Below are 72,089 nucleotides of genomic sequence, written 5' to 3'. Positions count from 1 at the left end.
CTTAACCAGTGTAATAGGAAATCTGTCCCACAAATGCCACAAGGCAGAATGCTAAAGTGGAGGTATTTAGTGCCTGGGAAGTCAGAACCATCTAGACCTCAATTCTGTCTTAAAACTTTACCCCACCTTAAATATCCAATGGGTTTAAAAGAACAGAGAAATACTTGGGGTACCTGATACACTATGACAAACAGGCAGCCAACAGCCCTAACACTGCCCCTAGCACGTCAAAGGCTTAACGCCAGACACCTCCCTCCAGATCCTCATTCTCTCTCCTTTATATATCATTCAGTCGTTTCCTACTGATCTCTCACTCTTAGTATTTCCTCTTCCTCACAGATGCATGTGTCAGAGTAATCTTCTAAAAGCCAGCTTCTGTTCATGGCACCCACTTGTCCAACGACCTCAAGGGCTCCTCTTTAATAATAGCAATTGTAGCATCCATCAGTTTACTAGGTTTCAATGCTGTGCCTTATTTTCATTTTCACAATGATCCTATAAGGCAGGGGATAGTTCTTCCATCCATTTGATAAACAGGCATGAACAAATCCTTACCGAAATAAGCAATGAGAAAACCAAAGACCAGAGAGTTTGAGCAATCTTGCTAAAATAAGCCCTCCTTTTAGCCTTTACACGTACATCTATCCAGTTTGAAAGGTGGGGATCTCTCTAGTCTTCCAGACTATCCCACTGGAAACACACACACACACACACACACACACACACACACTATTTCTTTGGCATACAAGGCCTTCCAGAATTTAGTTCTAATAGATATCTTCAGTTGGATCATCCCCACCCATATCCTTTGCTTTGGCCAGAAAAAAATTACATGAAGTTTCCTAGAAAAGTCCAGCCCATCCTTTGTCTGGACCTTTTATCCTAGTCTTACCTCCTAAAATGCTTCTGCCCATCTAAATTCCGCCCACCAGTTGTGAAATGCTAAGGCTAAAAATCTACCTTTGCCACCGAACCTTCCTCAAAAGCACACTGCACCACTAACACACCAACTAGAAGTGACTTCTCCCTCCTCTGCCTCACAAAGGGCCTTGTGACAGTCTCTCATGGAGTGTGTTTGTGACACGTATGAGCATGATCACAAGCTTTGAAGTCAGAGTTCAACTCCTTGTTTTTCCACTTACTACTTAAACCACAGGACTTTGTCCCTACATCATTGTCCTCTACCATTATAGGAATTCAATTACATAACAAATGGAAAGTGCTCAGCACAACCTGCCAAGGAGCAAATTTTCAAATATATATCATTGTTATTCTTAAAATGATTCGTATCCATACATTATTTCTTCTGCTGATCATAAGGTTGTTTAAGAGGGGAACTACCTTACTCAGTCTTCCAGCCACGCTGTGCTTAGTGCTGCATGGTAAGGTTTGATGAATGAAAAATAGACATGATGGCACTTCCAATCTAACCTCAGAACATTTAGGCTGCAAAGGGATACCAAAATTCCATGTAATTATACAGTAAAATTGCAGCAAGTAAATAATGAGGCAGCAAGGGTTTAATGTGTTCCTGGGTTATTGTTGTGTCTACTTAACTCAGATGAGTAGGGTCCAAGGTCTATGAAGCCACCGTCACAGTTAAAGGAGAGATAAATGCTCCAAATGCACCTCCCACTCTCTGTACATGGATGAAGAAGAGCTTACCATGCTTGAGGAGAATGGCAGTAGCAGGAGAAGTGTCATAGGAGGAGGAGGAATGGCAGCTGATATTTATTGAGTATTTAAATAGGTACCTGACAGTAGCTTAAACATGTGTGTTAACTCATTGAATCCTCACAACGGTCATTTGAGATAGCCACTAGTCTCCCATTTTTAGATGAAGAAACTGAGGTAGAGAAAAGTTAAGTAACTTCTACAATCTCACAGGAAGTGGTAGAACAGGGATTTGAACCAGGGCCCTTGCATTCAATAGCTATCCTCTACATATCACAGGAGCAGTATGGACATTGTGCTGTTCCCTTCCACAGGATCAGTCCAGCCAGACCTCAGCAGAGAGAGCTGTGCCTGATCACCACTCACTGCGTTTACTGGGCTGCTTCCTCTAATAGATCCAAATGCCATAGAACCTGTGTTTTTACTCTGGGAAGGATAGAAAGAATATTGACATGAGATAGTAATATCTACTTTTAAAAGCCCATACTTACATGTTTGCAAAGTCAGTTTCAAGCCCATGAAGATGTCTGGGACAAAATGACCAACATGGGTAGAGCTACCGGTAAAACCCTGGCACTGTGAGCTTTCTGACGAGTTCGTGGGGGGAGGCAAAGCAGGTACAAGCTGACACTAAACAATAAAGAGAAGCAGCCTTGCTCCTGGATTAATTCTTTCAGGAAAACAAATACAAGCAATCTGATGAAAGTGTCTTTAAAAGTTACCATTGCTTTAGGCATCTACAACTTGGACAATGAGCCCACTTATGTTGCAAAATTAATATTAAAATTGCTGCCTAAGCTAGTTAACATAATGAGAGTGCCTTCAGACTGAAACCATAAGAAAAAGAAATAGATCCACATAAAAGAAGCCCAGAATGGCTGAGACTATTCATTAGCATTGCTTTTACATAAATCACTCAATTCTTGAAGGGCCAGAGGCTACCATATTCTGAGGCATGAGGCTAATCAATTCAGGAGGAAGGAATTTTACAAACCTTTCTTGAGTTTGCCACATCCTAGGCTGTGGCAAATCTTTGCTGTTTCACTAAATATATAATAGGTAGACATTCTGCCTAAAGGATAGTCTGTGTGCCAGAGTGGATTCAATATGGTTTGGCTCTGTGTCCCCAACTGAATCTCATCTTGTAGCTCCCATAATTCCTGTGTGTTGTAGGAGGGACCCAGTGGGAGATGACTGAATCATGGGGGCAGGTCTTTCCCATGCTGTTCTTGTGATAGTGAATGGGTCTCAGGAGATCTGATGGTTTTAAAAACAGGGGTCTCCCTGAACAAGCTCTTTTTGCCTGCTGCCATCTATGTATGATGTGATTTGCTCATCCTTGCCTTCCTCCATGATTGTGAGGTTTCCGCAGACATATGGAACTGTGAGTTCTCCGTTAAACCTCTTTCCTTTGTAAATTGCCTAGTCCCAGGTATGTCTTTATCAGCAGCATAAAAATGGACTAACACAGAGTTCATAGGATGAGTGCTTGGCTACCATTTCAAGCATGCAGAAAGAAGGCATTGTGCTGACTATTTCAGTCACTAATTTAGGTCAATTCCTTGACAAGCATTCTTTTATCCAATTGGCCCTAGAACATGCATTCCAAACAAGGGTGGTAAAGAGGGAAAAACTTCTTTGGACAATGAGAAAATTGTATTCTTTTTAAGTATAAAGCACAGATAAGCACAGGTACAGAGGCCCACGCCTGTAATCCCAACACTTTGGGAGGCCAAGGCAGGCGGATCACTTGAGGTCAGGAGTCAGGGCAGATCACTAGCTTGGCCAACATGGTGAAACCCAGTCTCTACTAAAAGTACAAAAATTAGCCAAGCATGGTGGCAGGTGCCAGTGATTGCAGCTACTCAAGAGGCTGAGGCAGGGGAAGTGCTTGAAACCAGGAGGTGGAGGTTGCAGTGAGCCGAGATCATGCCACTCCACTCCAGCCTGGGCAACAGTGCAAGACTCTCTCAAAAAAAATAATTAAAGCACAGATATACACTTAGTACATAGACAGATATATAGCATCTGTAGTACTAAAATTCCATAGTTGGTAGAATCATTAGGAAAAAAAGCATATCTATAAAAGCTCCTTAGCAGGAGCAAAAGTAAGAAAAAATGTTGAAAAGCCCTGCAATTGAACCTATGAAACAAAAAGAGATGATCATTCTGAGTAGCAGAGCTTATTGGGAAGTAATAAACATTTCATAGTCCTCAAAGACACACTTAAATAAGGAAGCTTTTTTTTTTTTTTTGTATTGTTTTCCCATTCACAATTAATAGGAAAGTTCATCTGGTCTTGTGGGGTTTTGACCCCGTTTCATTATTTGCTTTAAATGTTGTAGTTCGAAGAACAGCAAAGATAGAGTGGGAAAGGCTGAGGATTTTGAGTAAGACAAATCTGTGTTTAAATCTTGGGTTCTGGCACCAGCTCTGAATCTTTGAATGAGGTTCTTAATCTCCATAATATGTGTAATATACATAGATGGCAAATAAGCATATAAGATGCTCCATATCACATCATTTGTGTTATCAGGGAAACACAAATTAAAACAATGAAAAACCACTACACGCCTATTATATGGCCAAAATCTAGAAACATCTATCAGACTAGCCAAAGTCTGGAACACTGAATACCAAATGTTGGCGGGGATGTAGAGCAACAGGAACTCTCATTCATTGCTGGTTGGAATGCAAAATGGCACAGCCACTTTGGAAGACACTTTGTCAGTTTCTTAGAAAACTAAACATACTCTTACCATAAGACCCAGAAATCATGCTACTTGGTGTTTATCCAAAGGAACTGAAAACTGATTTTCACACAAAAATCTGCCCACAGATGTTTATAGCAGCTTTTATTCATAATTGCCCAAACTTGGAAGCAACTAAGATGTCCTTCAGTAGGTGAATGGATAAACAAACTACAGTACCTCTAGACAATGGCCTATTATTCAGCACTCAAAAGAAATAAAGTATCAAGCCATGAAAAATGATGGAAGAATCTTATATATTACTAAGTGATATTACCAAAAGGCTATACACTGTATTATTCCAACTATGTGACATTCTGGGAGAGGCAAAATTATGGATACAGAAGAGATCAGTGGTGGCCAGGTACTGGGGAGAGGAGGAGGGTTGAAGAGGCAGAACACGGAGGATTTTTAGAGCAGTGAAACTACTTTGTAAGATACTAAAAGGGGGGATACCTATTATTATACATTCATCCAAATTCATAAAATGAACATCACTGAGAGTAAATCCTGATGTAAACTGTGGGCTTTGGGTGATTATGGCTATCAATGTAGGTGCAATTGTAATAAATATGCCCCTCCAGTGGGGGATGTTGATATCAATAATTAGGGAGGCTATGCATGTAAGGGAAATCTCTCTACCTGCCTCTTAATTTAGGTTCCTTATTTGCTGTGAACCTAAAACTGCTCTAAAATAAAAGGAAGCATGTAGACATTTAAAAGTGCATAACTTATTACAAAGCATAAAAGTCCAAAAGATAATCCTCAGATTTCTTAGATCTCCATGAACTGACTTTGTTCAGGGTTTTTTTTAATGACACAATGTACTTTTGCCTACTCTCCAAAGGTGATAATTGTTTAGCTTTTAAATGTTAAAAAATTAAATATTTTTCATAATTATTTCTCACATTTTATCATGACCTCTAAGAAGTTCTGTTTCTAACAGGAAAATTGTGCTAAATAAAATAATTGACCTATGTGGCCATAGATCTAGAAATAAAAATATTTATCTAAACATTATGTGGAAAATAGAATAAAAATTTCCCTGTTGTGTTGGTTGATTGGCCAAAAGGGACATCATTAATCACTTTGTGCATGGTTTTGGAGACTTCTAGTATGTGAGACAGCCTCAAAACAAAATTAGCTGGCATATTTTTTTCATTCAGTCACAATACAAAAATATTTACACACTTGCACCTCCAAATTAATAATATGTTGTACATTTCCTGAGGAAACAAGTTGCATCCCTTACAGTTTCTGGATTCCCATCCAGTGATAATGTGATGATGATGATTATAATAATAATGATGATGATGGGGATGCTCACTTGCTCTTGAGTGTTAAAAAATAACTATTGATGGTTGGGCACGGTGGGTCACGCCTGTAATCACAGCACTTTGGGAGGCCGAGGCGGGCGGATCATGAGGTCAGGAGATAGAGACCATCCTGGCTAACATGGTAAAACCCCGTCTCTACTAAAAAAAATACAAAAAATTAGCCAGGCGTAGTGTCAGGCACCTGTAGTCCCAGCTACGCGGGAGGCTGAGGCAGGAGAACGGTGTGAACCCGGGAGGCAGAGCTTGCAGTGAGTGGAGATGCGCCACTGCACTCCGGCCTGGGTGACAGAGCGAGACTCCATCTCAAATTAAAAAAAGAAAAGAAAAAAAAAACTACTGATTAGATAGCAGCTAATAGCTGAAGTGAAAACATAAAAATCAAAAGATTGATGGTAGTTTTGCACCTTAAAATGTGTCTTTTAGCCATGCAAGTGGCTTACACCTGTAACCCCAGCAATTTGGGAGGCTGCGGCAAGAGGATAGCTTGAGCCCAGGAGTTTGAGACCAGTGTGGGCAACGTGGTGGGGGGGGGGGGTACTCATCTCTGCTTATCAAAAAGATTAATCAATAAATAAAATTTATCTCTCAGATTTAAAATTCCTCTAGGGCTTAGAGTAAGAAAGTCATCATGGTGAAATTGGAAGTAGTAGAATCGATTGTTTGAAGCATGTAGCCTTACCTAAAATTTCCCCAAATTACTGCATGTTTGTAGCCTCCTATTAGCAGGATGGTGCTGAGTACCTTGGAAATTTTCCTCCTAACTGGAAATACCTCTAATCCAAACAGGATCCCACAGAGGGAAGCCTACTTCCAAACGCCACAGCCAGAACCAGAACTTCTTCCAGAGACTGGTCAGCACCCCTGTAATCCTGGTCCTGGTTCCTAGAGAAGCTGACAACCAGATAGAGCCAGAAATGCCACTGCCATGGCAGCCTGTCAGTGGCTACAGGAGATATAGAGGTCTACCTGGCTCATCTTTATGCTGGACCTGGGGATAGTGCTTCTCTGGAGTTTCTTCATGGTCTCCACCAAGTACTTCACAAACCACCTGGACCATTCCAAAATGTATTGTGCATTATGTTTAGCTTAGCAGGTATGCCCAAGACCTTGCCTACTTCCTTGGTGCCCTGTGTGGGGTAGACATTCCTTGTACCATCTCTAAACATGTCCTGGCCCTATGTGTTACACTGTTCCTTTTTTTTTTTTTTTTTTTTGGGGGGGAGATGGAGTTTCACTCTTGTTGCCCAGGCTGGAGTGCAATGGCGCGATCTCGGCTCACCACAACCTCCGCCTCCTGGGTTCAAGCAATTCTCCTGCCTCAGCCTTCTGAGTAGCTGGGATTACAGGCATGCACCACCATGCCCAATTAATTTTGTATTTTTAGTAGAGATGGAGTTTCTCCACGTTGGTCAGGCTGGTCTCGAACTCCCAACCTCAGGTGATCTGCCTGCCTCAGCCTCCCAAAGTGCTGGGATTATAGGCGTGAGCCACCGAGCCCGGCCTACACTGTTCTTTTCTTGCCTCAACTGCTTCCTTCTCAAGAAAATGCCCTAGTTCCTGTGGACTCTAAAGCCCCAGTGGCCATCCTAGTGTTGTGAGTACTCACAGCCATCCTGGTGAAAGGGCAGCTGGAAGTCTGTGCTTTGGTACCATCTCCATCATCATCTTGTTCAGGGCCATCCTGCAGGACCACTGCATGGCCTCCACGTCGTGAGTGGCTAGCACCTGGCAGAGATAGTCACATTCCTGGCCATGATCAGGTTGGTATGGTTTTTTTCTCCTGATCACCTGCTGGTTCCAGGCTGGAATTCTACTGCTACAAAGAGCAGCACAGGGTCAAAGGCCCTAGAGAACAGATAGTAGAGATGGGCCTTATCTGTCCAGGAGACTCAGGTGTTGACAGAAAGGAGCATGAGATTTCAGCTCCATCCAGCAGCCTTTCTTCAAGAGCTCATAATGATGGCTGATTCAGCCAGGGTTCTCCAAAGATACAGAATCAATTGGAGATTTTATACACATAAAAAGTATTAAGAAATTGGCTAATATGATCATGAGGTCTGGCAAATCAAAATTCGTAGGTCAGTCCAGCAGACAAGAAACTCAGGGAGGACTTTCATGTTATAGGCTTGAAGCAGAATTCCTTCTTCTCTGGGAAACCTGAGTTTTTGCCCTTAAGACCTTCAACTGATTGGATGAGACCAGCCCCCTCAATCGAAAGTAATCTTTACTTAAAACAAGTGATCATAGATGTTTATGTTAATCACATCTATAAAATATTTTCACAACACTCAGACTAGTGTTTGCCCAAACAACTGCTTGCCATAGTCGAGCTAAGTTGACACATGCAACTAAACCATCACAATGGCCATCCTCAGGAACATCACTACTCTATCAGCTTTGTCCTTGCTGCTATCATTGAAGCCCTCCAGGCTGGAACCACTGAGATTATTTCTGGCATCGTAGTAGTGCCTGAGTTATTACTTTGTAAAAATGAAGCAGATTGGCCATGGAATGAAAAGTCCATGTGGGGACTTAACAAGCCAGAGATGAAGAATAAGAATCTGTTGATACTTCTCTGTATTTGTCCAGTGAGGTACAGCTGTAAAAGAATCTTGTGGACATGAGCAGTCAGTGGCAGAAAAGTGCATGCTTTGGCATAAGGCAGGATAGGTCAAATGGGTCCTATCACAGCATTAAGGAAATATCCTTCAAGAACTTCTCTGGTTTCATTCTCACCAGGAAGGCCCTTTGACCCTGGGAGGCAGAATTCCTGGATAGTCAACAAGAATATCTGTTCCCACAAAAATATATGCAGTCATAAGAAACTAGTAAATACATTTCCCTGTACAGGTCAATTAAATATGTATTTAACTAGAATTCTGACAAATACTCCAAGACTTCACTGTCCCCAAATGCACTGATTATTAAGGTTCTAAACTTCTACAAGAAAATGCACCTAGTATGAGCCACCAATATTACCCAATTTTACTACAAAAAGTATGGGGAAGGAGATTCCCTAAACTCATCAGAACTAATTAAACTTATTCTATTTTCATGAATAATCATGTGTTGCTTAACAATGAGAATACATTCTGCGAAATACATCATTAGACAATTTTGTCAGTGTGAAAACACTGTAGAGTGTACTTACACAAACCTAGATGGTATAGCCTACCACACTACTCATCTAAGCTAGCTGGTATATCCTATTGCTCTTAGGCTACAAACCTGCACAGTATGTTACTGTACTGAATACAGTAGCCAATTATAACACAATAATATTTGTATATCTAAACATAGAAAAGGTACAGTAAAAACAGGATAAAAGATTTGAAATGTTACACTTGGATAGAGCACTCACTACAAATAGAGCTTGCAGGACTGGCAGTTGCTCTGGGTAAGTCAGTGAGCTGTAGACTTTTTAAATACAATATACTTCAGCTGTATGGCATTTATTAATTTCTTTAATAATAAATTAAACTTAGGTTACTGCAACTTTCTCACTTTATAAGCTTAAACATTTTTAGAACTTTGATACTTTTGTATTAATACTTAGGATAAACTACACATTTTATAGCTGTACAAAAAATATTTTCTTTATTTCCTTCTATAAGCTGTTTTTTATTAAAGAGCTTTTTTTTTAAAATTTTTTCTTTAAAAACAAAGACACAGACACATTAACCCAGGCCTACACAGGGCCAGGATCATCAATATTACAGTCTTCCACTTTCACATCTTGTCCCTCTGGAAGGTCATCAGGGGCAATAATACGCATGCAGCCGTCATCTCCTCTGATGACAATGCCTTCTTCTGGAGACCTCCTGAAGGACCTGCCTGAGGCTATTTTACAGTTAACTTTATATGTGTATATATATATGTACATATATATGTACATGCATGTGTGTACATATATGTAAAATAAGGTTTTATACATATATACATGTATATGTGTATATGTATGGAGTATACTCAAATAATTATAAAAAGTAAACAAACCATGATAGTCATGTATTATCATAATCACGTTTTTGTGCTGTATATAATTGTACCTGCTATATTTTCATGACTAGCAGTGCAGTAGGTTTGTTTACAGCAGCATTACCACCAACACATGAGTAATATGTCATGCCACTATATTATGAAGGCTACAATGTCGTTAGGTGATAGGAATTTTTCAGCTCCATCATAATCTTACAGGACTGCTATGTGGTCCTTTGTTTACTAAAATGTCATTATGTGGCATGTGACTGTATTTAATTTCATTTGTTTATTCATTCCGTACTCCCTTTCCTACTCATAAGTTGTCTCATCCAGACTAAGATTAACTTCCCCCAAAAAATATAAAGCTGTCTAGGCCATCCTGAGCCATTCACCCGTCTAGTCAGTCTGGAATTTATCTTTTAATCTTAGCACTTGGTTCTGTCTTAGCTGGTAATCATGCAAAGCTATATGCAAGTTGCGTCCTGCAAAAAGGCACTTGGGCCAAGTGATCCAGAGAGGAGGCTGAAATCCAGCCAGACAGTGCTCCACTTGCTTAAGTCATGTGATCAGCCATGGGATTTATCAGCTGCCAGCCAGTGCCCTTTTTCTAACTGGTCTTCCCAGAGCAGATACCTTTCTCTAATTAGTGCAAAGTTCCTGGTGAGCTGGCAATGGCTGTACCCTGCATTCCACCCCACTTTCCACCTACTTTAAAGCAGGCAGTCTCTTTAACAGGTCAGCCACATCTCCACTGACTAAGGCACCATTTCTGTGAGTGGATTTTCCCTGGAATCTAATGGACAGACACAGTACCCACATCATTACTTAATTCTGTGGTTCTAAACAGTACCACCCAAAGGGGCAATTTGAAAATTTGTGGTGGTAGCTTTTGGGTTCTCACAGTAATTAGGAGCAGTACTGTCTTCAGCGAGCAGATGCCAGTTCCTCTGCAGTGTCTAGAGTAATCCAGCACAATGGATAATCATCCCTCATCCTGCATGACTTTCAAATGTCCTGTCCATTTTCACAGAGATGAAAAATTCATTCACATGATACTTAATATATGTCTACTGTGTGCTAAGCACTGTTTCAGGTGGTCTGGGTGAATAACATTCTCTGCTCTCTGGGACCTACAAAAACATATTTTAATTTTCTGAGCCTGGAACTTAACTCAGTTTTACATTGAGCAGAAAGTTATTTTGCATTGTTTTAAAATACGATAGTATGTTTTTCTGAAATGCAACCACCATGCAAATCAAGGGAAGATTGTAATTTTTGTTCTGAGGTCCACCAAGAATTGCTCACTATATCAGAAAACCACATCATTAGTTGCATCACTCCTCATGACAGCTACACCACCAGGATAACACATCTATTCAGTATTCAGTCTTCCTATTCATGAACCTGGTATGTTTCAGCATGGTTTTATTTCTTTTTTTCCAGAGACAACCATTTTTTAATTTCCTTTTAACTCCTACATCACAGACTCACTGTTGCCATCTTCTGAGTCACAATCCTCATCTTGATACCATTATGAGTTCCTGCCCAGAATAATACTAATACTGCTGCGCTGATATTTAGGATATAGTGCTTGTAATATATCACATCACTTAATTCCTCTAGCAACCTTGTAAGGTGGTCCTTGCTATTCTCAGAGTTGTTTGTAGCTGCAGCATTGACAGAGACCCTAGGACCAGACAAACATTTGACTCCATTAAGCTCTCTCACATAGCCGTGTTCAGACATTTAAATTCAGAAAGAGATTTGTTTTATTGTAAATGGCTTTCCTTTAGAATTTCAGCTACATTTTAGTTAGAGTATTATATTATTGTTGTTGTTGTTTTAATGTGTGTGTGGTTGATTATACTATCAATGAATCTTACTTCAAGATGGCAAATGTGATGTAATGTACCTTTCTTCCAAGGGGTGGGGGGTGGTCACTGCATCTAAGTTGAAATCAACTCCTTGAACATTTAAATACCTAGCCTTGGCTGGGCATGGTAGCTCACGCCTGTAATCCCAACACTTTGGGAGGCCAAGGCGGGTGGATCACTTCAGGTCAGGAGTTTCAGACCAGCCTGGCCAACATGAAGAAACCCCGTCTCTACTAAACATACAAAAAAATTAGCTGGGCATGATGGTGCACACCTGTATTCCTGGCTATTCAGGAGGCTGAGACAGGAGAATCATTTGAACCCAGGAGGCGGAGGTTGCAGTGAGCTAAGATCGCCCCACTGCACTCCAGCCTGGGTGACAGAGTGAGACTCCGTCTCAAAAAACAAAAAGGAAAAAAGAGAAGAAATTAAGCATATATATATTTATTTTTAAATAAAAACATTAAAAAATTTTTTTAGTTTTAAATTATTTTGCTTATTTATTTTTGAGAGACAGGATCTCACTCTGTTGCCCAGGCTGGTCTCAAACTCCTTAGTTCAAAAGATCCCCCCACCTTGGCCTCCTAAAGTGCTGGGATTACAGGCATAAGCCACTGTGCTCAGCCCTGTCCTTCTCTTTCGATAGCCTATTAAATACTGTGATATAAAATTCAGTATTAATAATTTCATGCTAGATGATAAGGGTATAAGCAAAAGAAGAAAATAAAAATATTTACTATATACAAACATATTGATTAAAACAATAAGGAAGAAATACTTATAACCACTACCAGCAATAATGTTCTCAACTCTGAGAATAGCAAGGACCACCTTACAAGCTTGCTAGAGGAATTAAGTGATGTGATATATTACAAGCACTATATCCTAAATATCAGCTGCAGCAGTATTAGTATTATTCTGGGCAGGAACTCATAATGGTATTAAGATGAGGATTGTGACTCAGAAGATGGCAACAGTGAGTCTGTGATGTAGGAGTTAAAAGGAAATTAAAAAATGGTTGTCTCTGGAAAAAAAGAAATAAAACCATGCTGAAACATATCAGGTTCATGAATAGGAAGACTGAATACTGAAAAGATCCAAATTATTTCTATGGTGTAAGAGAGAGGAAGACCCTTTTAGGGAGCAAAGCTGTCTTTTGATAAGCAATGAAATAACATCTTTAGTGGTGAGTAATGAAGCCTCTTTCTTCCCCTTCCCCACTCATCCCTCTCCACTAACCCAGAGAGAACCCTGATTTAAAATTGAGGGAAGGTGAATAAAGAGACAAGAAAACATGAAGGATCTTGGGGCAGGTGGAACTATGTGCAGCAAAACAGGCAAGAAGTTGTTCTTGGAGACACAAATAGCTGAGAGTTTTAATTGCACTTGCTGGAACTCATCCAAGTAGTCCCTGAAAATTGGTTTATTTTATAATATGAAAATTATATCTCAATAAGGCTGATTTTTTAAAATGATGTGTATATTATGACTTAATTTTTATAAAACACAATATGCTTAGAAAAACCTGGAAGAAAATATCAAAATATTAGCCATGGTTATTTCTCAATAGTAGGATCATATGTTATTTATTTCAAACAGTCTTGTACTTTCCAGTTCTTATGATAAGTGGACTGATTTTTAATAATTGGAAAAAGTAAAATCTTTCTAAAAGAGAACCATTTTCCAATAAGCTCATGCTCAGTTCAGAACAGTGCTAACTACTTAAAACCTACTGATTTCATATTCCTATCCATTCACGTGAAATTATCCAGCTATTGTTTAGGTTGCTCCAGTTTTCTTCAGAACCTCTGTTCATCTTTGAATTTAAAGTGGGTGAATGTGTCAGTAGCAAAAATAGCATTTGCTGGTCTTGAGGTAGAAAGGGCAACAAATGGAAAGAGTCAAGACTCAGGTTTCCCGACTGCTCTGCTAAAGAATTCACTGTGTGGCCTTTGGTGAGGCACTTCCCCTCCAGGCTGCAGCTTCTTCAGCTGTAAAATGAGGGCTGTGAACCAGATCATCTCTAAGGGCCCATCTAGGACTGACATCCCACCATTTTATGTGCCCCTTTGGGGAGGAAGAGAAAGAAAAGCAAAGGTATGTTGCTGAGTCATCTCATCATGCACCGTGATAGAAATCACACCTCAGACTTTTCTCTATCGCTGTATTTATCATCTCACCCTCTCAGCCTTCATTCTGTTGACGATCATCTAGCAGTAAAACTTATTTTTCACTCCCAACACTACAGCTATTCCGGCTGTTACTCCAGATAGTTCAATCCTTACTGGTATCTGATTTTGCTCTGGCTCCCAATGGGGGTCTAAATATTTCCCTCTCTCAATTCCAACTTGTTCCAGCAAACCTTCTACCCCCTCTTTTGTTGAGAGCTCAGCCAAACCCTCCCATGGGCCTCCTTGCTATTAATAAATGTGCATGGAACAGCATCCATGCTGATCCTACTTCAGCTCTTATAAATCTTAATGCCCTGAAATCTTAATGTAATCACACTCATTTTAAGAACTACAGTCATTTGTCCTTGGCTCAATTTTCCCAGAAATGACTGGCACAGGAAGCTTTTTCGTAAGGGCAGTTGGCTGAAGGCTCACTTGGCGGGTCTTGGGGAATCATTTCAGTTACAGTTTTGTCTGCCAAGTCTGTATTCCCTGCTGACCCAGTTTGGATTTCAAATTTCCATCAAGACCACCTGCCTGGTGTTAATTAGTTATGTTTTCTTGTTTTATATGCAAACTTGTTTTAACGTCCATGAACTGGCATAACCGTCTTGGGCTACTCCCCCAGTTCTACTGTACAAGCAGCATTCTTAGCTGACCCAGCCACTCATACTCAAATAACATGCCATAGCCAGGATGGCAGAGTATTCGGCAAAAATCTGAGGATGAGGATTGCAAAATCCAAGTAACTCCCAATTTGCATTTTTCTTCTATTGGTTTTTCAAAATTCTTGAATTCATAATTTAGGACAACTCTTTCTTATCCCCCACCACACACATGTGCCCTACACTCTCTAGTAATGGACATAGGAGAAACTTAGAGAGTCACACAAACCTGTCGCTTTTAAGTTACTCTAGATATCTCTATAGTTTTCACCCATTTGTAGGGTATTTACCAATTGCTGATTATTAAGTCAAATCAATGGTTTTCTATTACTTTACCAGGAAATGGGGTAGGATATATTTTCAGACTTACTAGCTTTCCTATAGTGTAGGAAGATCAAAGGCAAAAGTTACTTTCCTCCACTGGTGTGATCATGCTTTCAGAAGACACATTCTGACCAGATAACTTTCAAAGATTTATTCTAAATTTTTCTTTAACCCATGGTACAAAAGTAAACATAATCTCATTAAAATGGTGAACATAACAGCCTAGAAGAAAAAGATCTCACATTGACACATAAATGAACAAAACCTTTGAGAAGTATGAGAATCATTTTTTCTCAGGTGTCAAAAAATGAAAATTGAAGGCCAGGTGTGGTGGCTCATGCCTGTAATTCCAGCACTTTGGGAAGCTGAAGTGGCAGGATCACTTGAGCCCAGGACTTCAAGACCAGCCTGGCCAACAGGCTGGTGAAACCCTGTCTCTACTAAAAAATACAAAAATTAGCTGTGCATGGTGGTGCATGCCTATAATCTCAGCTACTCAGGAGGTGATATGATTTGCCTGTGTCCCCACCCAAATCTCATCTTGAATTCCGACATGTTGTGGGAGGGACCTGTTGGGAGATAATTGAATCATGGGGGCAGGTTTTTCCCATGCTGTCCTCATAATAGTGGATAAGTCTCATGAGATTTGTTAGTTTTAACAAGGAGAGTTTCCCCCGCACAAGCTCTCTTCTCTTGTCTGCTGCCATGTGAGATGTACCTTTCACATTCTGCCATGATTGTGAGGCCTCCCCAGCCATATGGAACTGTAAGTCCATTAAACCTCTTTTTTTGATAAATTGCCCAATCTCAGGTACGTCTTTATCAGCAGCATGAAAACAAACTAATACAGGAGGCTAGGGCATGAGAATTGCTTGAACCAAGGAGGTGGAGGTTGCAATAAGCCAAGATGGCACCACTGCACTCCAGTCTGGGTGATTAGGTCATGACAATGAAGCCCTCATGAATGGGATTAGTGCCCTTATAAAAGGGACTGCAGAGAGAGCCCCACCCCTTTCATCATGTGAGGTTACAGAGAAAAGACAGTCATCAAGGAAGCAGGCCCTCACCAGACACTGACTTTGCTGGTGCCTTGATCTTGGACTTCCCAGCCTCCAGAACTGTGAGAAAGAAATTTCTGTTGTTTACAAGCCACCCAGTTTATGATATTTTGTCATAGCAGCCCAAATAGACTAAGATATTGTGATTTTAAATTCAGTAGTTTTCACATAATTTTTGAACAACATAAATGGAGGTCAAAAAAATTAACTTACATTGTTCTCATTTTTATATTTACTTAAATCGCCTGCCATAGAAATTCCTCATGGCATTTAGAAATGTCCATGTAGAGAAGTGACAAGAAAAGTCATCTTCACAAAAATGTTGCTTTTTTTTCATGTATGCTAGACTATCTGATTTTATGTTCTACAGTGCCAATGACTAAATCCAGGACTAAAGTGGCTGGAAAGACAGGGTATGGAATTACTTTTCTGTCATAATTTAATGGACAATTTTCTGGGTGCTAAGTATTAAATGGTTTTAGGAAATGATGAATAGCACCAGGCTCAAGAATTGGAAGGATTCCATTTCTCCAATTGCTCTTGTTTTGGATCCACAAATAACCAGGGATTCGCTGGCAACAGGAAAAGCCATTGGCCAAGGCAACCTCATCTTCCCCTCTGGGGAGAACCCAGACACATATCCACAGGACGCCCCTGGATGAAGAAGTAAAGCAGCTGTGACATGCAGGTAAGATCACTCTGCTGGACCCGAGTCCACTGGAAAAAAGCTAGTTTGGTGCTAGATGATAAACATAAATATATTCTTATCTAAAGGCAAATGCTCTTTTGTCTTGAACATAAATGAATTATAAAATGTAGTTTCCTGAGCAACCTTTTGGGGGGTAAAAATACTAACATGCCCTAGATAATATAGTTCATATGTGTTTTCATATATCATGCATGCTAATTCATAATATGTAATTTATACATTATGCATATTAATAAATTATACATTCTTCTAGAGGTAATTATAGATTTTGCTAAACAATTACTTACACTATATTGTAACCAATAGTACTGGTTAGATGTAGCTATAAAAATTCCCAGCACGGAAGCTGTTTTTAACCTATCAGAATCTATATTGATCCCTTTAATAAGATTTTTTTAAAGCAATGCTGGTATGATTGGAGAGGAAAAGAGCTATTCAGTTCAAATTATAGTATTAAATACCTTCACTTAATCAATATTCTCTTCAAGGACAGATATATTTGCTTACTTTCACGAGAAGCAATTGAACATAATTCTGTTGCCATATGCCAGGTACAGTTGTCTGACACATCCATTTTTTTGCTACTCCTGCTGCTCTGAGCTAAATTCTTTTACCTTCTGAGAACTGACCAAATTTTCCTTTTTAAGATGTTCCTTGCCTTTGTAATAATCATTTTTCTGTTAATTTCCCTCTTAAATCACTTTAATATACTGATTTCAAACTTTATAATTTTTGCCTCCCTCAAATCAAAGGCCAATCTGTCATTTACATAACAAAAGTGTTACGTTTATGTTTGGATCCTATTTACCTTCCTATTACATCAAAGAGTATCAGGTTTGTTACTTTAAAAATATCATTCTTTATAAGCATGTTATTTTCAAGTTTTGAATCATTAAATATTTTGTTTCATACTTTGCTTGAAAGTATGAGGCAAATAGTTAATTTGTCATGAAGAAGCTGCTATTTGACTTAAGTTCAACTTGTATTTCAAAACTTTCAGATTAAAAATATCATACTCCATTAAGAGGCTGCCTGGATGGATGGATGGAGAAATAGATGGATATCTCTTTTTAAAATACAGCAGATTCGGTAAACAAAAAGAAAGTATAGTTAAGAAACTCCAAGAGCTATATGAATATGTTATTCAACATTAATTGAATATTGATGAAGAAGGAAGAGGAAGCTAGAAGAATATACTGTTGGCTAAAAGTAGGATAACCATAGCATTCATAATTTTAGCTTTATGGATGGGGAAAAAAAGAGAGGAGAAGCCACTTGCTATAGATAAGAATTCTTTGTTAGCCATAAAGAGACCAGTTAGCTGATGACAGCAATAAATAGCATTAAAAAGCCAACCAGCAGTAAAACTACAAAGTAGTAATTACAGCACTATGAGAACGTCAAGTATCTGGCAAGAATCTTTGACGAGGATCCAAGCTTGACACTCAAAGTGATTACTGATTTGTACAATAATATTTGTATTTCTTTAATTCTTGGTCTGGAACTATATAGTATCTCTGAATTTCTAATTATAATAAACTGTTAAATATTTAAATTTTCTTAATGAAGAATTTTATTTTTATACCAAAATGAAAACAGACTAGGTGTTGTTTTAAGTCTCTTGCCTGGCCACACTTGAGGAAACCCTAGCACTTTTGCTTGTGTGTTCTAACCCGATGTACTATATGTACATAGGTAACACATTAACTGCGGGTAAAACATCTAGGGGGATTCGACAGTTTCCAAATGAGCTGGCTTTATGTGACAGCAAATTTTAATGACAGACAAATAAAAGAAGGAATAAACTCATAGCCCATTATGAAAACCATAGAAGGTAATGTACTATCATTTTTTATGGCTTAAACTACCACTATTAAAAGGGTCTTTGAATATTTTTTAAGAAATGATAATGATTTGTTTTTAATCCATTGTGGGTTTTCTAAGTCTCCCTGGGGATCAATACTATACATTGTCAAAATAGCATCTCAGCATGGTCCCAAAATGAATCAACCCACAAGGACCTTGAAGCTATGAACACCTGTCTCTAAGGACAGGGTCAACTAAGGTAACCAGGGTCTAAGAACACACACTGAGGTTAAAAAATACTTCTTTTAAATACTATTTTCAATGAGACAGCAATCTGCAAATTTTTCTGTTTTTCAATGCTAGTTAAATTTTCTGGGCAACAGAGCAAGACTCCATCTCAAACAGAATAATCGAACAATTCTTCAGGAACCTGATCTCAATGCTGTACCTCATACATATAATCCAAATGCTTATATCAATAAAAATCCAGGTAATATGCTTTATACCTAACAAAGTGATCTCGATTTCTGTAAAACCTAAAGCAATTTCATAAAAGTCACTATTGTTGGGACTTAGGGTAGTTTTATGCTACAAAAAATATAGGGCTTTTGAAAATAAAAAAAGATTTAAAAATCAGAATTACTTTTAAATATCCAAAAGTTTAGATGCAATATATAGCAATTATTTCTGAATGCTACTTAGAAAAGCAAAACTATGTCCTGTTCTGTCTGCGTTCTTTCTGCCCTACCCACCACTATCTCTCACTTTTTCATTCATCCATGGAGCCTGTCTTTAAACATTTAATACACTGGTTTATAGGACAAGTTAGAGTGAGAAACACTGGTAGCAGCAAAAAGCTAAAACATCTAGGATGCTGTAAAAGGTATATAGCTTCTTTATCTATGTTCAGGGAAAACAGAGAAAAAACAATGAATTCCAAGCACTACTTAGTTGTCAAAAAAGCAACTCATCCAAATTAATTGTGTCATATTGAATACAACAAATCACTGGAGCAACCACCATTGTCACTTCTTAATTGTCACTTATGTCACACAGAATAAGACTCCAAAATTTGGCTTAAGCTTTAGATGGCCTTTCATTAAGAAAAACAGTATTTATAAATTTAACAAACACAATTCCACCACATACAGAATTTCCTACTGTCTTTTAAAAATGACTTAAAAAAAAGAGAATGTCTCATGCCTCTAGATTATGAAGCATTAAAAAACCTATTTTCCCTCACATTTTTATTGATTAAAAATAAAACCATAGTTTTGATCAGCTTTAATAATAAACAGGCCAGGCATTACAGCTCATACCTATAATCCCAGCACTTGGGGAGGCTAAGGTGGGAGGATCATGTGAGCCCAGGAGTTCGAGACCAGCCTGAGCAAGATGGCGAGACCGTGTCCCTACAAAAAAATTTTAAAAAACATTAGCTGGGCATGATGGCATGCGACGATACTTCCAAATACTTGGGAGGCTGAGGCAGGAAGGATTCCTTGAGCCCAGGAGTTCAAGGCTGCAGTCTGCTGTGATTGCACCAATGTATTCCAGCCTAAGTGACAGAGCAAGACTGTCTCAAATAATAATAATAATAATTTTTTTCAGGAACCTGATCTCAATGCTCTACCTTATATATACAATCCAAATGCTTATATCAATAAAAATCCAGGTAATATGCTTTATACATAACAAATTGACATAAGATTTCTGTAAAACCTAAAGCAATTTCATAAAAGTCACTGTTGGGATTTAGGATGGTTTTATGCTTTTCTTCTATTAATCCTCTGGTGGGTGGATCTATCTTTTTATGTGAAATGCATGAAAAATATTTGACTGGTTATCAATTCATTATGAAAGTAGTTACATGGTTTTTCCAATGAGGTTAGACCAAAATGATTTTGGAATTTTCAGAATTTGCAGAAATGGAAAGAAGCCTGACCAAATTTGAATTTGCTCAAGGAATAAGAAGAGAGACTGGATGCCATTCTGAAATGTGTGTGCCTGTGTGCTTGCCAGGCTCTCTTCTGCTTGCCAGCTGCTAAGTCTCCCAAAATGTCATCCAAACTTGATTAAAGACAGCTTCCTCCAAACTCACTCTTTTAAGTCTTCATAATAAAAAAGGGTAAATTCTTCAATATTGTTAACAGAAATGTAAAATAACCAGAGCAAGGTGAAAGGTTGAGGCTAATTTCTCTTTAGGTGAGCAGTAGAGTTTCTACCTGTCATTACCACCAGGGTACATAGCAGGTACTCAAAAAAAAAAAAAAAAAGTAATGATTATTTTTACCATTTTTTCCTTAACCATCTTATTAAACAAACAGTTACTCTCACAATTTAGCACTCCTATAATGTCAGGCTAAAACCTAGATGGATTAACCACATTGGTGCCACAGATCATTTTAGAAGAAATCGAACAAAGGCTGCAGAAGCAGCATGATATGAACAGTGCAGGGCATTGTTAGATGGCGCCAAGCTCCACTGGATGCCTGACAGTGCCATCAGTGAGGGCTACAACAATGTCAGAGGCTCACAGTTGGATGAGAAGGCAGACCTATAAACAATTATTATGCAAGAAGCTCTGAAACAAAGGAACCTATGACATTTCTTAGCGTCATTGAGAAAAGAAAAGTTACCAGAGTGGTGGATGGGTGGCAGATGAGGCAGCTGAGCCTTGGAGGATGAAAACAGCTCTTCAGCTGAACAGGAAACCAAAAGATAAGGGAGACAGTAGTCACAATGGAAACAAGGCACAGAAACTGAAATCAAAATTTCCTCATGAAAGGGTAAGACTTATATTTGCCTAGATTATTGTAGGGCTATCTATACAGCCTCTGGGGTCCCTAAGTTCAGTGTCCCTCCATAGTGATGCCAACTCACATATGTATAGCCCCCACCTGAAGCACTCCATGGTGTCTCTGTGGGACTTGCGGGGCAAGGGAAACCAACACCATCTTGAAGCTCAGGATGCTTGTTTTGCCATGAGTAAGAAAGTTCCTTGTCTCTGACCCAGAAGACTTATGTCCACATCTATGAAACTGTGGTAGGCAAATTTGTTAGCTGACAATTAGAATAAAATCTCAGGCTGTTCTCAATTTCTGACAGATGGGTAGTAGCACCATGGAGAAGGGTAGGAAACAAAGGAGAATGAAATGGAAATTTGAGGGAAATGATGAGTTTGGTTTTGTTCCTGTTAAATCTGAAGTGGCAATAGGAGGCACAAATTGGTCAATACAGGCCCAAATTTCAAGAGAAAGGTATCAGCTAGAGAAACATTTGAAAGTTACTAGAATCTTTATGGGAGTTAATACCTTGAGGATGAAGAACTGAACCTGGAGAACACCAGTATTTAAGAGGCAGGTATGGGGATATGGAAGGAGAAATCTCTAAAGACAACAGAACAGAATGGAGTGAGCACACTGTCTCTCAGATGCCAAAACAGAGGAGAGTTCCAAGGAGAAAGTAATCAACAGTGTAATTCAGAGAGATCCACTAATAGAAAAACTAAAATCCCACTGGTTTTGGCACTCAGAAAGTCATCATTGTCCTTGCATGATGTGCTGGTCCTGGGTTTGTTAGCCCTCAGATTCATTCCTACCCTTCCTCTCATTCTGTGACCAGGGTGGCTGGCCCTGCAGGACGCGCTTCCCAGGCTCTGGTGTCAGCTGGTTTCCGGCTGGGAGGCATGGGTGAAGGCGGCAGAGAGAACACATATTTCTGCTTCTTCTCTCTCCCTGAATGGCATGTCTGCAGTTTCCTGGCCTGAATCCCCTCTGTGGCTTCAGCTACCTCTAGCAGGACAGCCAATCCAAGGTCCTAGCCTTTGTTGGTGATCCCAGACCCAGTGTGTGATAACACCATTTGCACTTTGTCCCTCCATTTTAGGTGTAGTAGCAGCTTCCAGCTATCGCTATCTCTGGGATACCTCATGATATGGTTTGGATTTGTGTCCCCGCCCAAATCTTATCTTGAATTGTAATTCCCAAAGTTGAAGGTGGAGCCTAGTGGGAAGTGATTAGAATATGGGAGTGTTTTCTAATGGTTTAGCACTATCACCCTAGTGCTGTTTCACAATAGAGTTGTCATGAGATCTGGTTGTTTGAAAGTGTGTAGCACCTCCCGTTTGGTGCTCACATGCTCTCTTGCTCTCGCTCTCTCCTGCTGGCCATATGAATATTTGCCTACTTTTCCTTTGCCTTCTGTCATGATTGTAAGTTTCCTGAGGCCTCCCCAGAAGCAGAAGCCTCTACAGCCCACAGAACCTTGAGCTGATTAAACCTCTTTTCTCTATAAATTATCCAGTCTCAGGTCATTCTTTACAGCAGTTCAAGAACAGACTAATATAACGTGCCATCCTCTGTTTGGTTACTCAGTTCCTCCACCTCCTATATAATCAATTTCTCTGCATTATATTTTCTTTGCAAATAATGGAAGTAGTTTCTTTTTGTCTAGTTGGATCCCAGTTAGTGCAGTGGTAAAAACAAAAGCCAAATATTATGAGAGAAAGAATGGGAAAAGATATTGAAAGCCAGCAGTCTGGATTATTCTTCTAGGGGTTTGGGTGAAAAGACAAGAGAGACTTGACAGTAGCTAGAGGGGACCTAGGTCTTTTTGTTTGGTTTGGGGTTTAGATTTGTTAAAATATGAGTATGTTTTTAGACTTAGAGAGTCTGAAAAGAGTGAGAGAATAAAAGTAGAGTAGTTGAGGAAGTCTGATTAACAGAGCAAAGTCCCAGAAAAAAACAGAAGGTAGTGAGGGGCTTCAAAGGATTGAGGTAACAGGTTGGACAGATAGATAGAGGACAGATAGATAGAGGATGATAGAGGGTTAATACTCAAACTGGCAAGAAGACAAGGATTGATGTGGCCATAAATCACCTTGTATATAAAGTAGATAAAATGTTCTGATGGCCTCAATTTCTCCAAGAAGTTTGAAGCTCTGCTAAGATTAGAGGCAGACAGGAGGCTGCAGCAGAGCAGTGATGGTTTGGAAGTGTTCTGTGCCAAGTGGGAGTGGGAGCTGACCAGTGATGTCTAAAAGGATGAATGGGTGATGCAGAATGCTCAGCTGAGGGAGGGGACAAGTCATTTTAGTGATGTTAACCAGCATAGTTTTACAGTTTAGGGTTTTTTGCCCCCTTTAAATACCAGTTGCCTCTGTTTGGAAGCAGAAAGGTAAATCCAGGGTTGGGGGTCTTGCCAGGTGAGCACTGGGGGAGGAAAGGGCTGCAGGAAGTTGGTGGAGAGGCAACAGTTTCGAGGGACCTCCAGGAAATATGGGCAGCACAACCAGTAGGAAGAAAGTACAGGGTTGTAGAGTCAGGAAGGCCTGACTTCCTATCCCAGCTCTAGGACCATGGGCAGATGATACAGCCTTTCCAAGCATGGCTTCCCTCAGTCAAAAAAATGAAGATAATAATAGTCCCTCAAGAGGTAATGAGACTAAATGATAAAATGCTTGTGGAGTGCCTATTAAAGATGCTGACACACACAGAGGAATCCCTGAGGGGCAGTGGAGCCAGGCATCCCCACTAATCAGATAGCTATTTGATCTTGAGATCTTTGGATCTCTCTTAGAAGGCAGGTCTCAATCAGAGGATAGTTCTGAAACTACTCAAAAATAGATAATGTAGGTTTCCAAAACAAGCCCATTTCAGGCCTCTTTGGCTCCTAACCACACAGAAAGATTCTAGCGAGACCCTGCTTCACTCTTAATATGGGAGAGCTGTCTGGGAGTTTGTAAGGTAAGAATCTCTATGGAATATAAGCCTCTGGAGAGCCACAGACCAGACAAGTTAACCAGGGCACAAAATAGACCCAGTGTGGAAAGGGCTCCTCCCAGGACAAAAAGCCCAGATGAAGAGCTGACAGGGGCATCGGGGAAAACACACATGGGCACTTTGTCTGGCAGTACAGCTCTCATTCTAAAAGCATGATTGCTCCAACAGCTCTCTCATACAACAGCCTACACATAACAATTCACAAAGTGACCACTTGGTCTGCTGGTTTCCCAGGTTCCCAGTCCTCTGCGTTCTGTCTTCCTCCTGACTCCTCTTTTCCTCATTACCCTAACAGATGGGAAAAGATTCCCCATGGAGTCATCATTCCCAGATGCACCAGGAGATAGGAAACCCACATCAACCAATTTTATAACCTCTGACAAGTCGTTAAAGGATAACATTATTGCCCAAAATAAGCTTTTTGGAAATAAGCTGATTGTAGACTTATTTCACTTATACATAACTGCCCTCACTCTTATTTCTACAGATAAGTAGGAGTTAGAGGAGCTAAACAATACTATAAATTTGCCTATTTTCACTTGCTTTCTGTTAAAAATAACACAAAACTATTCTCAAATATTTGAAATCCTACACAGTAAAGAACTGCTTAATGATTGTGTTCTTATTCCTTTAAGGAAGTTCAATGATATGAAAATGACACATGTCATCACTAATTCCTGAGAATCAGATCGAAAATATACAAAAGGCTTAATGAACAGATGAAGAAAGAAAACTGGTAATTGACATTTCTGGCTAGGGAATATGACAATCAACAGAAGGGCTACTGGTCAAATCTTCTTACAGACTGAAAATGCTAAAAGCTTCACCCAGAGTCAACAAATGCCATGTTCTAAGGAGAGGCGTCTTAGGGGACAGATCTGTTACTCATCAGTAGGCATGTTTCATCTTACCGCTTATGGCAGGCAAGTTAAAGGAGGCTTTGTGTACCTGCTTTGCAACAGAGGCTGGAACTCTGAGGTGCAGGAAGGCCTGGTCCTGCCCTCAGGCCCCGGGACAGATAACATATACACAGACAGTAAGCGCCTAAAGAGACACACACAGCACAGTCTTCAAACGCTGCCCTTCAGGCAATTTCCCTGCATTTTAGACTCATTGAAGAAAAGGGCAAGTCAACTACAGGTCAGAAAGATGTGATGGAGAAACGTTTTTTTCAGTTTTGCATTTAACATAGATTTTCCTGTTCAGCAAAGTCTGAAGAGCTTGATATTCTTTCCAGACTCCCTGGGTCTTCCTATAAAGAGAATAATGTGCAGAAAGGTAATTTAAAAATTAGTGCGACAGCTAAGTCCCTTCACAGCATGCCCAGTTTACACAATGCATTTTAGTGTCTTCCAAAAAAAAGTGAACATCTGTTCTATGCTCTTATTAGGGAATGCTATAAAAGGCCACCAGGTCTCTCTGGGAGTATTGGTATGGATAGAGAGGCAGGACAGTGGGAGCTGTTCTGGTGCCATGGCCAGCACCACTGAGCCCACTTTTGGGTGAGGATATGAGGTTCTAATCATCACACTGCGGGGAAAGGTTACTAAAGCTGGAGAGGTAGGGCAGAGGGCAGACAGAATGACTCAGACTTTCCAGAATGCACAGCCGATGTGTTGACCTCACTCTCCTGTTGCAAATCAATGGTAGTAAAGACCCCAACAGGAGGAATCTCCTAGAGCCTTTGCTTACAAATTTCAGCATGGGGTAAAAACGGTCCTTCCTGAGTTCCTGGATGCTTAAGGGAAATTTTTTTTAACACCTGGTCCTAAAACACCTTCAAACTAACTCATGTGTCAGTCAAATCCAATCCTCCTCCAGCATCAAAACAATGCTTTCAGCGCTACTTCCTTACTCTTTATGCCAGAGTGTAAGTAGTAAAACTACAAAGCAGAAAACTGACCCTAAAACCAAGACAGCAACAGAATAAATTGGAATGTTCCTCTATTATATTTTAACGTGCTTTGCTGTTTACCAACACTGAACTTAGATCATTTTTTTCTTCCCTTGTTTCCAGGGCAATCAATTCATTTGGGAGTGACGGGGAGAGGCACAGACAAGAAAAAGAAAGTTTTTTAAGTGACACATACCATGAAGTCAACCTGAATGAATTTAATTTGCTGTGGTGGTGCAACAATGCTCAAAGGGTGTACTCAATCCGAGTTCTTTTTGATTGTTTCTGATGGAGTAATCTGAGGAGGGTTTCTTCATAATGGTGCCTTTTTCACACAGCAGGTACTTTTGAATCCCACCTGTAAATCAGGGAAATCTATAGGGATTTGTTTATCTTTCCCTCCCCATCTCTTTTATCTCTCTTTTTCAGTTATTTGTGAAAATAAAATCATTCTAATACTTTTATGTGAAAGAAAATTGGGTTGTTGTGCTCTGAAAGTGGCACATTAATTTTGACCAACAATTTGCTCACTGAAATTCAATCTCTAAGATATTTATCCTATATTCCACTGTTTAAAAAAAAATGTCCACCTGAACTCTGGATCTACAACATACAAAAGTGATGTTTTAAATTAAGGGTTAGCATTAACTTCCTTCTCCTAGCCTATAGAGATGTGTGCTATGTACACAGATGAATGAGGCTACATGCCTCGTTTAATTTCCTCAAACAACTTAAAATTATCTCTATGACTAAATATAAAGATGAAGTATTTAACTGTTAATGTAAATGTATATTATAAAATTGCCCTGCTATATCAGTCTGCATTGGAACTAATTTCCTATTTGTGTCTCAATTTTAAATTGAAGCTATGGAATGTTTTGACTTCAGATCATAAAATCAAGCTACTTAAAATTGTGTGTACACACATTTGCCATAATCGTTTGTACACATTTTACACATGCATACACACATAATCATGTACACACACATTTGCCATAATTTAATAGCATTTATAATGGAAACAATTATAATGAATTGGTTAATAAACTATGTTTTTGGTTTTTTTTTTTTTTTGAGACAGAGTCTCGCTCTGTCACCCAGGCTGGAGTGCAATGGTGCAATCTCAGGTCACTGCAACACCTGCCTCCCAGGTTCAAGTGGTTCTCCTGTCTCAGCCTCCCAAATAGCTCGGACTACAGGAATGCACCACAATGCCTGGCTAATTTTTGTATTTTTAGTAGAGACAGGGTTTCACCATGTTAGTCAGGCTGGTCTTGAACTCCTGACCTCAGGTGATCCACCCGTCTTGGCCTCCCAAAGTGCTGGGGTTGCAGGCGTGAGCCACTGCACCCGGCCAATAAACTATGATATATCTATACAACAGAATACCATCTGGCCACTATGAGTGACAATGTAGAACAAGGAATAATGACACAGAAAGATAATAACATCACAGACAAGAGAATACCAAGAATTACAAAGGAGTATGTGCAATATCCTATTCCCTCTCTCTCTCCCTTTCCTACACATGCATAGGATAAAAAGGCTGAAACAGTTTATTAAGATAATACTAGTCACTACCTCCCAGTGACTACATTATAAGTGATGTTTGTTGCTTGTCAGTCCCCAATCTTGCCTAAGTTTTATAAGGAACGTGCTTAGTAAAAGAAATCATTATTTTTCGATAGTAGTTACTTTTTAAACTGAGGTCAACAGAACCTTCAAACCCTAGCATCAGGCCCATCCACATGCAACATAAGCCCAGGACTGCAAAACCAATTGAATTTAACAAAACCTCAGAACATTAACCATGAGTTAGGATGTATGCCAAACTGAGATATGGTAAGATACCGTGCCGACAAAAAATCGGCGCATTATTTGTGAGAGAACTAGATTACTGTGGACATACTGCTTCTCTCACTTTTTCTCTTCTCAAATATCCCAAAGGTATCCCTTAGATTGCTTTCTGGGACTGGGGTCCAGAAACAGCAAGTAAAGAGAGCCATGAATGTATATTGTCCTTAACCTCCTGGAAATACTGTTTGTCATTATTTGTGATGACTATTTTGATAAAATTTTATCTGTTCAAGGAATGTTGTAAATTTCTTCATCAAAAAGCTACAGTTGTTATAAAATAAGCATTCCATAAATACTTCTGTAGTAAATAAATTACTTTTCAAAATGTCCACTCTGAAGGGTAAAACCTCATCATTTACAAAACATATTTAGAAAGAAAGAGGGGGAAGGAGGAAAGGGGAAGTTGGGAAAAAAGAAAGTTAAAAAACAGCTTAAAGAAAAGCAGAGTAATGTGAAAAATTTTTTTTAAGAAATAAGATAAGCAGGGGTGAGATTAGGATATTATAATACTCCATATACTTGGTTTAAAATGAGCCATAAAGTTACATGTAAGCTTCCCAGTAGCTACAACTGAAACACAATCAACTCTAATTCACAATATTTTTAAGATAAAAACAAGTTAGAAGCATAGCAGAAACAAAGGCCAGACAACAATTTCTCCCATGAATCCTTAATAAGAAGGGCCATGTCATGTCGCGAAAGATACCCTCAACAACATCCCATACAGTAGCTGCATAATTTATGGAGCTGTTTCTTGCAACAGTTCACATTGTAGGTTGACAGTAATATCCTCATTCAGTGTTTATATAAGGAACTCAGCTGGAAGACGGAAAAGCAAACACAATGGTCCAGGTTTGCTGCTCCATAATCCAGCTTAATCTTAGGATAAACTTTTTCACACACAGGAATAGGTGTTCCCTTATTACTTTTGTCGACCAAACGTTCTGTGATATGATATTCCCTAATACCAAGTGACAACTGCTATTTTATGTTTATAGTTAAAAGCATATCTGTGTGTTCTACTAGTTAGTGTACTAAATGAAAACTTGATATCTTCTCATTCATTCATTTGTTTGTTCATTCAGTTGTTTTAAAGTAATTCAACAAACATTTATGGAATACTTGTCTCCCAAAAGTCTGTTTGTATGCTAGGAAGTTAGTGGTGACTGAGGCCGACTTGGCCACTGTGATATTCTCATGTAACTGACAATGCAGTTTAGAGCATGGTTTCTCAACAGCAGCACCATGACATTTTGGGCTGGATAATTCTTTCTTGTGGTGGGGCTGTCTTGTGCATTGTAGGAAGTTTAGCAGCATCCCTAGCCTCGACTACATGTCAGGAGCAACTCCACCAGTTGTGAACGTAAAACTGTCTCCACATGTTGCCAAATCCACATGCATGGATTCAACCAGCCAAGAGTCAAAAATATTCCAAAAAAAAGAACAATAAAAAACACAAATAAAAATATAGAATAACAACTAATTATGTAGTATTGACATTGTATTAGATATTACAAGTAATTTAGAGATCACTTAAAGTGTACAGAAGGATATGTAGATTATGTGCAAATGCTATGCCATGGTATACAAGGTACTTCAGCATTCATGGATTTTGGTAATCTTGGGGGTCCTGGAACCAATACCCCATCTATTGAGGGACAACAGTATACCAATTAAAATTACATCCGTTAACTACCTTGGTGTCATTAAGAAAGTCACTTAATTCTTGTTTCTGCTATTATAAAATCAAGAACCTGGACTGCATGATTTCTTAAAGATCCTAGCAAATTTTAAAATTTTGTGAGTTCATATCTAAATTCATTGTTTTGATTATAGAACATTTTTCTAAAAGCAGATTTTTGTCATTAGACTAGAACAGATAATTTTATAAAATTTATTTATTTTAAAGGATTGCAGTGTTTAAAATTTAGGAAAAAATAGAGTCTAATAGTATAGAATCTAATACTTTTCTATGTTCCTTGCTTACTTGTTCAACTGATACCCTAACCAAATAGGACTAAACTCTTACGTTTTAGTTGGATACATTTATTATTTTGATCATCATTATGCTCTTTTTATAAATGATAAAATTGAGGCTCAAAAATGTTAATTTTCCCAAAGTCACAGACTTAATAATTAGCCAAGGCAAAAGTCAAATCCAGATCTTTTGATTCCAAACTGAGGTGTTGGAAGAGGTGTGATAGTAAAAATTCTAGAACACGATAAGTTTTAGGACAGATGTTTGGGAAAAATATACTGGAAAACTGGGAAATAACATGCTAGCACTAGGCATAGATCCCAAAGGAAAGGGAAGCAGAACAATTGTTTACCTGAACCCTGTAGTTGTAGGCCCTCCCAGAACATCACCTTCTACTTGATCAAAAAGGGAAATGATAACAGAGTATTTGTTAGGCACTTAAGATATGCGAGAACGTTTATATTTAGTATCTCTAATCCTCACTTCACCCTGTTAAGCAGGTCTTCCCCAGCCTTATGTGCATATGAATCACCTGGGGACCTCATTAGAATATATATGCTAATTCAGTAGGTCTTGGTTAGTGTCCAATAATTTGTCCTTTTTTTTTTTTTTTTTTTTTGGAGATGGAATATCTCCCTGTCACCCAGGCTGGAGTGCAGTGGTGCAATCTCTACAACTTCTGCCTCCTGGTAAATAATTACCAAGATTCTCCTGCCTCAGTCTCCTGAGTAGTAGCTGGGACTACAGGCACATGCCACCATGCCTGGCTAATTTTTTGTAGTTTAGTAGAGATGGGGTTTCACCATGTTGCCCAGGCTGGTTGCCAGCTCCTGAGCTCAGGCAATCCATCTACCTCAGCCTCCCAAAGTGCTAGGATTACAGGCGTGAGCCACCGCACCTGGCAAGAATTTATACTTCTAACAAGCTCCCAGGTGATGCTGATGGTCCTGAGCCACAGATCACATCTTGGGTGACAAGACTACAGAGTACATAGAGCATAATAATCACCTAAGGCTGGGCACAGTGGCTCACACCTGTAATCTCAGCACTGTCGGAGGCCGAGGCGGGAGGATCACTTGAGTCCAGGAATTCAAGACCAGCCTGGGAAATATGGCAAAACCCTGTTTCTACAAAAAAATACAAAAATTAGCCAGGCGTGGTGGTGCATGCCTGTAGTCCTAGCTACTCCAGAGGCTGAGGTGGGAGGATCCCTTGAGCCTGAGAGTCAGTGGTTGCAGCAAACCAAGATTATGCCACTGCACTCCAGCCTGGGTGTCAGAGTGAGGCTGTCTCAATTAAAAACAAAAAAGAAGAAAAAAAGAATCACCTAAGTGGTGAGGTCAAATGTACTTTCCTGGGCCCCATCCCCAGAGGTGCTAATACAGGCTACAGTAGAGTTTAGGATATCCCTGATAATATGCGTATAGGCCATTCTGATCCAATGGCCTAATGAACTATGAAATCTGATTCATCTGGATTACAATCCTAGCTCTTTTACGTTCTAGCTGTAGGAAAGGACCTTAAGTAAATTACTTAATATCTCTAAGTCTCAGTTTCCCCCATGTGAAAAATAGGGATAATAAAAAATAATTCATTGGACTGCTCTGATTATCTACATAAAATATCTACCATATATTACAAGTATTGAAGAAGCTCTAGTTATTGTGATTATAATGACGCTACTGCTTATTTAAAAGATGAGAAACTCAGGCACAGAGGGATTAACTGACTTACCTAAGCCTACTAATTAAGCAAGATGTGAACCTAGAGCCAACTTCAAAACCACACTAATTTCACTGCGCCAGATTACATATGCCAAGTTCTAGATATTTCCACTGTATTTGTTAAAAATATCCAAATCATTCTTCCTATGGCCCTATTCTACTAGCTCTACCAGTCTCCTCCCCACTAGACTTTGGTTTCATCTCCTTGCCCTGGACCCTTCCTCTCAACCCTTTGGATTTTGTTCCCAAGGCTTGACCTTCATGGCTTTCCAAGGACCCACTGGTTATTCTGTCTTTGACCATGTAGGGCAAGATCTCCTTCACAGCCCACTTACCCAGTGCAATGGCCAGGGTGACCTCTGTCCAACAAGGGGCTTGGACATAAAGAAAAAGATGATAGATATAAGACAAACAATATCTAATTTTGAAGATGCACTTTTTGGGTCTTAGAATAATGCGCAGGCCCTACCTCTTACCATTCTTAGATCCCACGGGGACATTCTATTTTTTAATACAAAACTCTTGAGAAAATGTCAATCATAGCTGTAAAATATCTGGGAGAGAAGAGTTAAAATGAAATTATTTACCCAATGTATTCTAATACAAATGGGAAGAATACAAAACATATTAGGAAGTTAACACAATCCCATAAAATACATGACAAGAAAAGCCACAGACTTACATTACTACTGCTCTGGCCAAAAAGATATTTCTTATGGGACTGAGACACTTCAGAATGCTGGAATAACTCAAGATCCTAAACAAGCAAATTGTTTTAGCATTTCTGTTCCAAGCAATAACATTCAATGACTGCATGGAGATTATTTTCAATAGAGATTTTATGAGAAAACTATAACTGGAAATAAAAGAAATATTCTAGCCATAAACATGACGTATCTCTTATTGCACATGTTGATGATGACATTGAATGAGATCTACAAGCAAAATATGACTTATGATGTGTGGTGTCAGCATAATAAAATAAGACTTTTCCCTCTCAAAGGTCAATTCTTGAGCTTCATAAAGATGTACAGAATTTCATAGCCTGAAAACTATGTTAAGAGGACACTGGGAACCAGATGGCAAAAGTTTCTGAAAGGAAAAATAGAGCCTTATGCCCATGCTTTAATTCACTGCAGCACAAATCAATGTTTGAAACAAACTATTCTAAGTCTTTAAAAGTCTTTAAAAAGTTTACACGCTGAATTATCTTGAAGAATGTGTCTATAATGAAAAAAAGTTTGTACTTAAATTATGTTCTCATTAGTAATTTGCATTTTTCTTGAAAAATGTCTATTTGGATCCTTTACTCATATTTAGTTTCACTTTTTTAATTAGTTTTATTTCTCTGAAGAACTCTAACACAATGGGTAAAACTTACACTCTGAAAACAAAACAACAAAAACATTGTTAGAAGAACTTTTAAAAGACCCAAATAAATGAAAAGACATCCCACGTTTGTGAATCAGAAGACTTAATATTAAGATGGTAATACTCCTCAAATTGATCTAGAGATTTAACGTAATCCCTATCAAACTTCCAACTGACTTATTTGCAGAAATTTAAAAGTTGATCCTGTAATTCATATGAAAATGAGACACCAAATAACCATAGCAATCTTGAAAAAGTTTACTGATTTCAAAAGTTATGATGAAGTTACACCATTTAAGATAGTGTAAGTTCTAAGGATAGACATATAGCTCAATAAAATAGACTTGAGAGTTCAGAAATACACCCTTACATTTAGGGTCAATTAATTTTTTTTCAAAGGTTCTAGGACAACTGAATATCCACAAGCAAAGGAATAAAGTTGGATCCCTGCCTCATACAATACATAAAAGTTAACTCAAAATGAATCATAGACCTAAATGCAAGAGCTACAACTTAAAATTCTTAGACAACAAATAGGATTAAATTTCCATGACTTTGAGTTAGGCAATGATTTCTTAGATACATCAGAAATATGGACAATAATAAAAAATAATTAATAAATTGGATTTAATCAAAATTAAAAATCCTTTTGTGCTTTAAAGGATACCATTAAGAAAGTGATAAACCATAGAATAGGAGACAATATTTGCAAAGCATCTTCTGATAAGGAACTTATATCTAGACCACATAAAGAACTCTTACGACTCAATTAAAGACAACCCAACTAAAATGAGCAAAGTATCAAAATAGACATTTCTTCAAAGATGATATACAGAAGACTAATAGGAACATAAAAAGATGCTCAATATCATTAGCCTTAATGATTTCACATTAAGGGAAATGCAAATCAAAACCACAATGAAATAGCACTTCACACCCATTATTATGACTAGATTCAAAAAGCATTGGTAAGTCAATCAATTGGATATAACAGACATATACAGACTTCAACAACACAGCAGACTGTTCATTCTTCTCAAGCTCACTTGGAACAGTCACCTCAAGAAACTACATCCTGGGTCATAAAACATACTAACAAATTTAAGAATAGAAATCATACAGTGTCTGCTCTCAGACCACAGTGGAATTAAACTAGAAGACAGTAACAGGAAGACAGTTGGAAAATCCCCCAGAGACTTGGAGATTAAACAATATACCTCTAGATAACATATGGCTCAAAGAAGAAATCTCAAAAGAAATTTTAAAATATTTTGAACTCCGTGAAAATATAACATCAAAATCTGTGGTATAAAACATCCAAAACAAAATCTGTGGTGTGCACTGAAAACAGTGTTTAGAGGCAAATTTAAAAGATTGAATGCATATTTTAGAAAAGAAGAAAGATCTAAAAAATCAATAACCTAAGCTTCCACCTTAGGAAATTAGAAAAAGAAGAGCAAATTAAATCCAAAGCAAATGAAAAGAAATAAAAATTAGAGCAGAAAATGAAATTGAAAATGGGAAATTGAGAAAAATCAGTGAAACCAAAAGCTGATATCTAGAAAAGATCAATAAAATCAATAAGCATTTTACCAGGCTAAGAGAGAGAAAGAAAGACAGAGGACACAAATTACTAGTATGAAAGATGGGACATTACCAGGGATGTTCCATGGACATTAAAAGGATTATAAAGAAATATTATGAACAACTTTATGCCCACAAATTTGATAACCTAGATGAACTGGACCAATTCCATGAAAAACACGATATGCCAAAACTCAAACAAGAAGAAATAGACCATTTAAACAGGCCTACATCTATTTTTTAAAATTGAATCAATACTTAATCACCTTCTAAAACAGAAAGCACCAATCCCAGAGGAGTTCACTGGTGAACTCGACCAAACATTTAAGCAATAAATTATGCCAATTCCCTACAATCTCTTTCAGAAGAAAACAGCAGAAGGAATACTTCCTAACTCATCCTATGAGGTCAGTATCACCCTAACCCCAAAACCAAAGACATTACCAAAAAAAAAAAAAAAACCTCAAAAAAACTAAAGACCAGTATCTTTCATGAAAATAGATGCCAAAACCTCAACAAAAATATTAGCAAATCAAATCCAACAATATATACAAAGAATTATACACCACGGCCAAGTAGAATTTATCTCAGGTATGCAAGTCTGGTTCAACATTCAAAAATTTATGTAATCCATCAATAAATAGGCAAAAGAAGAAAATTCACATGATCACATCAATAGATGCAGCAAATGCATTTGGCAAATTCCAACACCCATTTATAATAAAACCTCTCAGTAAACTAAGAATAGAAGGGTTTTTTTAAAAGGATAAAGAATATAAAAACAATACAACATCATACCTAATAGTGAGAAATTAGAAGCTTTCCTTCTGAAATCAAGAACAAGGCAAGTATGTCCTCTTTCACCACTTCTTCTCAACACTAGGCCGGAATTCTTAGTTATTGCAATAAGATAAGAAAATAAAATAAAAGGTACACCTATTGGAAAGGAAGAAATAAAACTGTCTTTGTTTGCAGATAACATCATTTTCCATGTAGAAAATCCAGAAGAATCAACAACAACAAAAAAACTGGAATAAGCATTTAGAGCAAGATTGCAGGACACAAGGTTAATATACAAAAGTTAATCACCTTTCTTTGTAACAGCAATGAACAAGTGGAATTTGAAATTAAAAAAAATTTATATTAGCACCCCCAAAAATGAAATACGTAGGTATAAATCTCACAAAATATATACAAGATCTCTATGAGGAAAACTACAAATCTCTGATCAAAGAAATCAAAGAGGCTGGGCATGACGGCTCATGCCTGTAATCCCAGCACTTTGGGAGGCCGAGGTGGATGGATCACGAGGTCAGGAGTTCAAGGCCAGCCTGGCTAAGATGGTGAAACCCTCTGTCTACTAAAAATACAAAAATTATCTAGGTGTGGTGGTGGGTGCCTGTAATCCCAGCTACTCAGGAGGCTGAGGCAGAGAATTGCTTGAACCCGGGAGACGGAGGTTGCAGTGAGCCGAGATTGTGCCACTGTACTCCAGCCTGGGCGACAGAGCGAGGTTCCATCTCAAAAAAAAAAAAGAAAGAAAGAAAGAAAAAGGAATCAAAGAACTACACAAATGGAGGTATATTCTATGTTCATGGATAGGACAGGATAGAAATATTGAAAGTATTGTCAAGATATCAGTTCTTCCCACCTTGATCTATATGTATAAATGCAGTCCCAATCTAAATCCCAGCAAGTTATTTTGTGGATATCTATAAACTGATTTTAATGTTTCTGTGAAGAGACAAAAAAAAAAACAGAATAGACAAATAGATCAATGGAACAGAATAGAGAGCTAAAGGAAACTTACTATACTCAACACTTCTGACACCAAATGTGTGCATTTTTAGCATTTTCCATACCAAGCAATTCTCCAATTCTCTGCAGATACCAGCAATTTAATAATAATTTAATTCTGACACTGTGTTAATGCTGACACCCTGAGTTAATATAGACCCTGAAGGTTAAGGGTTCAGTTAGACAACAGTGCACCCTACTTCACTTGCAAGTCACAAGTACTTGGTGCCCAGGATACCTGTTCCCTTCTAACTTGGTGATATTGTTTGAAACTGTGTCCCCACTAAATCTCCTGTCAAATTGTAATCCCCAGTGTTGGAGGTGGGGCCTGTTGGGAGGCGATTGGATCATGGGGGCAGAGTTCTCATGAATAGTTTAGCACCATACCCCTTTGGCACCGGATAGTGAGTGAGTTCTCATGAGATCTGTTTGTTTAGAAGTGTGTGGCACCTCCCCCCACTTCCTCCTACTCCGGCTATGTGATGTGCCTCACTCCTCCTTTGCCTCCTGCCACGACTGGAAGCCTCCTGAGGCCTCCCCAGAAGCAGAAGCCACTGTGCTTCCTGAACAGCCTGCAGAACCATGAGAAAATTCAACCTCTTTTCTTTATAAATTACACAGTCTCAAATATTTATTTATAGCAATGCAATAACAGACTATTCACTTGACTATAAATTGGGGGTTCCCACAACCCTCATCTCATGTTTAATAATTTGCCATAAAAGCTCTCAGAACACAGGGAACACATTACTTAACATTTATGAGTTTATTATAAAGAATACAGATGAACAGCCAGATAAAGTGGTACTGAAGGTGAGGTCTGGAAGAGTTTCAAGCAGAGTAACTTGTGTTCCTGTGTAGTTGGGGTACACCACCCTTTCCTGAATGGGCACATTAACCAACCCAGAAGTTCTCCAAACCCTGGAGATTTTTCAGTGAAGGCTTATCATGTAAGCATGATAAATTATTCACTTAATCTACAGCCCCTCTGTCTCCCCTGAGGATAGGAGTGGGGCTGAAAGTTCCAAGCTTTTAATCATGGCTTGTTCTTTCTGATATCCAGCTCCCATCCTGAAGCTATCTAGGAGCCTACCAAGAGTCACTTCATTAAAACAAAATATGCTCCTATTACTCAAGCGATTCTAAGGGACTTAGAAGCTGTATCAGAAACCAGGGGCAGACACTAAATATATATTTTTTATTACGTCACATGCTCAGAAATAAACCAGCATAGTCAACTGATCTTTAACAAAGGGGCAAAGGCAATTCAGTGAAGAAAAAAATAGTCTTTAAACAGATGGTGCTAGAATGACTAAACATCAACATGCAAAAAAATAAATCTAGATACAGACCTCACGCCTGTAGGTGTGGGAAAACTGGCTCTTCACCACCCTCCTAGGTTCTTTGGCTGGGCTACAGCTCTTAAATTGACATAAGACAGATTAAACGTATACCATAATAAGTATTTTTAAAGATATGTGCAGAATCTAAATAAAGAAACTCACATAGTAAAACAAAAGAAATACAAAACTATGCAACAATAAAATAATATTTGCCCATAAAAAAAGAAAGCCATTTTTAATTACATGCACACACATAGAAGTCCCACAAAAATATAAAACTTGAAGAAGGGCTAGATGACTGACATTTATATAGCATCTTGAGCTACAGAAAGAAATAGGACTTGGGGCTCAGAAGGAGCAGTGGTGGAGACAAATTACGGGAAGGTGGGTGGAGAAAATGTACTATGAAATAAAAGTTGCCTTGTTATGCAAATATAAGTAAGGCTCTTTGGTGATAAAGGTTTTCTTGGAGTACTTCTCTTCCTGATACAGACATCTTCACGAATGTAAATTTATTTGTATTTGTAAATTTCTATTTACAAAAGGGGTGTTTTATACTTTAGGCAGCTGAGGGGGTGGTGAAGAGCTTTGCCTGTGTTGGCTGGTTCTCAATTTCTTTCAGCTCAAAGTAATCAATATGCCACAATGGCATATATTGGGATGGCATATTCTGGTCTCCAGCAAGTCATATTGGAGTAGTGTGCCTGAGCCCCAACACACCCTTCACAATAATAATTAGCTCAATATGGATCACATACCTAGACATAAAACACAAAACTATAAAACTCCTAGAAGATAACATAGGAAAAAAATCTAGACGACCCTGTATTTGGGAATGACTTTTTAGATGACACCAAAGGCATGATTCATGACAGAATTGATAGGCTGGACTCCATTCAATTTTAAAACTTCTGTTCTGCAAAAGATCCTGTCAAGAAAAAAAAAAGACAAGCCACAGACTGGGAGAAAATATTTGCAAAAGAACCTATCTGACAAAGGAATGTTATCCAACATAAACAAAGTACTTTTAAAAACTCAACAATAAGAGAACAAAAAACTTGATTAAAAATGGACCAAAGACCTTGACAGACACATCACCAAGGAAGATGTACAGATAGCAAATAAGCATATGAAAAGATGGTCTATATCTTATGTCATCAGGGAAACACCAATTAAAACAACATTGAGATACCACTATGCACATACTAGAATGGCTGAAAATCCAGAACACTAACATCAAATGCTGCAAGGATGTGGAGCAACAGGAACTCTCACTCACTGCTGGTGGGAATAGAAAATGGTACAGCCACTTTGGGAGACAGTTTGACAGTTTCTTATAAAACTGAATATACTCTTACTATACAATCCAGTAATCGTATTCTTTTTTTTTTTTTTTTTTTGGTATTTATCCAAAGGAGTTGAAAACTAATGGCCATATGTAATCCGCACATGGATATTTATAGCAGCTTTATTCACAATTGCCAAAGTTTGGCAACAACCAAGATGTCTTTCAATAGGTGAATAAATTAATGGTAGTACATCATGAAAAAATATTATTCAGCACTCAAAAGAAAAAAAAAACAGAGGAAACTTAAATGCATATTTCTAAGTGAAAGAAGCCAGTCTGCAAAGGCTACATACTGTATAATTCCAACTTCATGACATTCTAGAAAAGGCAAAATATGGAGACAGTAAAAAGGTTAGTGATTGTCATTAACCTTTATAGTGGCTTAGTGGGGAGGAAAGGATGAATAAGCAGAGCACAGAGGAATTTTAGGGCAGTGAAACTATGTTATTATAATGGTGGATAAATTATACATTTGTGCAAATCCATAGATGTACAGCACCAACAGTAAATCTTAATATAAACTATGGATTTCAGGTGATAATGTGTGTCAATATAGGTTCATTGATTATAACAAATGAACCATTCTGGTGGAAGATGTTAATAAGCAAGGAGGCTGTGCTATGTGTGGGAGAGGGAGATGTATGGCATATCTCCAACCATCCCCTCAGTTTTGTTGTGAACCTAAAAGTGGTCTGAAAAACAAAGTCTACTTTTTAAAAAAGCATTAATGAGAATCTGGTGAAATTGGAGCCCTCATACATGGCTGGTGGGAATGTCAAAGATGCAGCTACTTTGGAAAACAGGTTGGAAGTTCCTCTAAAGGTTAAACTCAGCGTTACAAGACCCAGGAATTCTGCTACACTATACTGCCTCAGTGGTGCATTAAAAAACTAGATTATTCTCCTCATCTGTGTTACACTGACTCAATACTAATGACAGTTTTTCCCTCTGATTTTTACCTCTTTCATGCCCTTGGCATAGTGACGAATTATTTCACAGTCCATGCCTCCTGAGTTATCTTCTCTTTAGAAAACAGTGGTATCTTAACAAATAGCCTCAATGGCCTCTAGCTCACAGGATTTTCTAATGTGTGTTATCCATCCTCATTATTTGCCACATGGTAATTTATGAAGATGGTTCAGACTGGTCCCAAATAAATTTGTGCTACCTGCTGATGGGACCACTAGACATTTGAGGTTCCTTGTTCATAATCACCCTAAAACTTTTTCACTGTGGCCTTTCCAAATTTTACAGTACTTCTCAAACACACAACCATTTCCACCTTATTCTCAGTAAATAATTTTACTGACAAAATGTAAGTCATTAGAGAATGAGCTCTTCCAACTTTGTCCCACTCTTAAATACCTTGCCCATACCACTTGGTTTCCTCAGCAATTGCCCAGGTAGGTTCTCCTTCTGCTGACTTGATACAAGATGCCTTAAGATCAAGGACTGTGATATTTTTCATCTTAACTCATTCACATAGCTCAGTACTTTGCACTTAGTAGTTAATTATGCACTACATAAATGAATATGCAGCAACTGAAACAAATCCTTTACTACAAAAATCCTAGACTTCATCTATTTCATTGATATACCAATCCATAATGTTCATTGAACAGAGTTGAAAGATGGACCCAAACCACATTTTATACCACTTGGTCTCAGCCAGCAGCAATGCAAACCCATCTGAGGGGAAAACAGGGACTTTCCTTCTAGTAATGTCATTTCAGAGAACAGTAAGGCTTCATTTTGGTTGCAAAATAGTTCTTTGTGGTTGTTCACAGAAGTAATTTGGCCGACTTTAAAGTTCATTTAAGTTACTTCAATGACAGTTACCTACTACTTTCCTTAAAATTGCTATTAAAATTCAAAGAAGAGCCCTGATCTCTTGTGAGGATGTTTTGAGACCTCACAGAGTTGACCTTGCTTTCTTTTTATGACCGATGGGCTTTTGTTTCTCTTCTCCCTTCCCTCCCCACCTGAACACCCATATCGAACATATTTTAACAATGTTATTTGCTAAATAGAAGACCCTATTTAGGTACTTATAAAATACGTTTCAAGTCATTCCATGGATTTTATATCTTTTGAGGCTGTGGGGACCTGTTTTATATTCTCTGAAATCCCCAGACACTGCCAGAGCCACTCAAGCAGCCCTTGAAAGGACAGCATAGGTTGGAGCCCATTTTACCCACGAGAAATGAAATTACAAGTGAGAGCAGTATTTGCTTTTTGGCATATTTGAGTTCTTGCTCAAGCATGTGAACAGGGTCACCAGGTCAGTGAGCTTCCCTGGCTTATGTCTCTGAAGACATCAAGTACTTCCTCACCTGAGAGTGCTGCCCATGAGAGCATGCACCATGTCACCCAAGGCCGAGATTTACAGCACGGGGGTGTAGTCACCAGGCAACCTGCTGAGACCTGGCAGACTTTTCCTTAGCTATTCCTCTGGGCACATTTGCTTACCTTTGGCAGTAGTGCAAAGGGCATAGTAATCTCCAAAAGCCACTTCTGCTGTTGAAGGAAATGCCGGACTCCTGATACAGTCTCCTCCTGATGTATTTCTTCTTCACCCTGTATATTTGTGGGGCTCGTCTGTTATTGTTTGTTTGATTTTTAACCTGGGAGCCCCTCTTACTATGAGCTTTGTGACAAAATGAACTCTCTTAAATTTGAACTGAAATGACTTGTCATAGGGAAAGCCCTGAAGTAACGGTGAAACAGAACGAGGTAACATCTTAAGAGAGAGGAACGGGCCTTGCTGGCCCAAGGTTCTTATCTGGCTTGGAGGCGAGAATGGAGCTCATTAACGACTTCACAGGTAAAGGCACTTTACTTTCAAAGAGTAAAGTGATTGTGCTTGCTGATTGATTCCCAGAGATTAGCAACCCAATCTTAAATGGTCACACCAGCATAGAAAGCATGAGCGTCCATTTGAATGTGAATATAAAAAAGAATTTAAGGTACAAATTATTAATCTGATGCCATTTACAAGTCAACTTCTCCTACTAGGCTGTGATTTCCTAGCAGTCAGCATCTGTCTTATTCATTTCAGTGAGTTCAATGCTTCAGTAGGTGCCTGGTGCACAACAGAGGGTATTCAATTTATTGACGGGACAAATACATGGCATAAGTAAGTGAAATTGTAAAAATTAATTATAATTTAGCAATAATGTCTTTAAAAGTTTTGGCAATCAGCCACTTCTTACCAGACTAACATCTAACATTTAAAAATAATGAAAAGAGTATAACTGACATGTTTGTAACACAAAGAAATAATGCTTGAGGTGATGGATACCCTATTTATGTGAAGGGATTATTACAGTGTGCCTGTATCAAAATATGTACCCGATAAATATATACACCTACTATGTACCCATAAAAATTTAAAAAGAGTAACATCTAAATAACCACAAATCACTGTCTTACTATAAGCTGATTTGCCTACTCACGTTTAAACAGAAAACCACTGTCACAAAACACACTGGTAACCAGCCTTACTTCATTCTCTCCGGGGATCATAGGCAGTAGGGAGAAATTCTGTGAATTCTCCCTCCTGGAGCCTTGGTTTGCGAAGACTGTAAAGTTACCCACTATGGTTTAAAGTGAATTACACGTATATTTTACATATTTTTCAAGGGCCCAGTCAATTTTAACTATGTCGTAGGAAATGCAGCTGCTAAAGGAGAGAGAATCTAACAAAATTGACTGCACGGGCCTAATTTAAACATAGTAGAATAACATCATTAGTTTCAATAACCTCACCTGCATTTCTCAATCCCTTAACAGAGCTTCTTGATAGAATACAGCTGGAGGTGTGCACAATTACTGCCCACCCTCCTCTAAGAAGAAAAGAGTAGATGTGAGCAAGGAGCCACATTGTCCCAGCTTTTAGAAATCATTTGTTAATAGGTATTTTCTTTGAAAGTTTGTGTTTGCTGCACCTAGACACCATTGTTTGTATTCACTGTCACCAGCTTGAACATATATAACCAAAGAGCCATTCACTGAGAACGTGCCAGCTGACAGCTATAAGGTGTGTTTGCAAGAGCTTTAATGATTTACTTGCAACACATGCTGAATGCACATCACCACCATCCCACCCCCACCCCAACACACACACACACACATCTTATGAAGTTTAATGCAGGAGAAAGGAACTCTACTAAAATGAAAAATTATTTTACAGGCAAAAAGTAACTTTTTTTGAGAGCATAAATAAGTACTGTTCAGCACTCACATGTGATGAAAAAAAATCATTGTTCAGAGTCAATGGCCATCTTTGTGGAGAATCATAGAAGCTTTACAACTTGTTAATAGACCTGAAAGTTTGCAGAAGCTTAACTCTCCCACATAACCATTTCCACGAACCTATGGAAACTACCAGCATGTGATTACTTTACTCAGGCTTTCCTGGACTTCTCATTCACCCTGGATTCATCATTCCCTGGATCATCAATTCAGGTCCCTTTCAGATTGTGCAGGCCTCATATTGATCTATGATTCTCTATGTTGGGATGTGGGCTCAAGAGTTCACACTGAAAAGCAGCATTTGAACAACTGAAACCTACATAGTCACAGATACGAATCAAATACTTCCCTGACTCTTAAGGGCTACCCTCAACTCATTTTCACAATAAAATAAGAACTGATGGCTGTTGATCTAAAATTCCCCAAGCTAGGTGTTGATGCTATTTTCTCAAGAAACTTACTTCAATTACCATTTCTTACTTTGCTGCTTTAACCTGTTGTTCTTAAGCATCTCTTCCCTTGAAGCATGCTCAATTTCTTCAGAGAAAACACAAAAACACAAAAAGTTTCTTTTCACTCAGTTGGGAATTAGCTCTTTCTCAAATTTGCTTTTTTCTTCCTACTGCCATTTTTCAGAGAGATCTGTATTTTTTTTTTTTTTTTTTTTTTTGAGACAGTGTCTCGCTCTGTCACCCAGGTTGGAGTGCAGTGGCCTGATCTCGGTTCACTGCAAGCTCCGCCTCCCAGGTTCACACCATTCTCCCGCCTCAGCCTCCCGAGGAGCTGGGACTACAGGCGCCCACCACCATGCCCAGCTAATTTTATGTACTTTTAGTAGAGACAAGGTTTCACCGTGTTGGCCAGGATGGTCTCGATCTCCTGACCTCGTGATCCGCCTGCCTCGGCCTCCCAAAGTGCTGGGATTACAGGCGTGAGCCACCGCGCCCGGCCAGACAGGTCTGTATTTCTACTTCTACTCTCTTCCTCCCTAGTCCCTGGCCCTGGCTTCACCACCAAATCCCTCGTGTAGCTTTAAAAAACTCAGACGACAAATGTTCAGGCCTCTTCTCTGGAAATCCCAGCCCAGAACATGTGGCATAGAGATTGGAAATTCCATGTTTTTTAATCTCCAAAAAGGACTGAGGCATAGCCAGGGCTGAGAAGTGTGGCCTTAGACCCTTGCAATTACTTCCACCTCCAACACTATTTCATCTCTAGAACATCTCTGATAAACTCCTGATCACTAACTCCAACTGCCTTTTCTCAGTGCCCATCCTTCTGCAGCATCAACCCTGATGAACACCACTCTCCTGGCTCTCTTTCCTTGGTTACCCTTTCTTTGTCTTTTGTCCCCAGCAAACTTTCTTTCACCTCTGAGATTCACCATTGAAGGCATTCTTCAATATTTCATTGTGTGCCTTTGTTTTCTATTTTTACCATCAGCAAAGGCAACCTCAGCACTCCTATGGATCCAGACTTCTAAGTGCTGGATCTGCTTTTCCTACTGTGAAAAACAGAGCACATAGCCAGAATTCTCTGTCTCTGAGGTCACTACAGGGGAAGGCATACAGACTCGGGGTTTTCAATACTTACAGAACTCACTGCAAATGAACTCATGCTGGTCCCATTGGCAGAAATTGATTCAGTAGGTCAGGTTTGAGGCCCTGCCTGTAATCTTGTATTTGTTCAAGTACATAGATAACAGTGATGTGCATCAGAGGTCAAGCATTCTGCTAAACATCATAATTAGTTGTTTAGCAGCATTTATCCTGAAGGATTCCAACATTCAAAAAAAAACTCAAGTGCCATTCATTGAACTACTAATGGAATCTATAATTTATCACGTCTGAGGAAGAGTCAGGAAGTAAATCTTAGTTCACACAGATAGCATCACAGTGCAGATTTCCTGAATACAACCAGATTCTTTCTCTCCCCATATGACCAGTCTTAGCACATTTTTCTCACCCCCAAAAAAAAATCCAGCTACAAAGTCTCAAAGATTAATGTAGCTCCTTAATTCCATTTTATTGAGAGAAAGAAGGTTACATCTCATTTATACAACAAAACTTGATTTAAAAAAGTTTATAGACATTTTTATCTTAAAATTCTACTCTGAAACAATAGCAAAAATAATCTCAATCTCTCTCTCTCTCTTCCTGTCTCCCTTTTGATAGTTCTTTGTTGGTATTAATTCATGATATGGTTTGGCTGTATCCCAACCCAAATCTCATCTTGAATTATCATGTGTTGTGGGAGGGACCCTGTGGGAGGTAATTGAATCATGGGGGCAAGTCTTTCCTGTGCTGTTCTCATGATAGTAAGTCTCATGAGATCTAATGTTTATTATAAGGGAGAGTTTTTCTGCACAAGCTCTCTTCTGTTGTCTGCCACCATATAAGACATGCCTTTCACATTCTGCCATAATTGTGAGGCCTCCCCAGCCATGTGGAACTGTAAGTCCATTAAACCTCTTTCTTTTGAAAATTGCCCAGTCTTGGATATGTCTTTATCAGCAGCGTAAAAATGGACTAATACAATTCACTGATCTTCTAAAATCACGACTTCTAAAAGCTTTCTCCCTATGGGAAACATCAGCTTATGGTGATGGTTATGGCAATGATGGTCACCATCCTTACCTAGATCCAGGCCCATTTCAACCCTTTACAGCCTCTATGTGATGTGCCTTCCAGTAAAACACAGGCCAGTCCCATCAGAGGCAGGAAGCTATAGGTGGAGTTGATAACCAACAAATGGATAGCCTTGAGGTCCAAAAGAGAACAATTATGAAACATGGAAGAGTAAAACTAAGAAGATAATTACCTATCAGGAAATACATTTGTAGAAATTTTATGAGAAGTGATTAATGTAGTGAAGAAATGCAAAGCATTAAAACAAAATGTTAGTGCTATAGTGAACAGGAAACTAAGTTGAATGGGGGACTAATCAAATGCATAATAGTATAATAAGAAGCTAAGACTGATGTCCTAAATAAATGTTTATTGTTGACAGGATTAAACAACTTTCCTGTCTTGACTGTGTACTTGTCAACAGCAGGGACCAAATTTCATAATCTCTGGAGAGAGCCTGGTACCTATGTTGGTGGATGAGGCGTGAACAAATGCATGGACCTGGACTCAGTTGTACTGCTTTTTGTGTTTTTGTTTTTGTTTTTTTTTGAAACAGGGTCTCACTGTCTCCCATGCTGCAGTGCAGTGGCCAACCACAGCTCACTGCAGCCTCAACCTCCGGGGCTCAAGCCCTCCTCCCATCTCTCAGCCTCCAGAGTAGCTGAGACTACAGGTGTGCACCACCACTCTTGGCTAATGTTTGTATTTTTTTGTATATATGAGGTTTCACCATGTTGGGCAGGCTTGTCTTGAAATCCTAGGCTCAAGTGGTTTGCCTGCCTCAGCCTCCCAAAGTGCTAGGATTACAGGTGTACGCCAGTGTGCCCAGCTGTACTGCTTTATTAATATACTGACAGCATATTTGTTGACACAAATTTAGCAGTTTGTTTTAAATAACATGATATCACTCAAAATCATTTTACCAACTTGCTTACTCCCCTGTTACCCTTTCTTCTTACCTTTGAAGCATTCAGAAAAATTGGATATGTGTCTGTGTCTGCGTGTGTGTTTTACTGGAGAGACATTTTGCTCTCCATCACCTTTCAAAAAAATTACATCTGTTTTCAATAATACAACCTCAACCTTCTCAGCATTTATTTCTGCTGTACAAAGCCTAGGAAAATAAGACATTAGCAATATCATAAATAAAATGCTAGCTATTTAAATATAGTCAAATCTACATTATTTTCACAAATGGATTCAAATTACTAATATATGTTTGCATGCGGTCTTTCAGGTACATAATAATATGTTAGTGTAAATATGAAGTTAATTTTAATAAATAATATTTGTTTAGATTCTGGATTATGTTATAAAATCAATAAGAATTTATTGATCTAGTTAAAATTACAAAATAGAGATGCACGCACTAAAATAGTCAAGGGAAAGTGTAAATAATGTATCTGCTTTCAACATATAAAGTGAAATAAACATCTTTTTTCCAAAGATATGTCATCAAATATGATTTGAGAATAGATTCAGTTCTTTGCACCTCATGTTGGCTGACTGTTCTAATCCAAGTATGATTCAACGTATTAATTTTACTTTAATGTCTCTATGATTCAGCAACTACATAATTCCTGAATAAATAACCAGATATTCTTAGATATTATTACTATAGTCCCTGATGTATGAAATTTGGATTATCTTTGACCTAATGTGATTAAATGACAATCCCTTAACTTTTAGGTGCATAATAATGTGCTATTCTAAAATCATAACAGGCTTACCTCATTTGGAGATGGCTATGGCAGGCTCTACTAGCCTGATCTTATTAAAATTCACATTATGAAATTTTCCATGTTTTGATTCTTTACTCATTGAGCACCCTTTGGAAAAAATTTGGCTTTCCTCATACAGCAATCTACACTCCAATTCCAATCTACACTACAACTCCAATAAGTTACAGTAACAATGATAACTGTCACACAGACCTGTATGTCTATATTGACACAATTCTTACTGGCACATTTTAGTCTGTGTGACAGTTACAGTTCTAATTGTCCATTAGTAAATTGACATTCTGTTTTTTAAAAAATAAATTACTTTCTCATTCACCTTTGTTCATCTTTCCATGAAACCACCTGGAGTGAGGATCATGATACTGACATTGTCTCTTGTGGGCTGACACATATGGTGCCAATGGCAGGAGCAATTAAGGACATGGATAAAAATTAGGTGGTGGTGGGGGAAGCAAAATAGGAGCAATTAAGTTTTTGGATGACACTCCCAACAGGAAACAACGTAAAACAGTGTGGTGCCCCCTTAATTTCCTCACCACTCTGAGGAACCCAGGAGAGCTGAACCTAAATCCAATTCATATAATCTTAAAAAACAAAACAAAACTGATTAGCCAAAACTTTCTCTATGACACCTTTACATAGTCATTTATTTGCATTGGTTTAGTTATAACAAATCTTGCTTTCAAGTTTACCGTTTGTAGCAATAGATAAATTATAGGTTGAGCGACATCTCACCTGTTTCTAGTTTATAGACAGTCAAATTCCTTCTAAATACAATCACTACTCTACAGAAAGTTTGAAAAATGCCTCTATAGTAGTCAAAAAGGGTAGTTACCAGCAGGGACTCAGAGGGAGTGACTTTATAGAAATATTAGCCAACTTATACATTCACCAGAGTCAGTTCTTAATAATTTGAAACAATTTCCTAACACCCCAAACATTGTCCCACTAAAATAACAATGCGACATCAAAGCAATCGCCTGGGCCAAAAATAATTCAAATTGTTGGCCATGCTTCTGATCTTGTGTATTAAGAAAACAAACATTGAACATAGCTGCAAACAAACATAGGTTGCTAGATTGAAGTACTGCTATGAAGTGGAAAGAATGGGAAGGTGGTCATGGCCATAATGATAAAAGCTAATATTTATTAAATGTCATTACATGCTAGCATTCATCTAATTACTTTACATAAACTATTTGGTTCTTATGCTACCTAACAAGGTGAGTTCTATTATTATTTTTTCATTAAAGAAAAGAAGAAACTTAGGGAAAAGAAAGGTTATGTGACTTGTCCAAGGCCACAGCAGGTAAGGTAGGTGGTCAAGGTGAGATCTGAACCTAGGCTAATTACAAGTTTATAGTCTTAACCATTGTGCCACAGCTACTTTATAAAAGAGGGCTAAGGGATGGGGGGTACATGGGGCGGGGCAGAAATACTAATCCTCATTTTTGTACTTGTCTGACTTCGGACGAATATTTGAGTTCTCTAGGCTTTTGCTCTTCAAAGTGTGGTTCTTCCAACAGTAGCATTTTATATCACTTGAGAGCTTGTTAGAAATGCAGAATAAAAATCTACATGTTAACAAGATCTCCAGGTGATTTATATGTACATAAAGTTTGAAGAAACATGGATCTAGGCTCTAACAGGAAAATTTAAAAGCTGATCAGTGTGATACCAGCAGTCTCTTTCAACCCAAAATTCTATATATGTGTGCACCACGCTTCAAATATGTACATGTTTAACATGTCCATGCATGCTCAAAATCAAATGCTGGATATTCACAATTGGAAAAATAATTCACAAATTCATCATCATTTCTTGGTACATAATTTGTCAAAGTTGGATTACATGTTCTGTGTTGATTAAATTAATATAAAAACAAGTGAAAATGTATTTGAATTCTGATGTTTGCATTTTATATTGATGTTTTCTCACAGTACAGACTTACATTTAACTAACATTTCAAAGTTGAATACAACTATAATTTATTCGTAAGTAAAACTTAAACAATTGTCTTCAAAATGTTAGCAAAACTTTGATTCATTTTTGAGTTGTTTTTCCCTAATGAAGACATTAATTGCTATTCCTATCTTGTAGGAAAATGTACAGTCGATGCTCCATTTTCTCTTTCTTCAACTCATTAATCACCTATGTTTTTCCTCTTTCCACTAATGACAATTAACTTCTGGAAGTTATTGAATTTTACAAATGAGCATGAGGAAATAACAAGGAGGCTATAACATCACTATCCTGATATTTTAATAAGTAGATGTATTTTAATTATTTATGATACTTGTAACATGCCAGTAAATGCTTTCTAATGCTTTTTGTAAAGGCAATGAAGTCTTAATAATTTTATATCTGACTATTACTCCTTGCTATTAAATTTTTCACTGGCAATGTAAAGTGATACCACTGACAGGATTATGAGAATTAGATTTTTGGATCAGTAAAGTTTGAGTCATTGTATGACTACCATTTCTGCAATTACCCCGGAGAGAACTTCATTTTGTTATATGTTGATGTCACTGCTTTTTTATGGCTCCTCGGAATGATCCTCCTTTGCAAACATGTTTATCATTGGCAAAAACTGGTTTTCTATGTTTGTCCTAATGACTGGTTAGTTTGAGTGAAATACTAACTCCCAATCTGCCAGTAACCACTGGCTGACTTTGGACAAAGAATTTCCATTTTCTGGGCTCATGCTATTCAAGGTATTGTTCAGTTGTGGGCTCATGCTGGGGTCTACTACTGGGTCCCCAAAGCAGTGAATGACACAGCTGAGAACAGCTGACCATAACTTGCTGCTTACATACAAAAAGCCCTGTGGTTGGGGAATTCCCCGTGTTCATCCCAAATGTCCCTAACTTGAACTACTGGATTCATTTCTGGACTGACTCTCACTTGCCACTTTGGATTAATGTGCTTGCATGACCTGCCTAAGGTTAAGTTCATTTTCTGCCCTGGACACTCCCTCCTTAACCAGCCTCTTCAACCCCATACACTCCTCTAGGCTCCTGCTGTATGTAAGGGGGTGAGAGGGAATCAGAGATCAGATGGGAAAAAAAATCTGTGGGTTCTATTTTACTTTATGTTCAATTTTTAAGACTTAGAACTTTATATCCATAAGTAAAAATGAGATACAAAGCAACTAAAAAAGAGAGACTGATGAGCATGTTGCTGAAAAACTAGTACTTCAAATTTAAATGAAACAAAGTTAAACAGTTTTCTCAGTTGCACTAGCAGTATTTAAAGTGCTTATTAAGCATATGTGGCTAGCTTCTACCATTTGGACAGTGCAGATAGAACATTTACACCATCAAAGAGAGTTCTATTCTGGACAGTGGTGCTCTAGTTAGTTTACATATACTTTTTCATTTACTTTTCATAGCAACCTTATGAGGCAGGACATTACCCCAATATTCACACAAGGACTCAAGAGACTCAAAGACAGTTGGGAGGCTCACTCTGCTGGGAAGTGAAAGAGCCGGAGTTTGAAATCAGAATTCAGAGACATTCATACTAAAGATTTAAATACTGATCTGTCTGACTCTAACTTTCCACTCTGTTAGATTCTAGATGCCTAATTGCTAACAGTGTGTACGTGCATCTTAGAATATAATTTTGCAGTTGATCATCTGTTTCAACCCCTGAGTTTTGTATATGAGACTAGAAAGAAACACTATTTTAAGTTCCAAATAGTAGTAATTTTTTTCTTTTTTTTTTCTACAAACCTACATTATAACATTATAGAAAAATGCTAACATTTCAAAATATTTTTCCCATGACTCCTGCATCTCCTTCTTGGACATAGTTTGATATAAAGTGGTAGGGAAAATAAGATAAAATAAATTAATATTTATTGAGTCTTAACTTTATGCTAAACACTGTATTGGTTTGTAAACAAGAATGCTGTGACGTAGGTATTATCTTCTTCTTGCAAACAAGGAAACAATCACAGAGATGATGTGTTGGATCCATGCCCTTGGACCTCTCCTATCATTTTAAGCAGTGATTTATCCTAATCATCACATCAATTATTTTGGATTTGTCTCACTTCCCTTGTCATTTTTCTACATGAATTTACTGAATCCCTTACACACTCCCTTGATATATAGTGTGGCAATGAGCTGATCCCTGTGGTGCCCACCATCTTGTCATTTACACTGTCATCCAGAAAAAGATGGCTTTTTAGAAAGATGGCAATGACCTTTTAACTAAGCTGTAAATGATGAAGCCTGGCAGCACTGGGATGTAACATATATTCTAGACCTGCAGCTTAAATACATTGCCATTTCTTTAATGATTAGAATATTAGGAATCTGGGAAGCCAGCTGGGTGAGTGAAGATGGTGCTTCTCATGAATGGACCAAATGATTCAAGAGGCTACGTTGAGATGCTTTAGCCACTCTCTGTGTTCTAAGTTTAAATTATCAAGGGAGAGAATCCAATGATTCTCTCTTCCTGATGCCAAAATTTTTGGAAAAATTACTACATGAAATCTTGAGTTGATAATTCTCTGGGATGCAGAAAATCATCCTCATTTCATAAGTATGGAAATAAGTGCAGTTCCTACATTTATATGACTATTTAGCAAGTGGCCAACCTGAGATTTGGGCTCAAGTCTGATTGACTTCCATGTTCATGTGTTACTACTACCTCTCTCCTGAAGGTATACGGAGGAAGAGGAGTTAGGGCCATAAATGCCATTTAAATATCTAAATAAGACAAGACACCTGGCAGCCAGGTAAAATCAGTATATATGCGAGGTCAGTCAGAACACTGGGGCAAGTTCCAAAGAAGCTATAAGACGCAATGCCTCTTTTTGGCACTTAAAGCATAATACGAAAATGATTTTTAAAGAAAACCAGTCCAACACCGAAATAGCAAAATGGTACCTCACTATATAAGGAGAAGTCAATAAAATGGTATAATATCTGAATTATAAATTTTTAAATCAAATGTGATGTTATTTCTAAATACATAATGGAAGTCTAATGAGGTCAAGAAATAAGGCCTAGAAAAAGTCATAGTTTACCAATGAGTAAGAGGGTTTATAATTACTATACCAAAAGAGTATTCAAAAAGCAAATCTCTGATTACATGTAATTACACTGTTAAAAGTAAAGTAGATGCTTCTAAAACTGCTGTTAAAAAGTTTGTTCTCTGATATAGTTAAGGAGTTTATCTTATAATTTTATTTGCAGCACTATCTTTTTCTAAGTCCTGTCAAATGCTTAACATACTGGTAACCATGTGCCCAGACCCTGATCAAATTAGCATAAATTCAAAATTAATCTGATTTAAGGAGATTTTATTACAAGTTCGGCTTTTCATTTTCCTTCAGAGACATCTCTGAACATAAATAAGTGGAGTTCTTGAAATTTATTAACACATTGTAACTTTTGATTAGGCTGTCTATGTCCTGATCCTTAGCTTAGTCAATCCTGAAATGAAGCTCGTGGAGAGAAACCTAGAAAACAAAATCATCTTGAAAACATATAAGAAATTGTGTTCAAGGATGCAGAGATGTTCTCCAAGTGCTATACACATGCCAGGCAGTGTTGATAAATTAAAGAACAGATAAAATTTGGAACTACTATAACAGAATAAACAAAACATTATTGCAGTGGTTTGTTTAAATGTATGCCAGATGATTAAAATTTCTCTCTTCTAATTACAATTTATTTTTAATTTAATTTTGAAGCCTTATGCTGCTAATTGTTTCATCTGTTTTTGTTTTTACTTAAGCACATTATAAGCTCTTTAAGGAATTATGGTGTTTGTTTGTTTGTTTGTTTGTTTTTGAGATGGAGTCTCACTCTGTCACCCAGGCTGGAGTGCAGTGGCATGATCTTGGCTCACTGCAACCTCTGCCTCCCAGGTTCAAGTGATTCTCCTGCCTCAGCCTCCTAAGTAGCTGGGATTACAGGTACGTGCCACCACACCTGGTAATTTTTGTATTTTTAGTAGAGATGGGGTTTCACCATGTTAGTCAGGCTGGTCTCGAACTCCTGACCTCGTGATCTTCCCGCCTTGGCCTCCCAAAGTGCTGGGGTTACAGGCATGAGCCACTGCACTCAGCCAGGAATTATGTTTTATACTCCTGTTTCCCTACATTTCCTAACACAGTGCTGGGTAAGTAGCAGTGCCTGCCTGGGGAAGTACACTGAGAAAGATTATGAGTTAATGACTAGACGCCATTAAGAGAGATTGCCGATGGTTGGTTAGTGATGTCTGCTGTGTCCTCAGTAGGAGTATGTGGCAGCTTACATGCCACCTGTTTTTCCATCCTATTAGTAGACATTCATTTCATACTTGTTAATTGAATAAGAAATATAAACAGGAAGAAAAAGATGGTTGTAGTTCAGTTTTACTATTGAGTTTAATTTTCATCCACATTCAATAAAAATTATACTGCATTGAAGATTATTGAGCATAAAACCAAAAAACTGAAATTTAAAGGAAAATAAACTATCTGACAAAATCATCAGAGATAGTTTGTGTTCATATCTGACCTATTCCTTCAGATCCTATATTCAAGACAGACTCACCTGAAATGTTCACATCTCTACCCAGACAATGTTAAGGCCTCAGGGGTTCTCAGAGCTCAATAGGATGGACAGAGCTGTTCTCATTGAGGCTGGCTCAAGGGAAAAACTCTTGTGCAAATGGGAACTGGGTAGCATCATCACAACAAAAGGTTATCCCAGTGGTGCTGTTTTGAAAGTGCAGAGCTTCTAATGAAGCTAATGTTTCCCACCCCCAAATAACATTTTGAGTCCTTGCCTTAGTAACTGGTAGTTCTAGTAAGAAATATAACATATATAATTATATCTACCACCCTGCCCCCGCTCCTCAGACACACACACACACACAGATTTACCTTGACTTGTACATCTTTTCAGCTACATCTATGAGAATATGCCTATCTCTATGATTTGTAAAAGTTGCAGGGAAAGTAGACTTTCCTGTTGCTTTCTGAATATCCTACTTAAGAAAAAGGTGGGGTTAGATTTTGTTGTTTGTACTTTGTGTTACCGAAAAGCAACATATAGGACTTGGTACCTGAGGAAATTTTTCACCAAAAATAGATTGGCAAAAATAAGTACTTATGGCTGGGTGCTGTGGCTCACGCCTGTAATCCCAGCAGTTTGGGAGGCTGAGGTGGGCAGATCACCTGAGGTCAGCAGTTCAAGACCAGCCTGGCCAACATGGTGAAACCCCGTCTCTACTAAAAATACAAAAATTAGCTGGGTGTGGTGGTGCACACCTGTAATCCCAGCTACTCGGGAGGCTGAGACAGGAGAATCACTTGAACCCGGAAGGCAGAGGTTGTAGTGAGCTGAGATTGTGGCACTGCACTCCAGCCTAGGCAGCAGAGTGAAACTCTGTATCAAAACAAATAAACAAAAAGTACTTATTTATCTAGTAACAACTTTAAAATAAAGGAAATTAGAAAAACATTGTCATCATAATTCTACAGTGCAGTTTCCTCTAATATCTTACAAAATTCCAAAATTTACACAAGTACTCTGTCAAAGGTTCTGTCTAATGAATATATTTAAATTCAAGTAGTATGTTGAAACAATTGGGGGGGAATTATTCTAGTCATAGTTGTGTAAAACTCTCATAGTGCTTGAGCTAAGAAATACAGCATTTTTTTAAAGCATTGATATGCCTTGCAGAAAATGACTTAAAACCATGTGTTTGATGCTAGCTGCTCATCCACAGCACCTGCTCTCCGAGACTCATGAAGTCTACACTAAGCAAGGTGGGTGGTCAAAAGAATCCACAAGGCCATTGGGTTTGACCCCAATTATCTTTTATTGTAAATAGGCCATATGTCAAATTCCAAGATAAATTGGAAACATTTGATATATCTCCTGCTTCTAGATTAATTTTAAGGGTTCATTTTCTATTCTTTCAGACCCTTTATTTGGTCTGCTTTGCTCTTACGTTTGAAGGAAAAGATAGATTTGCCTTTGTAGATTTGAGAAGATTCTATCTTTAAAAACACTTTTGGAGAAAGAGAATTTAACAATCAGAACATAGTTTGGGGGAAAATGGCAAGAAATAATTGTGCTCAAAATTTATGATAATGGCTAATATCCACTGAGTTTCTTCATGGAAATCTATGTTTACTAAGGGGAAAAAGATAATTAAGCAAACATTCATTACCATGCTCACCAGAGATGGATGCTTTAACAAATCTCCTCATTTCCCCATTCAAATCATTGCTATAACCATGCAAACTAACACAAATAAATATCTCACACATGAAAAATGATATTCCTATGAACCTTTGAGGTATATTTAGAACAATTCTTCTTTAAGATAGACTATTAAACCACTGAAAAAACCCTGATTTATTCAAAAATGAAAATAATGTAAAACAGTGTGACCTACAACCAAATAGACACCACATGAATGATTCAGGACAGTGTAATTTTCATAAAACAATTTGGCATTAAAACTAAACAGCATAGCAAAATAGAATACAAACTCCCTCTTCTCCTGACTCCCAATTTTCGTGGTCCTGAACAATTTAATACGTACTTTTGAATTTTGTACACAGATAATCAGTTGGAGAAAAATTTCTGTAAAAGAGGTGTTTTTTTATTTCCAAATTAATCAGAATGGAATGAGGTTTAAGTCTAATTTTAAAGGATTTGTCTATTTAGTAAAACATCCCTGGAGTTAGAGAATTTATTGGTACAAAGTGTGTTTATTCTGTTTTTTCTTTGCTTTGCTTTGCTTTTTTCTGTTTGGAAGTCTATTCTATGGGTGCTTGCTTGCCAGATTAATTGCTCTTGAAACCATGAATATAACCACTTCTGTGCTCATTTGTATATGGTCAGGGCTCTAGTTCTTAAATCAGAGTTATTGTTTCCACTCCACAGATAAAACAAACAATATAAACAATAGCTGCGAGCAGTGGAAAGATGAAACAGAGCTGAAAAGGGAAACAGCAAGAAAAGCAATAAAGGGCTGAGTGAAGGAAAGAAGATCTTACTGTAATGGAAAGAAAACAGCATCCTGCTCGATTCCTCTTTGACCTTTGCTGCTACTTAATTTTGAATTTTGTGTAATGATACTGAAGAAGCGATGAGAGGTAACTGGTGAGGTAATGACCTCAAACGCCCCTCGGGTCGCCCTCAGGTCTCTCCTACCCATATCCACGGACCTCTCTTCTGACTGTCCCATGCCTCTCTTCCCTCACATGACCCCAAGTCTCCTTTCTTCCATGCAGTTGCTTCCTCTAATGCCATTCTTTATTCTGTCTAAATCTATAAAAGAGCATTACTATGTGTTCAGCTAAGAAGAAAACAGCTAAGAAAGAAAATGGAGAGACATTTAGCTTAGCTTTAAAATATATATGTATACACACACATACATCATCGAATGAACTTTCCACCTTTCCACAATAAAGCATTAATAAGAAGGAAGCCAGATCCTCACAGTATCAATGATCATTAATGATGTATTCATTACCAATAAGTGTTAGTGTCACATCGATGATGTGTCTATATATATACCTAATTACAATATTAAATAGCCAGCATGTATGATTAATTTATTTTCCTAAGCAAGTATACGATATTATTAAGAAGCTATTCCTTGAAAGAGTCTTTTGCTATGTTGATATATAGGCTTTGGCCATATGAGAATTCCATCATACTTTTAGACTGATTCTTAAAAAACATGAAAAATATTACTGTTCATAAGATTACTGAGAAAATTTGGTTACCCTCAGGAGATAGAAAAAAGCAAAGGATCTCTAGACTTGCATTTCTTCATTCAGCCAAGCTTTTGTTTTTAAATATAATCTGAGATATATAATGTATGAAAGGTAGCTCTCTGAAGCTTCAGGGAGAGAGAGCACAATTTCTGATGGCAATTGTTATAGGCTTGGCCTCCATTACCAACCATCCCATTGGCCCACAGAAGAAAGTAAAAACCTGAGCATTCCGAGTGATCTAAAACGGGCAACATTACTGTGCATCAAGATCTCTGATGTGTATAATAATGCTCCCTCACTCTGGGCCCAAAACAAGGCCCCAAACCAGAGAAATATCACATAGAAGGCCATCCCCGATCTAAGTTAGAAACTCTGGCTCTCTCAAATACAGTCTGTGATATTCCAGCAATGCTATCAGATAATATCCCCTAGATAACTAGGGGATATTAGACAAATCACTCTGCTATCTGGGTCATTTTTTTATGCAGCCATGAAATGAACAGCCCTAATATTTCTGTACTCTAAATAAATAAGTATTGCTCAATGGAATTTAGGAAAATCAATAAAAACCTTTTTTTTTTACATAATCTAGTATTTAGAATCAACTCAATCAGTATCTGAGTATCTACTTTTTAGAATAATGTTGGCTTTTGTTTCTGCCGTTGTTCCTAGTCTGATTTTATAGTTGTATATTTACCTGACACAAAGTGAAAAAGAGACAGGTCAATATATGGAACATACTATTTTACTATTTATTATATAACTCTGAAAAATTTTGCATGAGGGAAAAGTTAAAACAAAATGTCCTAAACTGAGGTTTGTGGAGTTGGTATTTTACTTATCCATATGTTTAACTTGTATATCTGAGGACTTTTAGAAGATTAATTATACAAATGCATTTTCAAAGTGATCAAAACACATATTGGGCACAATCTAATTAATAACTTTAACTTCCTCACAAAAGAAAAGGGGTAGACTTTTGTGTATTATGAAATAAAGAAAAAGAAAAGAAGAAAGAAAAAAGAAAGAAAGGGAGGGAGGAAGGAAGGAATGAAGGAAAGAAGGAAGGAAGGAAAAGAGAGAAAGAGAAAGAAAGAGAAGAAAGAAAGAGAGAGAAAGAAAGAAAAAGAAAGAAAGAGAAAGAAAGAAAGGAAAGGAAATTAAGAATGACAGGAAAGAAACATCCCAAACAATAAATTCCAGAGTAATACTTTCCTTCAGCTGCCCATGTTTCCCTACAAAAAAAAATGTGTCCAAGCCTATAAAGCTGTTTAAAAACAAAGGGCACAGTTAGAACCTAAGGGCTCTACTTTATTTTAACCGAAGCTTCAAGGTAAAACCTTTTCTTCACCTGATGAGGAACGCATATCCTAATAGTATCTTTTAAAACCTATTTTACAATGTTAATGAATCTGTAAAAAGAAGTTCTAAATCTTATACCTTTTTCATTTCTGTTTTGCTACAACAACTGGTTTTGGTTTTGGTTTTTTGCCAAAAACAACTGAACTTATCTGTCCACTATGACACATTAGTCTTTACCTCGGTTCAAAATACAAATGCACTTACTGAGTGCCTGCTGTGCTCCGAGCAGCATTCAAGACACCAGGTAGGTTACAGAGGTGAACAGAGCTCCTTATTAACAATTTAGTAAGGGAGAACACCAGCAAGTAGTTTATTTTGAATGCGGGTGCAGGAGATAATATGATGAAAGAAGAGGGGAGAAAGTAAGCTGGAACAAAAGCATGAAAGAAGATGCTTTTATTTAGCAAAAGAGAATTATCAAAAGGGTGTGTGTGTCTGTGTGTGTGTGCGTGTGTGGTTTTGTTGTTGTTTGGTTAGTTGGTTGTTGTTTGCTTAGAAGAGATATGAGGAGATCTGAGCTTTAGAAGAATTGGCTAGGTATTCATGTGTAGGACCAAATGAAATTAGGAAACATGGAAGGGAGGGAGGACAGTGTGGAGACATAATGAAGGCACAAAAGAAGGCAACAGCAGCAGAAATGAGGATGAAGGGCACCAAAATGAAGCAAGTCACGGAAATAAGATCTTCTGAACTTGCAATGATTTGGATGGGGGTGATAGAGGAGGAACAGAATATAATGCCATGGTTTTGAGCCCTGAGGACTAGGTAAAGGAGGCCACTGAGAGAGGAGTCTTTAAAGGGGAAATGGATTTAGAAGGAATTGAGGAGCTCCAACTAAGGAAGTAGAATCTGAGATCCCCCAGAGCACTGTGGCATAGACATGCACCAGGAATCTAGAAACACATCTGAAGGTCAAAACAGTGGTTGAAAGTAGAAATGCAGTGGTTGAAAGTAGAAATGTAAATCTGGAAGTCTTTAGTTGGCTGAAGTCCTTGAATTAAAATGAGTCACTGATGAGATATTAAAGAAATATGAGGAGAGATGGAGATTGGGAAATTAAAGATAGCCTGGATTTTCTGTTAATTACAGATATTGAATTCAACCCATCCCAAAGTATACTAATTATTCTTTCTTCTTCCTCACCTGCATCCACACCCCTAAACTTACCCTTGCTTTTGTTATTATGACTTCTGATATTGACTTTATTATTAACACACTCAGCCAAGTTATAGTTCTTATAAGTCACCCTTGGTTCTACTTGGTCCCCAAATGTTACAGACCCTTCTCTCTAGAAATCTCTTCCATGTGGCACTCTTTTTGCCAACTCCGTCTCCAAGTTCAGGTCTTCATTATGTCTGATCTGAAATATTGAGACCTACTCCTAATTGAACTCTCAGTATCCAGTCCCTCTAGTCTGTAGTCCATTCTCCAAATCACCTCTCAAAGGTGTCTTTCTAAGAGATGGAACTTATCATATCTCCACTGTATGTTAAAACCTCTAATGATCAACTTTGCATAGAATGACATCAATATCTCAGCATGGCTTACAATTGATGCCCATGTCTACCTGTAAAAATGTGGGCTTTTTCTATTGCTATGCTGTGAGGCCTTTTCTATTCTGTATCTTTCTTAGCACTCTCCGCAGAGCTCTGCCCTGAGATGAAGACTTTCTGTGCCATCTGTTACATCTTCAGCAACTGTGAAGGAGCAGTGAGCCAGGCTAAGGAACCATAAGGCTAGTGCTTGAGAACAACCAACAAAAGGGATGTTGAGGTCTTTGATAATAATGGTAGGATATGGCAGAGACTGAAAAACAGTGACCCAATATGATAAAGAGCAAAATTCTTAGAGTGTCCCTAAGTGCCTCCATAAACAGACCCCTGCCCACCTCTCTCAACTCACCTGAAACCATTCCCATTGCTCTCTGCATTCAGATCTCACTGGTCTTCTTGCAGAACCTCAAAGTTTCCTTTTTTGTGCTGGTGCCTCTAGCTACATCACTCTTGCTTGCCTCTGACCTGCTAACCAATCTAATCTCATTGCAGGCTTACAACCACAGGGACCAGGTCCTGCCCTCCCCAACAAGGTCAGATGCCCTGCGCAGATTCTCTAGAGCCTTGAACTTTTCCTTCATTTCCCTTAATGTTTGCAGGTAGATACTTACATGGTTTCGGCAGCATGCACACACCATTCTGATAGATCTTAGTAGTTAATAAAGTATTAACACATCTAACTTATGTATATATGTTATTGAAAAACCGATTTACAATCTCATCCTGAGATGCAATACTTAAAAAGTCTAAAGATTGACAGAGCAACATATTATTTATTAACAAATACAATTTTCAGAAGGTACAAACAGATTCTTATCTGTGTGCCCCTGTTACAGGCTCGAAAATCCATAAAATTTTTTATACAGTCAAGACTTGTCGCTGTCAACATTAAGAAAGTAAATATGATTTTATGATCATGCATGTTCATAGGCTGAGATGATCATGTGAAAAGCATGCGTAGCTGAATCCAAGAGAAATACAGATGTCGATGAAGGAGCCATCTAGACAGCCAACTCCAGTATAGCAGGGAGTATAAGTACCATTTTCTCTCTTGCCTTATCATATTAGACCTGTAGTAATTAGCTGTTAAATGAATGAAGGTGCTGATGTCCTTGAGAAATGAGCACTCTTTAGTCTTTGGTAGATGAAAAGGATGGAAAAAAGTATAGAGTAATTGCACAGTGTGGACTTCCCAGGACGATAGTGATTGTGGTAGAAAAATAGTCTGGAAACAGGAGAAGGAGAAAGAGAGTTTCAACAGTGGGGAGCAGCAGTGTTAAGCTAGTTAAGAACAAGACAAGAAAATCTGTAATTGTGTCTAAATGGGAAACTGGCTTGAATTTGGAGGGTGAAGGTAAGATTCCTTTTTTGTTTTTTTAAACCCAGATGTAGACAGAGGCTTCAGAATTTTTAATAGTGAAATGAGTATGCTATACACATGGTTGTAACATTGGGGGACGTTATACAAGCATCAAGATCCGGTTTATGCAGCACTTAGTTTCTTTTCCCCCCAGAGGATAGCTAATGAATAGAAGGAGTGCCAAAATTACTTGGCAGACCTATCATCACCAAAATCTTACTTCAGATTTAGATCGTGGAGCATGGCTTGTTTTTTTGAAAAATGCCATTGAGTTGGTGTCTAGCAAGAGCTTAACATGTATTAAGTCTTAGGAGATGCCTGAGTGAAAGGTGCTATATACTAAAATTATTGAGTTTCACCATATGCTCCTAGTCACTCAAAGAGGTGAGAAACAGCTGGTTCATCTTTGGAAGGCAAAACCTTAAGTCCCTTGAACCAACAGCTTTTAGGAACCACATTCACTACTTGCAGAATTTGTTTCTGATTTTTGTTCATATTACCCATCTATTCTAATTTACTTACCCATGCATACTTATTTGCTTCTCTAATTGCATTTAAAATCTTTTTTGGGGAAACTGTTATAAAACATGTCCTTGTTATATAAGGGATCCATATACATACAGGTTGATGGCATACTAATTTATCAATATCTAGAATTATTATGAAGAAACTGTTTGAAAGTACCAGAACAGTACCAAAGTTTCATTCATTCATGAGATGATTGATTGCATAGACTCTGCAGAAATAGATTCATATTTCTGGATACATGTTACTTTATATCCCTCAAAGAGAAAAATACATTTGCACTCAATATGCATTTACAGGATAATATGACACAGGTGTGGTGACGTTAGAAAAGAGAGGGCCAGCTATAAAGAAGAAAAATAAAAGCTTTCCTAGGGAAAAACTTAGATTTCAGAATGGAGCTCTGGATTTGGAAAGAGAAAAATAGCCAAACATGAAAGATGTTTTTCATATTATAGGGAAGCTCAGTCAACTAAAAATATCACAAGCAAAGGTCCTAGTAGGATATGGTATAAGACAAAATCAAGTTTATGACAACTGAGATATTGACTTAAACAACTGAGTTCCTTATGACAGGTTGAACAGAGAGCTGCTACTCAGCATGTAGGTAACATGAAAAAGATACGAAGAGGAGACAACATAAAGTATTCTAACACTCACCCCCTACAGAGTTTCATGTTGCTACTGTATTAAATGACATACTGCTGTTGTTGAAGAAGCATTCAGCAGTGACATAAAAATTTAAATGTGCCAATCTTTATAGCGACACAAGTCTTTTATAGACCATGATATTTACGCACATTCTTATTGCTAACACTACTACTCCACATTAATCTTTAAAACTAAATTCATAGTTTCTTAACATCTATTTATTCCTAATACACTTTAGGAAGCTGCAAGATGGAAAAATAAATCATGCCAGACATTAAATCACAAAGATTGACTGCAATGGCTTTTTGCTGAGAAAATACATATCAAAGTACTTGTTATTACAAAACATTATGGTTGGAAATGCCAGAAAGAATTTTTTGAGTTAGAAACAACTGCATATTTTTGAATAAGCTGATGATGACAGTTAAAGTGAAAGACAATTGGCAATCCACTTATATAAACGTGCCTTGGCAGCCAAGTAAGAATGCCAAATAATGATAACAATAAAAATAATTTCTATGCTAACATTTACTGAACACTGAAGTGCCAAGCATTGTGGCTTTAAGTATATCATCTAATTTAATGACATGATTTATTTATATGGATTGTCTATTTAGTCATCATGATATAACTACCAGGTAGATACCCTAGGAAATATGTTCTGTTCTGAGAGTTTAGCTTAATGGTTAAGCAGTTAAGAGCATGGACACTGAAGTCAGTTTGGGCTAGTATTGGTTATGCCCCTAACTAGCTGCTTGATTTCAGGCAAGGTACTTTAACCTCTGTGCTTTTCATTGTTTCTTATTGATAAAATAGGAAGATTAATGATAATTAATTGCTATAATATATGTAAAATATTTGAAAGAATGCTGGCATATGTTTAGTAATCAAAATGATACTTGTTATGATTATTATTTTAAAGATGAGCAAACAGAGAAACTTGGTGAAGGCCACACAGTTAACAAGTGACAGATCTAGGATTTGAAGTTCAGAAGGATGACTCCAGAGGCCTAGCTTTTAGCCATATGCCATCATGGACATGAAATCTTGAGTAGGCTTTTATAAAGCAAGAATTGATAAGGAATAATTTTAAAAGTTGTATTTTGTATATGGAACAGGTGTCATAATTATTCTTAAATTCTAATCCATATTGACATATAAATAGTATAACTATGACCTATACTTAGGACAGAGTCATTGATTTGACTCAATCTAGAATTTGATTCTAAATAAGTCTCATGTCTTATTTAACCCATTCTTAGTACACACTACTACCTCCTCCATCTTCTGTTTAATTTCTTTAGTTTAAAAAAGGCTTTGCTTTTTACTAAGACAAACTATGGTTGCACTGCGGGGAAAGGTGAGAGGAAAGGATAGAGATGAGGCAGGGCAGGATCATAATCCACGTTGGGGGCCACGGTGAGCCTTATCCTAAAAGACAAAAGGAGCCATTAAAGGAATGTAAGTAGGGGGAGACATGGTCAGATTCATGCTGTAGAAAGATCAGCACACAGCTGAGAAATAGGAACAAACTGGTGGCCAAAGAAACCTCTTTAACTGAATAAAGGATATTTCTGAAAAGCTATTATGTTTAAGAAACACAATCATTGAAAAAAGAAATGATCCTTCCTGAGATTGTTTTAGAAGAGTCCATGTGGGGATACTTCAAAATCACTGTCTCCTATGAACCTCTTGAACAAAATTTGAGTCCTCTTCCCACTGCCACTTCAGTAATCATGGTGTACACAATCTCTGGGAAATATCTAAGATATCTGAAATATATTTCCCATGCCCTACCCTCTTTTAGTGTAACAGCTTCCCCATCTTCATCTACTAGACTGTGGAGTGGGATTCCTTGGGGCCTGAAGGTGTAGGTTAGTGTGATCAGGTACAGGGTTCCAGAAGAGAAGAGATTGAAGCCGTGCCTCATGTGGCAGGGGAGGGTACAGGGGATAAGGAACCTTGCGGTAGACAATGCCACCTTAGGCATTCACTCTCAGGGCTAGTACTGGGTTCTAGGGTGTTTGGGGCTAGATCGCCCTCTCTCCGAGCCTTTAGGATGAGCTCATTGTTTAACAGTCCACCCTGTCCCACATACCAAGGCTCACAGAGCAGGGACAGAGGGGCCACACTTGACTCAAGACAGACCTTTGTTGCTGAATATTCTAACATGAAGGAATTGATTGCCAACGTTTCACCGTTAGAGGATGTCACATAAACATGCAAATTTCAGAGGGGAAAACGTGGAAGATCTGGCAACATTGGGCTCTCATTGAGGCAATGATTGATAATTGCCTGGTAATGAGTGAGGATGCTTCCACTGGAGGCAGGGATTTCGAATATCTATTTTTGTAACCAGAGGGTTCAAATGAGCAGCAGAGTGACTGGTCATTCCCCATAGTGACTTGAATTGCTTTGCTCTTTTTGTGCGGGATGCACTCCCCTGTCTCCCACCAAATTCCCTCTGGTGATTGGTTGTGCATCTTTCTAACATCACTTCCCATAAGAAAGACTGTTGGTTGGCTCTGACAGCATGATGGCCCACTGCTCAGAACTGTGTGAGGGAGGCTTTCCCCTAGACTAAGCACACCAGTCACAAATATTTTCCATTTATGATTTCACCTCAAGCATCTTGACAGTGTCTGGTGTGTGGTAGGTACAAACAAAAACAAGAAGAACAATAATAATGGTGTAATATAAAGAGTGAAAGGCTTTGAAGTTAGACCCTGTTTCACATTTCAGCTCTTTCACTAATATAGACAAATTACTTAATATCTCTGAGCCTTGCTTTCTTTTCCTAAAAAATGGGCACTAAGGGTTACTATGCAAATAAAATCACATAATAAAATCATTCTATCACAATATCTAGCTCAATGAGGTCAATAGATGTGAGTTACCTCCCCCTTTTGAATGCTTGTGGAATAAATATTTATATAAAAAGACAGCAACCTATTGCATTTATTACCAATGGATTTTCAAAATCTTTTTGGCCTAGGAGCGTTTTCCTGAGAAGTATAGATATCTGGGAAAGAGTATTCCGAGGAGAGGCAAGCACTATTTCAAAGGCCCCAGATGGATTTTCCTTGGCCTGTTTGAGGAACCATGAGGGAAGAATGAGGAAGGGAGAGAGTGTATGAGATGAAAAGAGAAAAATAATGGTATGAGGAGGCAGGTCATGGGAGCCTGTAGGTAAGGCCATTGCGTCTTCATCTTGTGAAGCAAGAAAATCATTGAAGAGTTTTGAATAGAGGAGTAACAAGATCTGACATGGTTTAACAGGATCACTCCAGATGCTGCATTGAGAACAGGCTGGAGCAGGGTAAGGCTGGAAACAAGAAGGAAACAGGTAGAAACAGGAAGAACAGCGAGGAGGCTCTGGAAAATATCCAGATGACAGTGGAAGGTTGCTTGAACCCAGGTGGTAGCAGCAGAGATTAGGAGAAGTGGTTAGATTCTGGATTATTTAGAAAGCAGAGCCAATATAATTGCTGATGGATTAGCTATAGAGTAGGGGCCGGGGAGAGTTCAAAAGTACTACAAGGTTTGTAACTTGAGCAACTGCCAGAATGGAGTTGCCACTTCCTGAGAGTATAGGCATGGAAATGGCAAAGTCACTCCAGGTAACTTGGAAGCCACAGTGGGCTACAAAGCTTGCAAGTGGTGGACAGGAATTTGAATTTAAGTTGTCTGATGCAAAAATCAGGGCTCCTTCTTTTCTATCCTGCTAAGTTCATCACAACATATTGCAGAGTTCACAACAGAAAATATTGTCTAGGCTGTTAAGACAGGTTTCAGGAAAGGTGTGGTATCAGAGCAGAAGACAGAGCAGGGAGACCATAGGACCATTTTGAAATGAACAATAGCACAAAGATCACGGGGTCTGAAGGCACCCTCTGTTTATTCTGGTGTGACCTCAACTGCACATAAGTCCATGGAGAGTGCACTGTGGGAGAGAAACCTAAAAAGATATATGAAGTAATGGAAAACCTTGAATGCTGTCCCTGGGAGCTAAAATTTAACCATTTGGACAATGAGGAGCTATTGAAAGACAACAGTAGAAGATGAGACAGTTTGTACTATGTTTAAAAAAGATTAACTTTGGAATGAGTGAAAAATGATAACTCCTAGAAGAAAGAGATGTGAATCCAGGAGACTAATGAAATAATCCAAACCCTCGTTACAGTAATGGCATACAAACTGAAAAGGTATAATTTAAGAAACATTTGATGGTTAAATTGACAGTACTTTGGACGGATTAGATGAAGAGAGTGAAGTTGGGGAACAAGTCAAAGGGTTCCAGCTTGCCTGGCTTTGAGATGGATGTATAATAATTAACTGAGAAGAGGAAGGCCTGGGAAGAAGCAAGTCTAGACATGGAAAGAAACTGAAAAGATAAATTGGATTTAGGTGCTGTTGAATTTAGGGAGCATGGATGCAGAACCATATCCAGATTTTTTTTTTCACAGTATTCAGTAATCAGGAGAGAAATTAAGGCTAGAAATAAAAATTTAAGAGTCATTAGCATAGAAGTGATATCAGATGAAAATTTTCAAACAAAAGGGAGCCCAGGCATAGAATCTTGAGAAACACTTGCCTCTGAGAGGCAGGTGGGAGAGGAGGAGTCAGGAGAGTCCCTGAAGGACAGGACAAGGGGGTAAGAAGAGGGTCATCAACAGCATCGGGTTTAATATGAAGTCAATTAGCAGCAGAATCAAGAACCTGCAATTGCCTGTGAAAGCCCCTGGTAACCTTCAGGAGAGCAGTTTTTCTCGAGCTGTTGGAGAAGAAAGTAGAATGTAGTGGGAGGAAAAGTAACAACTTAGAGATAAAGCCTAGTCTCGTAAGTCTGGATATCAGAGAAGTTGGACAAGCCCACACCATATCTAGGAAAGTGTTTGTTCATTTATCTTTGTTTTTATTAAAATATGAGGAAACAAGAAGATGTTTACAAACAGAAGGAAAGGATAAGACAGTGGGAGGAAAAGGTTGGAGATCCAAAAGACAAAAGGAAGATTTGATGAAGCTGTGAAATGGAGGAAGTGTGGAAAAGTCACAATGGAGAGTGGGATAAAGAGCACGCCAGTGATGAGTAACAGCTCAGGTTTTAAAGAGAACAGGATACAGAAGAAGGAGAGAAATGTACACACAAGCATCATGGGGAAGAGAGACAGCCAGGAAGAATGGAGCTGGGTCCATTCAGTGGTTCTGCTGAAAAAAAGAAAATTTAAACACTGCTCCTTCGGGGGAAAATGCTGCTCTCCCATGTTTCTGGTGGGTGGTGTGTAATCTGGGCAACATGGGAAGGCACTGAATGATTCACAATATCACTCTTTGTCTAGCTCTATCCCAGCAGATCAAGGACAGGAGCAGCTGAGCTTGCTTCCTGGGGTGAAGCTCCTGACAGAAAGAGGAACTGCACGTCTGCTTTGCCTTCCTTCAAACTCAGCATGATGTACAATGAAAATGCTTGTACAGTATTTGCTGGAAGGGCCAAAGTCAGATGGAAAATTTTTCAATTATAAAATTCCGGCCAGGCCAGAAAAACTCAAAGCCCTGAGGAGAATCGTAAAGGCCAGCACAGGCCCACCGTAAAACTTGGATGCAATGGGAATGTGGTTCTTAGTTTAATTTGTATGTCTGCCTATATTTCTGCAACAAATAATTTGGAAAGAAAAGGTAGGTCTTTCCTTAAAAGACAAACAAAAAGAGACCTTTTTCAAAAAAAAAAACATATATACCATTCAAGACCATGTCTATATGTCAAAAAATCAAGTTTGCTTTATTTTCTCATTAAAGGTATTACGAGCTAAACACAGAATGGTAGATTTACGGGTTCATTGACATTGGTGACACCTAGGAAAACATCAATTTACCCTCCACAATGATACACTGATCTTCAGAATACTGTGCACTCAGGTGTGTTTAAATGTGTGTTTTTAGGATACAATGAATAAGCTATAACCTCTTGAATTAAAAATCCCATTTTGCCTCCTGGAACAGAGTCTGTGGTGTCTGTTTTGGGGAAGCTTAAGTTCACCGTTCCCTTTTCTGATCTTAGATGCTAAAGTGATTTAGAATCGGGTTAGTCCAGAGTTGTTTTTGCAATAACAGAGTGTGGTTTTAAGACCTACTTTCCTCTTGCCTGTTTTACGGCTACACAACACATTATCTTCTAAACACAAAGAAGGAGTTGTTCTCTATGAAACTTTCCCAACTTTCCATCCTTGTATTTAACATTGCCTTCCTTGGAATCTCGATGCACTTGGCCATTATATCTCTTAAAGCATTTCTCATCTAATACTCCATATAGTAGTTACTTGTACACTTGGATTATGCTCCCCCACCACCACCACAAAAGGTGAGTATGGAGGCGGGGAGCCTTTAGTCACTTTTTCAGTCATTGAAGTAGCTGGCCTCTTTATAATCAATCTATACTGATGGGATGGAATTAAGAAAGAAACCAAGGTCAAAACAGACCATGTTAGTTCACCATGAAGCATCATTTGCAGGCAACTGGATTGGCCCTTTCCTCTGGAAGTAAGGCCCTCTTGTACATGAATTGACATTTCAGGGGTATAGCAGTGTGCTAATAATTGTACAACCACTATACGCATACTGAATTCATACCCTGAGAATTTTTCTGCCTGTTTAAAAAAAAATTAGAAGGCCCTGAACAAAAAAGGTCTTGTGTGCCAGTCTGTGTAGTCCAAACATGTATGGTAATGAGATCCTACAAAAATCCCTACTTCACCTAGTGCCCAGATATCTGACCAGCTCACACAATTGTCAAAAAAAAAAAAAAAAAGTTTCTCACCATCCCCATCACAATTCACACACTTCAGAAGTAGCGGCAGCCTGGGGAGGGCATTCACTGATGCTAAGAAAACCAATTGCAGCTCTGCAGTTCTAAGACAGCATAGGTATGTTCAGTGTATAAGAAACCAAACTGGACGTTTATAATAGTTCTAGAAAAAGCAGAAGGTACATATCAGAGAAATGAAAAGAGTAGCTTCTGAAATCCTTTCTGCTCACAACCAGGTAGCGCAGGCCTGCACAGAGGATCATGGGAATGAGAAAGGTGTTCTCTGCCACATCTGTAACTCAGTTTGGACAGCTGAGTCCCGACCATGACTACAGAGGATTATACCAAAGCCCTGCTGGCAGATTCAAGGAAATGAATAATAATATAGTAATTTCTTCAGTGCTTGCTCTTGGCCAGATACTGTGCTAGATGCCTTATATCCCTATTAATCCTTACTATATCCCTGCAAGTTGAGCACTTTCATCCAGCTCCTACCAATGAAGAAACTAAAGCTCAGAGAGTTTAAGAAATCTGCCCCAAAGCCACACCCCTAGCAAATGCCCTAGCTAGAATTTGAAGACAAGTCAACTTGACTGTAGAGGTCATACCCACTCATACCCTTTATATTTCATCAACTTCCCTTTATAAAATTCAGATCCTAAAACAGAAAGAGTCACCTTGGGAAAATATGGCACTCACATTCATCAAAACAAAGTTCAGATATTTCAAGACTTCATATCATCTAGCATTGAGTAATCACAACTTTTCATATAGCAGATAAGCCCAGAAATACTATCAGGCTATGTAATATGTAATTAGGAACTTAAATTCAGAGTCAGGCTGATCTCATGTCACAGCACAACAGTTTATGAGTTGTGCAATGAAAGCAAATCACTTACCTTCCTTATGCTTCAATTCACTCAGCATTCTAAGAACTGAATGACACATCCATATAAAGCGCATTCATATAAAACTCAGCTTAGTGAGTTATGCACTTTCACTGCAAAGTGAAGACATGAATTTTTTTTATGATTCTCTATCCATCCACCCAAATTTGTACCTCCTGTGTCCCCAGGAAACTCACATTCCCAGATATGGTGAACAAGGTCCTCCAGGACTAGATCCCTGCCCTTCAGCAACAACATTTATTGACCCTGCAACTGCACCTAAAACTACATGGAACAATCTCCTATCTTCTTCCACTCCAACATCCTAATTCCATCTAACTCTTCATGGAAAGGAACTCAAATATCACTTCCTTTCAGAGGTGGCTCAGTTGTGCTCCTGTATGCCCCCCACCTGCCCCCATGTCTTCAGACATCTTGTCAGATTTCATTGAAGACAGGGATCACTGCTTCTTTATCTTTGCATACCCAGGACTGAGCCCAGAATCTAGAGCTTCTTAGTCTATAATCAATGCTCGTTGGCTGAGAGAGGATAGATCCCAAAGAACAGACATTAGCAAATTATGATATCACACCTGGAATCTCAAAAAGCAAGAAACATCTAAGGACAAAGGAAATTCCAAACTGAAGATCTCTAATTCATATCTCCTCCTGGGTGTTTAAGTATCTGTTGTAGTGCCATTGACAAGCTCCTATGGATAAGTTTGTCCAGGGCTATTTTTTAGCCAAAATGGTTGTTTGGGCACCAGTATGAGTGTTACTTTAGGTTGCTCTCTCACTCTCCGCAAAAAGTCAGCAGTCACCCTAAATTCTTACTTCACCATGAGGCTTCAGTGCAGGCCAAATTGTGTTAGCTGCCAAAAGTGGTAAAACTGGTACCAGGACAGACTATTTAAGATTTTGATTCCTGGATCCTACCTCCTCTCTCCCACCCACTTTTCCCTAATGCTAAAAGTACATTTCTGTTTTTAAGAAAATTAGTGCTGAGGCTAGGCACAGTGGCTCACGCCTGTAATCCCAGCACTTTGGGAGGCCAAGGCAGGTGGACTACCTGAGGTCAGGAATTTGAGACCAGCCTGATCAACATGGTGAAACTCCGTCTCTACTAAATACAAAAAAAATTAGCCGGGCATGGTGGCACACGCCTGTAGTCCCAGCTACTCGGGAGGCTGAGGCAGAAGAATTGCTTGAACCAGGGAGGTGGAGGTTGCAGTGAGCTGAGATTGCACCATTGCACTCCAGCCTGGGCAACAAGTGTGAAACTCTGTCTAAGAAAGGAAGGAGGGAAGAAAGGAAGGAAAGAAGGAAGGAAGGAAAGAAGGAAGGAAGGAAGGAAAGAAGGAAAGAAGGAAAGATGGAAAGATGGAAAGAAGGAAAGAGAAAGAAAATTAGTGCCATAGCTGACTGGATCCAAATACCTATTTAGAGAATATCTGGAGGAAAATTGTTGACCTCTGTTGAATAGTCAAAAGTTCTGATTCTCAGAAGGCATGGCTCTTTCCTTTGAGTCTTCTCAGCTGTGAGAAGATAGAGAA

This window comes from Pan troglodytes, chromosome 7 (genome assembly GCF_028858775.2).
Source record: "Pan troglodytes isolate AG18354 chromosome 7, NHGRI_mPanTro3-v2.0_pri, whole genome shotgun sequence".
Taxonomy (NCBI): domain Eukaryota; kingdom Metazoa; phylum Chordata; class Mammalia; order Primates; family Hominidae; genus Pan; species Pan troglodytes.
The sequence above is the reverse complement of the archived record's forward strand: the minus strand, read 5'-3'. Positions refer to the sequence as shown.